Here is a 72,089-nt window from a genome sequence, read left to right on the forward strand (position 1 = left end):
TGGCGGTTCAAAATCGAAAATTGGAACCGAACCGTACTGATTTATCAAAATAAGTGTTTGATCATTTTCACTATATATGACTGTGGTTCAATTCCGGTTCACGGTTCAACAATTATTTAATTTTATTTTTTCGGTTATGAATCGTAACTAGAACCGTCCATACTATTTCGGTATGATTGCTATAGTGTTTGGTTAGGTTCGGACCGAATCGTAACCATCCATACATATAAGTAATAATTTGTTGGAGAAGAAAAATAAATGAAATAATTATTCTTAAGGATAAAAATGTCAATTTAACATTTCAGGGGGAAAAATGCCACTTTAATAACACAGGGGGAAGAAGTGCTATATGCACATAACATAGGGGGGAAAAATGTCATTTTCCCTTTTAAAATTTTCCGTTAGTTTTAGCGGTCAGGGGCCAAATGCGCCACTTCATTCATAACTGAGGGGCTAAACTCAGATACGGTCATAACTCAGGGACTGAGTCGGAACTTGGTTAAAGCTCAGGGACCAAAGATGCCATTTTCCCAAAAATTTAAGCATAATTAGCTAGCTTAACAACTTTCAGTTTTCAGTTTCTAGCTTATAATTTTTTTTTTTTTACTTTTCAGCTTTCAACTACCTTTTCAGCTAAGTATGTGAAACATAACCTGTATGTATGGCGTTTGTGAAGACATTAACCGTGTCATATTAGAATAGCTAGAATACGGTGATATGATGAGTAAGCTTTGAGTAGAGACTAATATATGAGATAACTATGTCGGAATATTTTGAATTTTGGAGAACTTAAAAGAAATTCAAAATGTTGATTGAAAAAGTTACTCAGTACAGTACTGCTTTCAATATGAAATGGAGGATCAAAATGCCAAGAAGAAAAATCTAGTTAACAAATACCAACTAACTCTATTTGTTTGATCAATTCAAACTACTAAACGGTGTCAAACAACTAAAAACTATTAAGAATAATGTGCTTTAGATTTTGATAATGTTAATAATGTACAAGCTAGGAACATTAGAACCCCAAAATTATATTGTAGTTCTTGTTTTACTAAATTAATTTGTAAAAGTCAAAGCAACACATATGCTTCTCAATTCAATGTATATATAACGAGTAGGTCTTGACCATAATAACCTACCCTCTGAAGATCTTGAGAAAACTAAATAACTTTCAAATAATTTTTTAGGCATTTAATTTGTAGCAATAATCCATGGAAGGGAATTGCAACAATATATATAATGAAGTCAAGGTGGATCTTTGAGATGGTAGTAGAGCTTTTGTTCTATAAGTAGGTTAAGACTCAACATTAAGTCGTTACAAAAAAAAATGATTAATTTTTTTTCATTTGCGAGTATTATCATCTTATGTACTCTTTAAATATTAGTGGCTAGTGAATTGAGTATCATTGGGTTGTGGACCTTTGCAGGAGTTTCATTTCAAAACTACATACAGAAATAGTTGTTTCATTATTTACTATTCTGCTTTATATTTTGTTATATTATTGTCATAGTACCGATTATAACAGTAGGTAATAAAATATTCCTAATTAACTTGAAAAACATTATTTCTGACCATTTGAATTGCACAAATTCAAGAAACCTCAAAGTTACAAAAATTAGAAATGTTTCCTTACGCCATAAAATGTATAATATAAGTGAGATCGAAGTGGTTATGTGGAAAGAAGCAGTGAAAGTAGAGAAATAATTTGGGAGGAGGGAATTAGCCCGACAAAGTCTTCTTCCTTCCAGTAGGGTCTGTTGTCTATTGCTTCTTGTGGCATTGCCTCCATTCCTTTTAGCTGCAAAATTGTAGGTTTGATCACAACCACTGCATCGTCATCGTCATCGTCATGGTCGTTGTCGTCATCATCGCCATCATCATTGCCATCATCGCCATCATCGTCATAATCCTCATCTTCCTTTAGATTTATTAGAAACCTTCCACGTAACAACCAACAATTGGAGCCAGGCATCTGTATATATACCTTGGCATCTTCTGCTATAAAAGGAAAGGGAACTGTATAATCCACGACAATGCTGGTTTTTGCCCACTCGTCGTCATTCTGAAGCACCCAAATGTTGATATTATTCTCCCCGTCTTGACTGTAAAGACACAGCTTTGAATCCCATTCTCTTGGCATTACATTGCTCCAATCTGAGAAGAGAGTTTCTGGAATTTCTCCGCTTTTACACCTCTCATTTTTTGAGTCCACTGACAGAATTTTCTTGGATTCATTGTCCATGATGACCACATGGAAATCGTTTCCGATGCTCAGAGCGTATATCTTAGGGCAGCGGTAGTGGATTTCCATACCGTATATCCTCCTAGGCCGCCGGCAGAATGAAGGGATGCCGACCGAGTAGTTCGGAGAAGAAGACTTATTATTATTATTATTCAAAGGTCTCCACGTGGCGTCAACGCCCACTGTTATCGCTCTGAATCGTCCCTCCATAACAGAGTTCCCCGCCTGCGAGAAACTTATCACCTTACAGCAACTTTTTCCGACGAAAAACATTCCGGCGACAGTCCAATTACCGGCGACCACGGGCAGGTACACCGCTTGCCTCGTCGCCGGATTCCTTATCCGAAGCCTTTCTCCGAGCTCCGTGCGGCCGCGGTCTTTCTCTAGGACTAGCCCTTTCTGTGTATCGATACACCAGAACTCCGCTCTCTTCTCCGTCTGGTACCTGTAAACACATAATCCACATTTAAACATACGATATATGGCATTAAACATAAATTGCTTGTGTTTTTTGTGTTGAATAAGAGTTTCTCGGGCCACTATGAAATTATATGTTTCATAGTCTATATATATATATATATAGACGTACAATCCCTTGATAGATAACTAATTACCTAATACTCAGTTTAAATAATTTGCAAACAATAATAATCCTAAAAGGAAAACGTTACAGTACCTACTAACGAAGACGTCTCCAAGCCGCCGCATATGCTTATATTGATAGCTGAAACAGGTGGCGGCGCCGGCGCGGTGGTGATGCTTCTCCATCAACTCATCGTCCTGTTCAATGATGCGGCGCCATGTCTTGCAGATGGACTTGAATCTCAGTATTGATACCACCGGCAACCAGCTCAAAATCTCGGCGATTATATCGTCCGGCAGAGACGACGACGAAGACCACTCTCCTCTATTAGACATTCTACTATTGGGAAATAAAGTAACACTGTCGTAGTATGTATTGAGCAGGTCGATGAACACATCCAACTACGTTAATTTTCAAGGTTTTTATACATGAAGAAAGTAAACCTCTTCAACAAAGAAGATTAATTAGAAGTTGTATAACATAAGGAAAGTGATTTCCAAAATAATAAGGAAACAATATTCTAAAAGGACTAGGGATATTCTTCTGACTTTGACTGCACTTAATCCCCTTATATGAGATAACACATCTCCAAATTTCATACTTCACTATAATTGTTATTCCATGCACCAGGTCCACCTTGTGTTATGAACTTTGGTCCTAAATAAAATTAAAGTGAGTTTGGTTCGCACACAAGAATCAGAATCAGAATGAAAATCAAATACTTGGTAATGGTATGTGTTTTAATGAAAGTATTTTGCATGTTTGGTTGTAGGGTGAAATTGAAATATAATAATTACCAATATTGATATTTGATTATGTATGACTATATAATGAGAATAAATATTTTAAAAATACAAAAACAAAAAATCAAGGCAATTGATCCTAATATAATGACATCTAAAGCATACCAATATGAACAAAAAAAAAATAATCTAAAATCACTAATCTAAACTTAAAAGTCATATTACCAATAAGATGGAATGATACATTTTTTAATTGAGGAATAGGGTTTTTAATTGAAGAGGTAATCAAATCACATAGTTCGTTGTGTTTTAAAAAGTACGTTGTCAATCAAGCACTAACTATGATTTGGACTCCCATTCCTAATGTCATTTGCACTAATTCAAGAAACCACAAGTTACAAAAATTATAAATGTTTCCTTATGTCATAAAATGTATAATATTTGAATATATATTAATATACAAATATTTGAGGGCTCGTGAACTAATTAAGACACATCTCATGATTTGTCTCTACTTCAATCTCCAGGCCACTAGAAACTTTTATTTTTATAACATGAAAACCATCATGCATCGTAGTATGTAACTATTAACATTATTCCATTAGCAACTTTTTTTTTCTTTTTGTTGGCTTAATCTTTTAGTTACTTGATCTTGGAGCAGTCAACATTGGGCCGGGCTAATTAATCAAATTAATCAACTAAACAATGTTCATGATTATGGATTTTTAATTAAAAAAAGAATAAAGATAAAGACTTACTTAATTAATCAAATTAATCAACTAAACAATGTCCATAATCAAGAATGTTTCACCTCTCATGATATAGAGACTAGAAAACTTAGAGAGTCAAAAACATCTCTAGACTTTTTTTGGGTATTTATAGATGTGATGAGGGCTCTTGAGGACTTGGAAACCTCACTTTAGGAATAGAAACCCCTTTAGGAATGTGAAACATCCTTTTAGGAAACTCATAACCTTTTCTCCATTATACATAGTTTAACCCTTATAGACTTAAATTTTAAAAGAGGGAATTTCACTCAATAATTCTGTCTTTATACATCACTAATCATCAACGTGAGTTCCTTATGGAATTACAACCTTTATTATATAAATCAATGTTAGGAAATAATTATTTCTAACAGTTTCCTACTTATTCATATAAGCATGACACATTTATTATATGAATCAACATTAGGAATAAATTATTTCTAACTATAACATTATTCCATAAAGCAACTTTTTTTTGGTTGGCTTAACCTTTTAGTTACTTGATCTTGGAGCAGTCAACGTTGGGGCTAATCTTGAACGGAATATGGACACCACATTTGAGATCACTTCCACCTAAAAGGAAAAAAAGCATGCTAAGCTATTGCTATTCTCAGCTCTCACTTAGCTATCTGTAACTCCCTTATTAGACGAAGGCAAAAACTTGTGTGAGACCGTCTCACCGTGAGACGGTCAGGTCGGGTCGGGTCATGAGGTATATGTAACACTTATACGCACAAATGTCATACTTATATGCTCAAATGTAATACTAATTAGGAATAAAAATTTTGTTATTTATAAGGGTAAATGTAATACTTTTATGGGAAAATATAATACGTTTACATTTCGATTTAAAAGTATTACATTTTTTCTCAAAAGTATTATATTTTCCCTTATAAGTAAGGAAAAATTGTCAACATTACTTATTATGAAAAATGTAACACTTTTTCTCTTATAAGTAACAAAAATTGTATTCCTAATTAGTATTATATTTGAGCATATAAATATAACATTTGCACATATAAGTGTGACATTTGCATGGTGCTTCGACCCGACCCGACCTGTCTCACGAATAAGGATCCGTGAGACGGTCTCACACAAGTGTGACCCTTAGACAAATGTTATTCTTAGCTTTTGGATTATGCTGTGGACCGTACCTAAAGATTTCCTGCCAGCCACTGATCTCTTATTGCATTTTCAAACCCAAAAATTATGCGCTACTAAAATAAAAGCCAAAGGTTTTAAAATAAAAACAACCATAATATAATTTAATGGGTAAAATAGCTCGCGGTACGAAACAGATCGTGCTCAACGGTGGGGAGGGTAAAAACCAAATTAGAAAATCGTCTTACAATCCGGGTTCGCTCGCTCTGAGAGGCACGAGAGCTGGCCCAAAGGGAATCGTCACAAATTCTTCCCGCAAAGAGAGCTCACTTGCCGCTTGCCATATGATGAGTCAGCTTTGAGTTGAGTAGAGACTAATATATGAGATAACTATGTCGGAATATTTTGAATTTTGGATAACTTAAAAAAAAAAATTCAAAATGTTGATTGAAAAGCTACTCAGTGCACTGCTTTCAATATGAAATGGAGGATCAAAATGCTAAGAAAAAGAATCTAGTTAACAAATACCAACTAACTCTATTGATCAATTCAAACTACTAAACGGTGTCAAACAACTAAAAACTATTAAGAATAATGTGCTTTAGATTTTGATAGTGTTAATAATGTACAAGCAAGGAACATTAGAACCCCAAAATTATGTTTTCAAAAAAGAAAAGAACCCCAAAATTATATTGTAGTTCTTGCTTTACTAAATTAATTTGTAAAAGTCAAAACAAGACATAGGCTTCTCAATTCAATGTATATATAACGAGTAGGTCTTCACCATGATAACCTACCCTCTGAAGATCTTGAGAAAATTAAATAGCTTTCAAACAATTTTTTGGGCATTTAATTTGTAGCAATAATCCATGAAAGGGAATTGCAACAATATATATAATGAAGTCATGTCAAGGTGGATCTTTGAAAAGAAGAAGTGGAAGTAGAGAAATAATTTGGGAGGAGGGGATTAGCCCAACAAAGTCTTCTTCCTTCCAGTAGGGTCTGTCGTCTATTGCTTCTTGTGGCATTGCCTCCATTCCTTTTAGGTGTAAAATTGTAGGTTTAATTACAACCACTGCATCTTCGTTTTGATTTAGAAGCCTAATAAACCTAGAACGTAACCACCAAAAATAGGAGTGAGGTATCTCTATATAAAACTTGGCATCTTCTGCTATAAAGGGAACGGGATAATCCACGACAATGGTGGTTTTTGCCCACTCCTCCTCATCGTGATTCTGAAGCACCCAAATGTTGATATTATTCTCCCCATCTTGGGTGTAAAGAGATAGCTTTGAATCCCATTCTCTTGGCTTCACATTGCTCCAATCTGAGAAGAGAGTTTCTGGGATTTCTCGGCTTTTAATCCTCTCATTCTCTGAGTCCACTGAGATAATTTTCTTGGGTTCATTGTCCATGGTGACCACATGGAAAACGTTTTCAATGCTGAGAGCGTATATCTTGGGCCGGCGATTGAAGAGGGACCCGATCTGGTGTAGCAGATCATGATCATGAGAATTATTGAGAGGTCTCCACGCCGCATCATCATCGCCCACTGTTATCGCTCTGAATCGTCCCTCCAAAATCGAGTTCCCATCCTGCCAGAAACTTATCACCTTACAACAACTTTTTCCCACGAAAAACATTCCGGCGAGCATCCAATAAGTGCCGCCGACGACGGGCAGGTATATCACTTGCCTAGTCGCCGGGTTCCTTATGCGAAGCCTTTCTGTAAGCTCGGTACCGCGATCTTGATCCAGCACTAACCCCTTCTGTGTATCGATACAGCAGAACACCTCTATCTTCTTCTTCTTCTTGTTGTACCTACTGGAGAAGGTGGTTTCAGGCATATGCTTATGTTGATACCGGAAACAGGTGGTGGCGCGGTTGCGATGCATCTCCCTCAACTCATCGTCCCCTTCAATCATGTGGCGCCATGTCTTGCAGATGCACTTCAATCTCACTAATGATACCACCGGCAACCAACTCAGAATCTCCACTATTATATCTTCCGGCAGACACGACGGCGCCGCTCCGGATAACCGCTCTGCTTTATTACACATTCTACCAATTTGTTAAGGATGAATGTGTTCATTACAAGTCATTTTTTATACACCAAAATACATACTCAAACTAAATATATGGAAATAATAAATTCTTTTAGTCAAGGCATTGATTAAGAGTTATTTCTAAAATATAAGGAAACTGATCTCCAAAATAATAAGGAAACCATCTTCTAAAACTAGACTAAGGATATTCTTCTAACTTCACTTCCCATATATGATGAGGTATAACATATTATGCACATCAAGTCATAAAGTTAATAAATAAAGTACTTAAAGTTAATTTCAACAATAGTCCTCCGATTATGTTGATTTTTCAAAATTAGTCTCCGACTTTTAAATAAAAAGAAAACTAATAATCTTAAATAAATATCTTCAATATACTTTAGGATAACAGCTGTCCAACACAATTGGTACACGTAGATACTCGGACTGAATATGAAAATAAATTCCCATTAATCACAAGTTTGAACTTCTAAAACACAAGGAAAGTGATATTCAAAATAATAAGGAAACAATCTTCTAAAACTAGACTTAAATATTCTTCTAATTGTTGGAGAAGATATTCTTCTAATTGCACTTCCCATAAATGCGATAACATGTCCCTAATTTTAATTTCAAACTATACTACAATATTTAAACTGCAATAGACTAGAGTTCACCTTACATTGTGTCAAGTACTTTGTGCTCAAATGTTACCTCTGTGACTCTCATCGAGAGAATGTTACAAGATCGAACTCCAGCAGTAGAGTGTTGACTCTTAGGTCTGCTTGATTGCAACAGATTGAGAAAATATTTTAACGTCTTTTATTTGAGATGTAATAAATAAATGATACGATTATAAAAAATCAACATCGTATATTTTTTAGCTGACGTCATAAGTATATATTAAATATAATATAGAGATACCACGTCGGTTATTTAAAATATATAGCCAACCTGCCAACCTGGTATTATATTAAACAAATTAAAATATATATACAATGTCCATGTTGTATATACTTAAAATTATTTCGGTTTAAAAAAAAAAAAAACTATTTCTAATATCACCAGCAATAATATTTCAAAATACTAAATCATACAACAAATAACAATAAAAAGTTTTTCTAATATGAAATATCAAACACAAAATTTGGGTCAGTGGGTTGTAGAGTTCGGAGAACACTATAGTGGCGACGGTGAGGTACGATTGCAGAGGAGAGAAGAAAAGAAGACGTGGGAGGTGGGTGGCAGTGAGGGAAGATGAGAAGGGAAGGAGAAGAGATGGGAAGAAGAAGAAATGAAGACAAGGGAAGAAGATCCTTCAAAAAAAAAAAAAAAGACAAGGGAAGAAGAGAAGAATAAAATACGGGTAGTTTTTGAAATGGATGGATGATACGGCGTCGGTTTTGCTTAAAATCAAAGTCTATCTTGTAAAAAATATTTTGTTTTAAAAAAAAAAATTATAGATCTACAACGTCGGATGTTTAATAATTTTTTTAATTCATGCTAAATAACCGACGTTGTATAGTCTGAAAATAAAAATTAATTTAGATATATACGTCGATTTTATAAATATCCGATGCCGTATATTTATTCAATTTTTTTTTTAAAAACTCAATATCTTACAAAATTAAATCAGTTATATTGTTTTAAACAAAGTATATCCTTAAACTAATAAGACCATATATATATATAAGTGTAGACACCTATTGTCCAAAAAATAAAATTTGAAACATTTTAAGATTAAATAATAGAATACCTTAAAACATTTAATGATGTATAAGAACTATTAAAATATTTTATAAAATTCAATCAGTTATATTGTTTTAAACAAATCATATCCTTTAACTAATAAGGCAAATAGTGTATATAAGTGCAGACACCTATTGTCTCAGAAATAAAATTTAAAACATTTTGAGATTAACTAATAGAATACCTTAAAACATTTAAGAATGTATAAGAACTATTAAAATATTTTTTACAAAATTAAATCAATTATATTATTTTAAGCAAATCATATCTTTTAACTAATAAGACCAATAGTATATATAAATGAAAAGTAATAGCCTTCTTTGTAGTCTTGCATATTTATGCTCCTATGATCTCTTAGCTTCATAATATTCAAAGATGTATTACTTAAAGATAAACTCATACAAATATCCACACTTAGAAAAATTAGAGAGGCAATAAGTCGACCCGTCATACATTCTACCCCTTCAACTATTTAAAACACTACTTACAAAGTCTAATATCGATCCATATAAAATGTGTATAATAACCATTATTCAAATTACATTTGTTTGTCATGTTTGGACGTTCTTTGCACCAACCATGCAATGTCTATATTTACGAAGTAAACTAATAAGACCAATATAGTATATATATAAATGAAAAATTAAGTTGTAAGTATGGTTCCCAAACTGACTTCGATTTGTTGGTAATGACTTCAGGCTCAACTTCTCGTTGTATATTAATTAGCCGGACTATTGGTTTCTTTTTGAGATGTATAATGCTTTGTAATGAAAATGTAACATTTAGTTATTATGAAATATTTAAAGAAAAAATAAAAAGTTGTTAATTAAAAGAGGAAGGAAAAGTGTTTACAAAGAGACAAAGTGACTTTTCTTTTATTGCTTTAATTTTTTTGCTTTAATTTTTTTTTGGGTTAACAAATTAATATATAATGTTTAAGGTTTTTAGAAAAATTAGCACACGAGATTTAAGTAATTTTCTTAACTGGATTAAGATTATAAATTTGATATACATTACATAATCTAAATATATAGATAATGACTAATGCTAAATTGATTGACCTATCCAATTGAGAAAAATAGAGTTTGAGAAAGGTTTTATATAACTTTTGTTCTACATTGCGTTTGAACTACTAATGAGTTTGAATTTTGTGGCATCTCGGATCACACGCCAAGAATTAAGGCATCAATGTTATGTGTACTTTTAGTACCATTGATTTGTTTTAACTGATGCCTTGTACAATGCATGCATTATACATGAAAAATGTCCAACAAATTGCTAAAAATATTTATTTAACTAATATTTAGCTAACATTTTATAAAAACTAAAATAGTTAATAATATAAATTTATGATAATAAGTAAATGATGAAATTAAATATATTAAAAGAAAATATTGAATTTAATAATGTAATTAAATATGTGTATAACTATTATATTTTACTCGTCATTTCCGTGTGGTTAGCCTTCTCAGGTGCGGTTGTACGGTTGTTTTAGGTGCGTGATTTTCCTTTTTAAGGTGTGTTAGTGTTGAAACTTAAAGGTGCATCAATCTAAAGCTTTAGGTGTGTAGTTTTCCTTCTTAAGGTGTGTGATTTGTATACTGTACTTAAGGTGCGTCAGTTGTTGAAGCTTAAGGCACGCCATTTTCAAACCTTGGGTGTGTGGTTTGTATTCTTAAGATGCTTTGTTTGTGTGCTTAAGGTGCGTGGTTTGTGTACTTCAGGTGCGTGTCGTGGGCATAAGGCCTTATGTGCGTGGTTTTCCTTCTTAAGGTGCGTTATTTTCCTTCTTAAACTTGTGATAATTTTATAATGTTATTCTAAAAACAAAAGTAAATTTCAAAAAATGAGTATTAGTAATAAACAAGTTTTCAAAACAGAAAAGGGAGAATATATAGAAAACATAGAATGAAAACTGAAAAACTAGAAAACATAAAACAAATAATAATTTCCTGAAGTAAACAGTAAAGATCCTTATTATCTCCCTATCTCTCTCTAGCTATACTCTTTTTATACGGTGGTGTTGGTCTGCCGTCGACTACCCGTTATTAGTCGTATAACCAACAAACGTGATATATATGTAGTTGCAACTGCATGTAGATAACATATAGGTAACATATTATATACTTTCAGTTAATAAATTATGTACTTATTATAATGAATAGATTAATAGATTATGTACCTTCGGTTAATTTACAAGTACATAATCTATTAACTAAATTTGCATGATATGTTAAATGTAGGTACATAATTTCAATATATGTCGTTTGAATTAATGGCCTGTTTGGTTGGATGTAGTTTGGGGGGAATTGCAATTCACTGAATTGCAATTCAGTGAATTCCCAAACTACAGTGTTTGGTTGGAGGGAATTGCAATTCAGCAGAATTGCAATTCCCTCCAAATGATGAATTGTAATTCGGTGGAGATGAGGGGCAATTTGTTGGTGTAAAGACAATTTTGCCCCTCCTCCCATATCCCTTGTATTTTTTTCTTTTTCTTTTTTAAATTTGAAAGAATTATTATTATTATTATTATTATTATTATTATTATTATTTTGAAAGAATTATTATCATTTTTATTTTGAATGAATTATTATTATTATTATGAAATATTATTATACTTATTATTATTATTATTATTATTATTATTATTTTTTGAAAGAATTATTATTATTATTACTACATACTACTACTATTACTACAACATCTACCACAACATAAGGGCATTTTAGTCATTTTGTCGCTTTTTACCTTTCAATTCCTTGTACTCCTATTTCTGCATACCAAACAATGTAATTTCAATTCCTACTTTATTCATTGAATTGCAATTCCACTGAATTACAATTCTTTTTCTTCCTAATTCCCTCCTCCCAACCAAACGCCCTGTAAGATCCACAATTTAAGGTAGACCTTAATTAATAGTATAATTTACGTACTATTGTAGTAGGCCTGAGCTGATCACTCAAAAGAACGAATTCCACCCCTCGAGCTTATTTCAAATACCATATCAGATATATGACGTTATGGAGACACTAATTAACCGTGTCATGTTAGAGCATAAATCACGAGGTGTTTCAAGTCTATTTCCGTCCATCTTACGGATCGGGTGCACCCGACTAATCCTCGTTCGCTCTGAGAGACATGGAAGCTGGCCCAAGGAAAATTGTCACTTGTGAGAATTGAACCTGAGTTATCCCGAAGATCGTCCCACAAAGAAGTTGAAAAATAAGGTGATATGATGAGTCAGCTTTGAGTAGAGACTAGCTAATATATGTACTTTCACCCATCAATGTTAAATTATGGATGAAGTTTAAGCTATAATATACAATGTAAGTTAGCTAGGGACATTAGAACCCCAAAATTCTATTGTAATTCTTATTCTATTAGATTAATTTGTAATAGTCAAAACAAGACATGCATAGACTTCCTAATTCAATGTATAACTAGTAGATCTTCACCATATATAATATATACTCTCTAAAGATCTTGAGAAAACTAAATGGCTTTCAACAAATTTTTGGAGCGTTTAATTTGTAGCAATATAATCCATGCACTAGGTAGATCCTTGAGATGTTTGTAGAGCTTTTGTTCTCAATTCACAGAGCTAGGTCAAGATTGAGTTGTTATTAAAAAAAATGATTTTTGTTGATTTTTGATAAGTATCACCATCTTATACTCTTAAAATTTTGGTGGCTAATAGATTGAGCATCACTAGGTTGTGGGCCCGGTAGGTGTTATAGGAGGTTCATTTCCAATCTACATAAATGAATACTTGCTTTTTTTGGTAAATTTATTGGGTCTTTCTCTGATCGTTTAACGGTTCGAGTACACCTGCATTCGCTCCGAAAGGCACGGGAGTTGACCCAGGAAAAATTATCACTTGTGGAAATTGAACCCAGATTCTCTGAAAATTCTTTCTCACAAAGAGATAAATACTTGCTTCATTGTTTACTCTTCTGCTTTACATTTTGTAATACCATCATATACTACCTATTATAATAGTATGTGAACAATATTTCTAACTTCAAAACCATTATTATATTCCTGACAATTTGAATTTCACTAAGCTAATTCAAAAAATTTCGAGTTGCAAAAATTACAAATGTTTACTTATGACATAAAATGTATAATATTTCGATAATATTATACAAATATTAGAGACGCTTGTAGACTAATTGAGGCATATCTCATATCTCATTATTTGTCTCTACACCAATCTCCATATACGCCACTAGAAACTTTTATTTTTATAGCATGAAATCTACCATGCATCGTGTCTAGGGAAAATTATTGTGTAAAGTATAATAAAAAGTACATTTTTAATATATTAAATGTACATTATTTGTGTATTGATTGTAATTATGTAATATAATATACATTCAGTACACAAATAATGTATATTTTCTGAATATAATATACACTTTTAATATACTAAAATTACATTATTTTTTTACTGAATATACATTATTTGATAGTATGGTCCACAGAAGACCATGTTCCATGCACCAGTAACTAGTAACATTATTCCATAAGCAACTTTTTTTTTTTCTTTTTGTTGGCTGAACTTTTTAGTTACTTGATCTTGGAGCAGTCAACGTTGGGGCTAATCTTGAACGGAATATGGACACCACACTTGCCGGGGAGGCCCATCGCACGGCCGAGTTGCACTGGGTTAGCACTCCCCGCCGCCGCTTTGGCGCAGGCGCAAGCTGCTCGCCGGTCCGGCGTGGTCTTGAGGCTGGTCACCAGCGATGCCAGCCCGCTACAACAGGCTCCGGGCACCTTCCCGCCGTTCATTATGTAGCCCACACACGGGTACAAGGTAGAGTACACCTCGCCGCACGTGATCACGGCGCTAGCACGAGGCACGATGGCCGCCGCCGCCACCGTGCAAAAGAGCAGCAAGAGAGCGAGGTTTTGTTTTCCGGCGGTGACCATTGCCTTGATTTTTAGTGTTCTAAGATCACTAATGTTTTGATTGTGAGTATATAGTATGAGCTTAGTATACCTTGCAACCCCAATATATACACACATTGAGTACATAGACATAAATAAACCTTAATTATTATACTATATGTTAATTTTGTTCTTTTTTTTTTTACCGTCGGACACAATGACTAATCCCCTCGCTAAATTGTAGGCACATTTTTGAGTGAGACAGCTCGCTCGAGATTTAAGGTTGCTTTATACCCAAAGCAAATGATCGAATCTTTGACTTTTGGTTAAAGATGAATGTCAGCAAAAGATCGAATCTTTGACTTTTGGTTAAAGATGAATGTCAGCAAAGGATCGAATCTTTGACTTTTGGTTAAAGATGAATGTCTCACTCCCCAGGTTTATATGTTTTGTTCTAGTTACGTTAAAAATTGAATGTATTATCGAGAATATAAATTATTATTGTCGTATTGAGACATATGAGATCATGACAAACATTGTGAGGTATTTTTATTATTATTTTTTTGTTATATGGACTTTGTGTCGACCGTTTGTTATTTCCCTATATTCGTTTGTCTTCCGAAAGATTCAATCGGCTGTGTCAAACTAAGTAGTATCTATGTCGTCACGTTTGTTATAAGCTGGATGGCAACCTAGTTGAGTTCAGTTTTTGGTTAGTTATTAACGTAGATCTATGCATGAAAAATGGTATTTTGTTGGTAGTTATTAACTTATTATCTTATTTTGCATTTCAGTTGAATCTTATTTTAGATTCTCACAGCATAATTGAGATTAATGGATACTAAAAAGCTGTATGTGATGCTAAAAATTAATACTAATTTTTACATTTTAAGATTTAACTAATTATGCCAAGGACCTTGTAGTCTAGTGGCATCAAACCCTTCCTTTTATACGGGAGGTGGTGGGTTCGAGCCTCAATGGGGGCAATGCTGACTCTTGTGCTTTCAATAGGTTGAGAAAAGTAGTTATGAACAGATACTGCATTGTAATAGAGTTAGTTTTATTCAAAAAAGATTTAACTAGTTATAGAAATTAAATATTTTCGAGTAGATATGATTTGGTAATTAAAATATATTGTTTTCATTATATTCTCTCGTTTCAATTTATAATATATATTGTGACTAAATGTGAACCATGTAATACATATCATGTCTAACTCGGTTTACACAAGACCTAGGAAAGAAATATAGGAAAAGAGATTATGAATTGAAAAAAAAAAATGTAGAGCATATATTAAATACACAAACTAATTAACCGGGTTAATCAAATTTAAAGATTTGCTTTATATTTATAATAATGAAAATATATTCAAAATTCTAAATAAAATAATATGTTGGATAATCAAATGCTTAAAAGTTATAGCTAGTAGCAAATGTATAACTTTATTTTATTATATGAGTAAACAGTGAGTGCAACGATTCGATGACAAGATGTTGGACTTGTTGATTGATACCCAACAATCGCTTCCAACACCTACTACGTACACGTGACCTGCTCTAATACCAATCTTCAGATCAAGCGCTTACCACTATACCAGGAGCTATAGATGCTAGTAGCAAATGTGCAACTTTAATTTATTTTCGTATACTTGCATAGAAAGCAACACCACATTTCTATGGCAGAATGCTAGGCTCTGCCAATGCCCAACAGTTCCCCCTTCCAACACCTACTACCCATGGTCTGGTACATATCGTCATATCAAGCGTTTACGGCAAAAGTTATAACTAGTAGTGAATGCACTACTTTAATTTATTTTCTTATATTTGCGTAATAGTTAGTGCCAAATTTTAATGGTATGATGCTACACTCGGCACACCAAACCGATGGCCAACCTAATAAGTATAAAAATAACACAATTTTATCACTGGTACACCTAGTACAATACTAATAACTTTTTATACAAGTGTTTAATATAACAGTATAAGACTCTGATGTGTTTTCGTCTAAAAATCGTATAGTATAGAAGTATCAATATACGATGAATTATAATTACTTACAACCTAGCTTATAATTTAATGGTTTAGTCTCAAACTTTATATACGAAGTCATCACAGATTAATCCTCATATTCACTATATATAAACAGAAAAAGTGCTATGTTAATCCATATGGTCCATACAAAATAAAAATTCTTATAATTAATTTTTATCAACCAGAGCAAAGATACAACATAAAAGAAAACTCAAGTCTAAAGAACGCTTGAGAGATCGGATAAAATACTATGTAACTCCATAAGATCGAGGATAATCAAATGCATGCCTTGTATCTCGAACCTACTGAAGTGACATGCTAGCAAGGCATGTCTTATTTTTGTTTTACTTTTATTGTTACATTAGGAGAATTTTTATAGTACTTTTAAAGACACCTACATGTAACGTGTCTTTTTGTGACGAGGAAAGTCCATCAGTCACGACTTGAGAGTGTGCAGTTCAGTGAAATAATCGCGGAACAGCTGAGCAATCCACGTCACGGCTGATGGTGAACGGAATGTTGGCGCCACACTGGTCGGGAATGCTAGCGGCGCGTGCGAGTTGCTCGTCGCTGATGAAGGTGGCAAGGGACTTCAAACAGGAGCAGGCGGTCTGGCGATCTGGCTGGGTCGCGGCGGCGCTGAGCAGAGAATTCAGGCCGTTGCAGCAGTCGGACGACGGCCCATTGCCGATGCCGGCGATCACGTAGGGGACGCATGGGCCCAGGTCGGAGTTCACAGTGTCGCACGTGACCTGCGCCTCCACAGTTGCTCCGGCGACGAAGAGGAGGACCAACACGGTTAGGTACAGTTTTGCAGATACAGCCATGGCGGTGGATTGGGAATTTGGGAGAATTATTGGGTTGTGTGTGTAGGTATTCTATCTTCAGTGAAGATACCAATTTATAATACTTCACCATTCTGTCCGTATGTACACTTATTCATGCTTGTATTGTTTTTTCCATCAGTTTCACACACACACACACAACCCAATATATGTCATTGATTCGAAATTTAACATCAAATTGTACACTTCTACGCTGCATAAAGAGTCTAATCACTCAAATTCAGATCCAAACTCAAACCTTATAATGTTTGTGGTAGGAATAGGGAGTGGAACTTCGCATCCACTAAATCAATACACTGATGCCAAATATACTTTTTCACTATACTATAGGGATGGACAAAATATTATAGGCATAGAATCCATCTTACAATATGGATTCTGTAGTGGTAACCTCAGTCAAGATGTTTAACGATATAGAAAGTGTAATCATAAGGTCACGAGTTTGAATCTAAGGCTTCTTGGTTTGAGTCAATCAGCTATGGGCAACCTAGATTGATTTACCTCTTTATGGTCCTTTGCCGACTAAGATCACAATACAGAATTTACCCAGTATACACCCTGAACAATTTATGTTAGTTTATTTTTTTGTGGTCCTTTGCTAACTAAAATCACAAGACAGAGTTTGTCTAATATATATACACTCTTGAGTAGTGACTAATGACTACAGGCTTCATGGTTTTACAATTGGTACGTAGGGGGTTCTATGCAGGCTTTCTCCATTATTACGGAATCTAATACGTAAAATATATGTCTCAAACCTACAATTAGAATCATGCAGCTATATCTTATCAAATATAAGAAATCTTTGCCAATAATTAACTTTTACTATAAAACTGATAGTATTTTTAATATTTTAAAAATGTAACTTATATTCATGATTCACACAATAATTTGTCAACTTCCCTGTCACTGGCCATCTATACAAGTTTATCTATAAATCTATAATCATGTTTTAGACCATATCCTAATCTTTGCCGTACGGAGAATCATCATCTTCTCCCTCGGCCCCTTCACTTCCAGCAAGAGAACCTTATTATTGTTTGTTCACTGCATGTCCCACGGCAAAACCAATACACCCCTTTTAATCGTTTTGGCTAAACCTACGACAGTAAACGACACACTAGCACCTAATATCTATATAATTATAATTATAAATTATAATAATATACTAAGGCAAATTAAAGTGTACTCTGTATGTAATTAAAGTCCTTATCAAGATAGGGATTGCAAGGTTATTTTATATATATATTTGTATGTAGGGAATCTAATTAATGTGTCCATTAGATAGCTATCTACTATGACATATGAGCACCTATAGTTTGGTTTGCATGCATGTTTTTAGCAAACACGGCTGGAAATCATCATTTTTTAGACCATAAAAAAGTGGTTAGAAATCGTCAAAATTTGGTTGAAAACTTTTGTTCCTACCACTTTGGGGATTTATAAAACCCTTCATTGACTTTTCCGACCACCACATAAAGTGATCAGAAATAGCGTCCACTTTACTAAAATGGTCAAAAAAGTTCTTCATAGGTGAAAAAGTTGTTGTGCGTAGTTTTCTAATAACCACCTATGATCGAAAAATTGGAGGCATAAAAGTTACTATGTGTGTTTTTTCTGACCATCGGTGGTCAGAAAAACGGCACACAAATAATATACTATGGTAAACAATAATTAAATTAATTTTTTAATAAGTTGTTCCCGACCACCGGTGGTCAAAAAATAATTAAGTAAATTTTTTTTTACTGCTTCGTAAATTTAATACAAATTATCCATGTGCAAAGCAATTGAACACAAAATACTAATTTCATAACAATACAACATCACTGAAAGGATTATACATTGCAATAACAAGTTTAACTACATATAATGGTTCAGTTCTAATATCCACCTTCAAAAAATTAATTTCCAATTCAAAATACTTTTTACATTTAAATTCACTAGTAGTATCACCAAAAAAAAAAAAAAAAGTTGGAAACTTTAATTTCTATTAACATACCTAGTCGATCATGTTTGATCTATTAGGATTGCGATGGAGGTTGTGTATCATCATTCAAACCGATGTTACCTAGCCCAACACAACTGCTCTCATGGCTACCGGCTCTATGCAAATTAGAATCAACTAATTGGAACCACTTCGGATTCACACTAAACACATCAAAATTTGGTGCAATAAATTATCAAAATGACACCGTATTTTTCCCCATGAGTGCACCACAGACTAGCACTTTGTGGTACACCACAGAGTACTCATAAGTGCACCACAGGGTACTCATAAGTGCACCACACACCAACACTTAATGCACCACTGAAATATACATAGTGTAAAAATTATCAAAATACCACTGCATTTTTCTCATCTTTATTGATTTCCAAATGTGTATGCACAATCGCATGGGAGCAACCAGCCTCATCTGAACCAAATTCTCTCGATTTCATATATATATATATATATATATATATATATATATATATTGTTTTTAAAATTTTAGGGGCTATGCAGTCGACCTGCCTTAGTGCAAATAGTAGTTGTCATAAGTTAGAAGATGTTATCTACCGGCGGAGTTAGAAGAACAGTAGGGGCGTTAAATTAGGATAAAGGATAAGAAGACAGAGGTTATACTTATTAGAAGAGACAAATGAGTGCCGATTATCTTCTGCATACGTGGAGCAATATAGAATGTCTTCTAAAAAAACTAATAAAATATATATCTTGTATTATCTTGTATCTTCCAAAATGAGCTATTAGATAGCTAAAAAAAATTTTTTTTTTTTTTTTTTTTTGGAAAATGATATCTAAAAAGTTGGTAGCTAGAAAATCAATCACTTTTAATTATAGACGTTATACTTTTCATAAAAGTGTCATCTCATGTTATAAATGTTGGTAACTAGAAAATTGACCACTTTTATAGGTAAAGCAACATGAATATGAGATCAGCTCTAGGCCAGGATAAAACTATTACCCTATGAATCTTCATGAATTAAGTAGATACACTCAATCAAGTATAGATCGATAAAGACGTACTCTTTTAAATTTAGAAAAGTTAAAAAACTAATTGCAAATTAAACCGAGCTACCTACAAGTGCCCTTATTCACTTTGTCTTTAGATTTACCAGAACGTGAGCCAGATGATTTTGATGTTGATTCTCCAGATTTTGACACACCTTTTGAGCTATTCAAGTTGATTCCTTTCTGATTTTGCACCCTATTATTTTGCGTGTAATTCTTTTGCTTGACCTGTTTCAAAATTTTAGAAAAATGTTTAGATAATAAACCAACAGGATCATCAGAAAGCTCATCTGTATCAGGCAAGTCGAAGTCTTGTCCTTCAGCGCTGAAAGCAACGGATTTCTCCTTCTTTGTATGATCGGTCAGAATCTCCATTTCGTAGGTCCCAGCTAATACAAGTGTCCCAGCTTTTCTAAATGGCTATCTGAATGAAGACATATACGTTGCTCAACCAAAGGGATTTGTAGATCCTCATCATCCGGATTATGTCTACAAGCTACAAAGGGCGTTGTACGGACTCAAACAGGCCCCGAGAGCCTGGTATGAGAGGCTGACGCAGTACCTAATTCAGCACGGCTTCAACCGAGGGGGAGTAGACAAAACCCTCTTTATCCAAAAGTCAGGTAAACATCTCACTATTGCACAAGTATATGTTGACGATATTGTCTTTGGATCTATTGAAGCAGGTGCAACTGATGAGCTCGTGAAAGTCATGCAACATGAGTTTGAAATGAGTATGATTGGGGAGCTGACCTACTTTTTAGGACTTCAGATAAAGCAAACTGATGAAGGCATATTTATTTCTCAAGAGAAATATGCCAAGAACATTCTGACAAAGTTTGGACTTGAATCTGCAAAAGACGCTAGAACCCCAATATCTACATCAACTAAACTTTTCAAAGATGAAAATGGTGTTTCAGTTGACTCTACTCTCTATCGGAGTATGATAGGAAGTCTGCTATATCTGACAGCCAGCAGGCCAGATATTATGTTCAGTGTAGGAGCATGTGCGCGATATCAAGCTGATCCGAAAGAATCTCATGTTAAAGCAGTGAAACGTATTTTAAAATACGTGAAAGGTACGCTAAACTACGGTATATGGTTTTCAAATGACACTAATCTGAGTTTGGTAGGTTTTAGCGATGCCGACTGGGCTGGAAATGCGGACGATAGAAAAAGCACATTAGGTGGCTGTTTCTTTATCGGCAAAAACTTGGTCTCCTGGCTAAGTAAAAAGCAAAATTCGATCTCTCTTAGTACCGCTGAAGCAGAGTATATAGCTGCAGGGGGTGCTTGTACACAGTTACTTTGGATGCGACAAATGTTATCTGACTACGGGCTAAATCAGAATCTATGATCTTGTACTGTGACAACACCAGCGCTATCAACATATCAAAAAACCCGGTGCAGCACTCAAGAACGAAACACATCGATATAAGGCATCACTTCATTCATGAACTGGTGGAAGACAAGGAAATTGAATTGGATTATGTTACAACGGAGAAAAATTTGGCGGATCTTTTCACTAAACCTTTGGACAAATCTCGTTTTGAAATGTTACGATCAGCCCTGGGAATCTGCAATTTTTCGAATTAAAGTTTGGGTGATCGATATATAACAGGTATTTTTTTTAAAATAAATTATTTTATCACTAATATTTTTTTTAGTGTTTTATTTTTCAGGGATAAATAATGGTTGATACATTTTTTTTTCCCTTGGCCGAAAAATATCCAAGAATCCTAAACCTTATAATATTCCTTTTTATCCTAAATCTTCTACCTACTTATCCTAAAAGATCTCAAAATCTTGTTGGATTTAATCTCATCTACCCTCATGCATCCCAATGCTTTAAAAGTCTATCATTTACACAAAACATCACTTTTCCCCTTTCTTCTTCGTGACCTACCCGATCGGCTTCCTCAAAGCTCCACACTTCTTCGTGACCTACCCGATCGGCTTCCTCAAAGCTCCACACCGAAAAATCAAGCTCTTCTCCCATGGCTTCAAGCTCCCACACCGAAAAATCAAGCTCTTCTCCCATGGCTTCAAGCTCCAATACCGAAAAATCAAGCTCTTCTCCCATGGCTTCAAGCTCCAATCCACAAATTGACACTAACCCGTTCCTAATCTTCATAACTACGGATGAAAGGAACGCTCTTTTTCGATCTATCCTCACAAATTCCTCAAATCTCTCACCCTCTTGCAAAGAACGGGTCTTGGCAACTCTTCTACAAAATCAAGAGCTTTTGGATGAGCTATCTACGAAGGAGTCCCGGAATCTCCTCACATTGGCTCAGGGAATCGGTGCTACGCCATGGCCGCTTGAAGAAAGTGATGACGATGTTGATGAGGCAGAGCTTCAGGCAGCGTTGGAGGCTTCGAAAAAGATGGATAATGTGGTATCTTTCTCTGTTTCCTCTAGTTCTGGCACTGTCTCGTTGCCTGTTTCAGTTTCGCCCTCTTTAGTTTCTTCATTACCTTGTGCTGTAGTTAGTTCTGTTATGCCTAGCTCTTCGTGTGTTACATCTGTGGCTGCTTCTATATGCCCTTTAAATGTGCCTTCTGCTGTTAACTCTGATATAGTGCATATACCTGCTGCTTTACCATCTGTTTTACATGAATCTGTGTTATCTGCTGATTCGGTAGCGGCTACTGGCTCTGTTTCTGTCTCTGTTCCAGCATGCTCTGTTTCTGTCTCTGTTCCAGCATGCTCTATTTCTGGCTCTGCTTCTGACTCTGTTTTAGGAAGGTCTAGGCCCGAGCAAGTCACAATTCCTGATGCTTCTACGTTTAATATACGTGATATTGCATTATATGTTGACTTGCCTGCTGCATTTCCTGTTTCAAAATCTGATGATGTTTCGGTCACTGTTGCTACATGTCCCTTGCCCGTGTCTGAGTCTGTCACTGTTCCAGCTTCATCTGGTTCAGTTCCTTTGTCCGCCAGCACTACCGAATTATTATCTGATTTAATATCAAAATTGCCTATACCTTGCTCTGCTTTGCCTGTGTCTATGCCTCTTATACAGGTTCCTATTGAAAAATCCACTCAAAAAGCCAAAAAGAAAGTTTCTGGGAAAAAGGAAACTAGATGATACAAGTGATGTGATCATTGTTGGAGAAAAGCGCAAAGGAAAAAAGCCTATGACCACTCCTACTTCAAGAATGACTCGGTCTAAATCTGCCTTTGGATCTGCTGATGCTGCTGCCTCTGTTAGCCCTATCATCGACCCTGCCTCACCACCCGCAAGCATCAAGATTGAGAAGTTCAAGCCGATCTTGCGTGATTCATCCTTGATTAGAGAGTGGACTACTCATAGCTCTCGTGGTGTGTTGCTTCAGAAGGAGATTGATGTCGATGATCTTATGCGCCACTGCAATATCATTCCGTTGTTGAAAGATCAAGATTTGCTTCAAACGGTTCAGAATGTGGGTCCTTGTTCTGAGTGGTTGACTGCTGAGTTCTACTCCAATCTGTCTGCTGATTCCACATCTCCAGAGTCTACTTTGTTTCACAAGGCATATGTTCGTGGCAAATGGTATGATTTCAGTCCAGAAATCATCAACAAGTTCTACAATCGGGCTGCTCTAGCTGACAGGTGTAATCCAGGCTTAGACACTCTAGCTTCTGCCTTGACACACAACAAGCTCACCACCTGGCCTAAAGGGAATTTATCTTCTCAACAGCTGACTGCCGTATACTCTGTTCTGTTTCGTCTAGCCATGAGCAATTGGCTGCCTACGCTGTCCAAGAGTTCAGTTTCGACAAAGATGGCTCTCTTGCTCTACAAAGTTCGACACATGGTCAAGTTTGATCTTGGTGAAATTATCTTACGGCCACATCATGGAGTTTGTTCTTAAGAAGAAGGAGTCCAAAATTCATCTTCCCTTTCCAAATTTGATCTTTGGGATACTCAAGGCTCAAGGGTTTACTCCATACAAGAATGAGCCATTGTTGGAAATTCCAAGCCAGTACACTGTTGATTCCCGGCTTTGCTTGAAAAATCATCATGATGATCGTCCACAGCTTGGCACAGTTCCTGTTCCAGTACTCAGTTCAGTCCGTGTTGCTGCACATTTTGGCTCATCCTCTGTGCCTCTATCTCGGGCTACTTCAGCGCTTGACACAGCTACTATACCTATGCTTCAAGCTCGTGTTCAGGCTTCCCAATCCACGCTTATGTACATTAAGAATGCTATTGTTTCTCTCCAAACTGCTGCTGCTGATCTTGAGAAGTCTCATCTTGTTGACATGCGTGAACTCACCCGGTTGGAGCTACTTCGAGCCTCACGTCAACCTGCTCAAGACCAAGGTCCTGCTCAAGAAGTGTCGGGCTCGGGTGATGATGAAGATGGGTTTGATTCTGACTAGGTGGTCACCCTTTGTCAATTCTTTGACAAAAAGGGGGAGTAATTGAGGGGGAGAAAATAATCCACTGTTTTTGATGCATGCCAATCCACTTTTTGCTACGGGTCTATGGATAATGACTTTTTTTGTGCGTTTGTTGAAATGGTTGAATGGTTGAACAATGGCATCTTATGGTGATGAATGAATGATGATGAATGAGTTTTATATCTCTTTGATGGTTGGTTAAGAACGTTGTTTGCGTGGAGTGTCTTGGTTCGTCTCGTGATCTATCGTGCGTGGGTATTTTCTCTAATCTTTCTTTGTAGTTATCCTCTTGGTCTTACTTGTTACCAAACTAACTTATGGCATGCTAAATAAAATATTTTATGCTTATCTTTCTTAAAAATGCCTAAGTGTGTTTGAAGGTGATTTTTGTCAAATAATTGCCAAAGGGGGAGATTGTAAGTGTACAAATGATACACGGTCCTTATGTTATTGGCTACATTATTTGTCAAAAATACACTTAGCCTATATCTAGATTTTATTAGCTTTTTGGACCGTAAGTCAGTGTGTCCACGAGTGCTGAAAGTGAAGCTGTGTCAGCGGACGCTGTCTCAGACAGCAAGGAATTAGTCCACCCATTTAAATTGTGTGGCTAACAGAATTTTAAGGGGTGTGGCTCTCTTTTATTCAAGGAGTTTTTCAGATCTAAAATTGTGAAGGTTGTTAAAGGATGCTACACTATATAAAGGAAGGCATATGAAGCTCTAAAACTCACCTTCCTACATAATACAAGTTGAGAGCTTTCACACGTGAATATTAAGAAGATCATTTGAAGATTTAATGAAGTTTTATCACTGTCTTTGATGCTGTCGTTGATGCTGAGCTGAGATGAAGAATTGAAGAATTCTTGGCTTGCAGTTTTGTCAATTCAAAAGTAGATGTTGAAGGTTGTGTGTTGGTAGTGAACCTTTGTACGTTTGGGTTGTATTCCAACTTGTGTAAACCTTGGTGCATCTAGTGGATTGGGCAAAAGCTGAGTAGCCCCGCAGATGTAGGAGTGATAGCTCCGAACTGCGTGATCAATTCTTGTGTCCGGGTTCTCTTTCTTTACTTGCGTTTTTATTTCTCGTTTGGCTTTTAGTTTATCTAATCTGGACTAAAATCTATAAAAACGTTAAATAATCCCTAAAGTATTGCATTCAAGATCCACGAAGTTATTTCAGGTTCGAATCTGCAGTCCAACACACTTTTTAGAAATCTTAAGCTATATTTTTTTCACAAACAAGACAATCAAAATACTTCTGTTACACATTCTTGTGCTAATTTATTAAAAATTAGAGGCAGAAAAAAGAGTTTATAAATCTATTATTTACCCCTTTATTCGTTTTCTAAACTTTTAACTTGTCTAGAACTAACCTAGATGCTGGTGGCGTATTAGAAAAACTTGGAGATGCCATGATTTTCTTGTGCATATTGAACAACTAATGACTAAAATAACTATTATATATGTTATAATTACTTATGGATAGCTGATCTCATAAATAAAAAAAAAAAAAACCTTTTTTACTGATCAAAATATATGCAAGAATTTTATGTAAATGATTTTAATGTCATAAAAAGAAACGAGAAAATAGAAAAGTGTTAATAATTAATTAGAGTCCCACAACAAGAGGATAATGAAAAATAATAATAAATTCATAATATATCTCTAGAAGTAGCTATTTTACCCATTCGTTAGGAAATTGTTGCAATAACATGCATGAAAAATTAATAAATTAAAGAAAGAATATATACATGCATGACTGGTATTAATTTCATGAGTTCGATTCATACTAATAGTCACTTTTAATTGAACTTATCACATATGATTTTTCTAATATAATGAGGTTTATATCTCTTGTGTTACTTGTAAATTATTACATAAGAGTAGATTCTATATCAGTAGTTGGCACATTCTGTACCTCTAACTATCATATATATGTCAGCAATTATCAAGGTACATCATTTTTATATTGGGGTTCACAATGCAATATGAACTGATACACAATTGACAATTAATAACACACATATATATAAGAGCGAGCTTCTTCAATACATTTTCATATATAGAAACTTTAATATATAAACAAGGGATTAACATTTAACATAGAGCTCCCATTCTCCCAAACGATAGGGATTAGGGACTAGGGAGGAGCTCATATTATTTAGGGATTATTTTTTGATTGATCCCATACACACACGCCCACGCAAGTACTCCATGCACCATCAATGGCGGCTTATTCATCATTCCACCTTGGAGCAGTCCATGTCGGCGCTGATCTTATACGACACGCTGACGCCGCACTTGCTGAGCACGCCGGCCGCCCTGTTGACGTCCAGACTGACGCCCTTAGCGGCGGATTTTATGCAGGAGCAGACGGCCTGGCGGTCGGCGGTGGTGGCGGCGGCGTTGTAGAGGGAATTGATGCCGCTGCAGCAGGCCGCCGGCACCTGCTTGCCGCTCCCCATGATGTAGCCCAGGCAGGGCATCAGGTCGCCGTACACGGTGCTGCAAGAGACGCCGGCCTCCGCGTACGGCGCAAACGCCACCATGCCCAGAAGAACAACTGCGCATGCTAGCTTACATTGTGTAGCCATTATATGTTTATGTATGTATTGATGTGATATGAATTTGGTTTGTTGTGATAAGAGGTGTGTTGAGATGGAGAGATCAAGCAGGTATTTATATACCAGACTTTGTGGAGTAGGTAAGCATAGTTGAGGATGATACATATACTGTATATACAGAAGGGAGACATATTGTATTGTGAATCCTAATACAAAAGTTTTATACTTTCTGTTAACACATTCTTTATATACAGTTAATACTTTTTAAAATATACACAAATAACTTGATAATTGTTGACACATAATATGATAGTTACAATATAAAATGTGTCAGCTATTAATACAAAATTTGAAAGTTATTTTTGGACCAGAATCTACATACCCATGGTATAATTTGCCAATCTTTTAGAGACGGCCTCAACCGGGAGCTTGGGTTCAGATGATTTCATGTGATAAACGTACTGAATTATTTGTACTGTGAATAGTCAAGTGATTCACAAGCGTTGAATGGTTAGCTTAAGTTATTCATAGTTAACTGACTCATATCAAAAAGACCAATACAAAGCTCCCAAATTAAAGAGTTGAACTTGAAACATTATTATAGATACCAAGCTAACGTATTTGCTCGCCAACTTGATTAGGGTTCCCCACTTACAATTTAATTGAGTTAATTCTAATTTTAGTGCTAGATTTATAGTTGGTATTCCACTTTTAGTCCTTTTTTTTCAAACCATCCTTCTTTGGTCCTAGTCTTATTGTTGAATGACCACTTTTAGTCCTCCATCAACAAAATCATTTAAATTTCGTAAAATACAAGGGCATTTAGGTATTCAATTATGATTTTTTTTTTCAAAAAATTAAAAATAAAAATATAGCATGTTAAGCCACTTTATATAAAAATGATCAAAATGATCTTATATTTAACAATATTTCAACAATTTTGTTGACGGGGGACCAATAATGGTCATGCCATAATAATACTATGACAAAAACTGGATGTTCTAGAAAAGAAAGACTAAAAATAAATTACCACCTATAAATCTAGGACAAAAAGTGGAATTAAGTCCAATTTAATTTTATACTCCACCATCTATAACCTTTTAAAAGTCTTACAAATTTATCATTATATACTATATGTTACTATGGTGTGTGTTGTGTATACATATAAAATACAGACAGCCAGTGGTCCTATGGTGTAGTGGTTAGCACTCTGGACTTTGAATCCAGCGACCTGGGTTCGACTCCCGGTAGGACCTAAAAGAATAAGTTGTTGGGAAGAATGAATATAAAAAATACAGGCAAGGAGAAAATCCTCCTCCAATAAATTCGACTAAAATGGTAATGTTATAATGGCTTATACCTTACGACTTGAATGTGGTAAAGATATTATTAACATAGCACTAAAAGTACGGCAAAAATTGTGAAATTGGACAATCGTCATCTTCTCATATGCACACCATAGATCGTGGCCTTAATGCACCATAATATAATGTTGCACTACCAACATATATTATTTTGGTTCATTTCTCCTTTTTTTTTTTTTAATGACGAGAGAATTAAAACCGGTAGTCACTACCAAAGGTATACACTAAGTAAACATTGTCTTATGATCTTAGCTGACAAAGGATCACAAGAAAGTAAACTAATTAAGGTTGGTCATAATTGACCGGTTCAAATCAATAAGGTCGAATAGGTCACTGTAACTGGAGTCAAACACTCAAACCTAACCTTGAAGTTACTAAACCAATAACATGACCAACTTAGTTGGAGTTGCCCCATTTATCCGCGTTTTGCACTATTGAAACCTTGGTTTAAGTGATATTTTCACAAAACATGGTGAAATTTAAATGCATTGGTGATATATGTTTGGGGAATTAAGTTTATTATTTAATTAAAATACTTTATATTTCACTAATATCTGCATTTTCAAATGTAAATTTTTGATTAGACCTTATTTGGGGATAGTTCTCTCAAGGGCATACAACTACTTTAGATTTTACATTTTTTCACATTGCAATTGTATTACATTTCTAGAAATGAGATTAATCAAGCTGAGTTACGATCAAATTCTATCTACTTTCTTATGGATTTGGGAGCGAATTCATTAGTTCTAGATATAACCTGACAAAGTCAAAAAAGTTGTGTTATCAAATATAGTATTGTTTAAGTGCACTTTATAAGTTGGGCAATCACTTTGCTACTTCTCCCCACCAATCTAGTGGAGATGTCGAACGTGTCATTAACATTAACTAGTTGGCATTTTTGCATATATGATCAACACTTGGAGAGCAATACCATTTTAAAGAGCTAGTATTGGACAATATATAATAGGTGGCACATCTTGTATTATATTGTGGCATGTATATAATTTCATGACCATTATCGAATGACTATTATTTTTAGTACAATTAACTAATTGATTATTACGTAACACAATAATAATCACTTTCTAAACTTTTAATACGATAAATTAACTAATTGATCAATATGTAACACAATAATTATCACTTTCAAAACTTTTAATATGATGAATTAACTAATTGATCAAATGATCAATATGTAACACAATAATAATCACTTTCTAAACTTTTAATACAGTGAATTAAACATACTTATAACATATCAAAACTGAAAAATTGAAACCTAACCGAAGACCGAAATGCCCACCCCTAATTATAACATATCAAAGTTGTCCGACCAATCTTAGTTGATCAAAGTCCCAATCACCTTGTACTCATTGAGCAATACAAATTTCTTATTCTCTAGCTCATCAGGCAGCATTACTCTAAACCCCAATCCTTGATCTAATATACATTATCAAGACCTTAAGCTATTATGAACATTTTCTCATGATGCTATCATGACACTCCATACTTTTTGCTACAACTTAACAAAAACAATGCTTGAGGCTACCTCATATTGACAATAGTGAAGGTACATCACTAAAATAAGGAATTTTCTTCAGCTGAAGCTCTTCACATTCATCTGCAGTTGCATTTATTGGATCAAAAGCATGGCAATCAGGCAAGGGCAAACCTTGTTTGATGCGACCTAGTCGCCTCGAATGTAGAACTTGCTCCAATGCAACTGGCAGCCGAACACACTGATACTCTTCGAGCGCAGAAGTTAGATTCTCCAATCCCCACTTCTCGAGGCATTTACCTAAAACTGCAGCATCCAAAACCGACATGTTTGTACTTCTCAGCCCGTGGGGAGTCGTGGGATGAGCTGCATCCCCAACCAACACCACATTATCCCAAAAAATTTTCTCCAAGGGATCAGCGTCATATATTATGTTTATAAACGGATCCTTTGTTTCTCTTATCAACCTCGCAAACTCACGAGGCCAAACCTTCTCTGCTTCTCTGTGCATATTCTTGACCATGTCATTGCTTACTTTCATAGTAACCGAAGTTCCCTGCATACAATCATCAGAGAGCGGCAAGATTCAAGAAGATAGAGCATTAATGTTAGCCAACAGTTACCAAAAGATTCATAACAATCCCGACTAATGAGAACCAAATCAAAACTACTGATTCTGTTACAATACGGTATCTGTTTATAATTACTTTCTAAACCTACTGAAGCACAAAGAGTCAATACCGCCTCCGCTGAGAAAATATACAGATTCATGATCACTGTGAGTACATAGACTGTGTTTAGACATTTGGAGACGACACTGGTTTTCATCAATGAAATTCAGTTAGATCCAAACCAAGCTATCCTAACTTCACCATAGATAATGGTTGTTTCCTTTACCAGTGTAACATTAATAGTACTAAAGTTTATGAAGTGAAAATTACCTTAAGTTCTGGTTCAGGATGATTAATGTACCAAATCCAGTTTATCCTTTTGTTCAATAGCTCATAAAGGGCACTATGAGTTCTTGATCCCAGGTGAAAGTAAAGGCACCTACCAAGATCTGGATATGCTGCCTTTAAGCCAATTATGGCTTCAGAATTCTCATTATTTGAAAAATCAAGAACCCCTCTCCATGCACAATAACCCGAATACCTAATAGGAAACTACATGCATTTCAAACACAAGGCTTCATATTGCTTGAATTCAGACTTCACGAAAGAAAGTTCATCACCTGATTCATTCACGAACCTTAGTTTGAAGTCGGGAAGGAAACTTTGCCTGATTGAAGATAAACAGCCGTCAGCAGCAACAAGCAAATCACCAACAATGGAGATCATGTCCCCAGTACTAAGGACCTTCGTTTTGACACTGACACGAGATTTGTCATCAGATAAAGAAAAGGAGAGAAATGAATGACCCCAGAATACAATATTTTGGGGCAGAGCATTATACAGAAGGCTATAGAGATCAGCCCAATAAGCTGTTCTAAAGTTGAAATCTTCATCCCTTGTTAATTTCCAGCTGATTTTCTTTTCTGCATCTGTTGCCTTGTGCTGTCAATTGTCAAAACAATCAATTTCAAGAGGATTCAATTCGGAGCATTATAATTTGTTATCAACTTACTTAGAATATGTGGTTGACTCACATCTAAAGAAGGTTAACTTTTTTTTGTTAGACCACGAGGTGTTTTGAGCAGTCCCTAACTATAGGAGTCACCTTTGAGCCCGTATTGTACTCAGACCAATCATTATTGTGTGGGCTATGATCCACACAGTTTTGTGAACCATACTATCAAATAATGTGCATTCAGTGCACAAATAATGTATTTTTAATATATTAAAAATGTACATTGTATTCAGGAAAAGCACATTAATTGAATACTGAAAATACATTATTTTGTATAATGTACGTTCAATACACAAATAATGTACTTTTAGTATATTAAAAATGTATTTTTTATTATGGTCCGCACTTACTATGTGGACCATGGTCCATATAATAATTTGTCATACTCATACTAATCGACGTTCCCACGGGGCTAGCCCAATTAAGGGTTAAAATGCTGACCAAATTGATTTTTACATACTAGAGGGAGTTTGAAATCCCGACCTCCCTTAATAATGAATACCATACAGGATAAATGGCTTTGGCCAACTCAATACTGATTGGTTCAAGATTATAGATAATCCACCATATTTTCACCATTTTCCCAAAAACAAAATCTTGGCTTAACCAGCCTTACCATCAATTACAGAGGTAAAACCTAAAATCAGTAAATAATTTTATTTGAAAGAATATACATAAGTTCACACAATCTACCAAAAGTTACTTTAAAAAATTTTACAAGAGCAACAAAAGCAAAAAGATGATAGTTTTAAGCTTACTTCGTCGATTGTGAGTGGCAAGGTGGAGTGATGAAGAAGGTCGGGCTGAGGGAGCCAAGACTCGATGAGTTTCCGGGCCAAAGGGTCGAGTCCGAGTCCGGCGCCGGTGAGACTGCCGGTCGGCGGCGCAGAGGTTTTCTCCACCACCACCACTTCCCAGCCAGCTCTGATGAGCGCGTGCGCGCACGATATCCCTGCTATGCTTCCCCCTACCACCACAGCCTTGCCTTCTCTCTTTCCTTCTTTCATTTCTCAGCCTCAGTGCCTCACACAAACTAATTTTTACTTTTTACAAATTAACAAAATTTTATATAAAGTGAAATTCATTTTTGTTTCTATTGTTATAGATGTGTTTCTAATTTTAATTTACCTTAATTAATTTTGTCACATTACCATTACTGTTATTTAAAGTATTTCACTTTTAGTTCACAGTTAATATTTTCGTCAGTTAGCTGTGTATCAGAGGCATTTTCGTCTTTTTATGTTTATCTCTTCTTCTTTAATTAGCCACTTGAAATCTAAAAGTGATTACGAATTAGATCAAAATTAAAATGAAAACTTTATACATGAGACCAATATAGCTGATGTCAATGAGTAATTTCTACTTTTGGTCCCACGAGTATGAGACAATTTCCACATTTGATTCTTGACTATTAGAATTTATAAATTTAGTCCCACGACTTTTAAATTCATGTCACATTTGGTCCTTCCGATCAAATTCCAACCACCGGTGAAATTTTCTCGCGAGCAAATTATTTTAAAGGCAAAATTATCCTTTTATTAAAAATATATATATATTCCCCCAAACCCTTTCTTTCTTCCCACCCTCATTCCCCTTCCCCTCTTTACCATTTCCCATTCTGTTTCTTCTTCTTCTTCTAGATTCTTTCATCTCCCATCTCCCACCACTAACTGGTAAACATGCATCCCAAGCAGCATTTATATATAATTGATGCAACTCTAGTTATAAGCTATATATATATATATATATTAACAAATATGAAAATATATTATAATATGTAAATTACAAAAATAAAAACAAAAACAAAGCCGAAGTCGATTTCTTCAATGAATAGAAGAAGCAAATATAATATATGGTTCAAATCCAAGTTCTATTCCCTGACACCCTGGAAATTTGAAACATGGTTACTATCAATAAATTCAATATATGATAAAATGTCAAGTAAGAAATTAAAGTCATACTAGCGGCAACGTTTGATAGGTTCTGCATCCATGCATTAACCATGCATGACTTCATGCTTAGCTTATCCATTATGTAAGCTCAGGTTAATAGAATTTCAATATTACTTTGACATTTTAATTTTGTTTATACAACAAGTAAATATATCTAAAAATTTGAAGCGAATAGCATAATGACACTTGTGATAGTAGATAGTAATACCTTATTAGGAGCAATCCTAGCTGAGTTGATTAGACAATTGGTTTGTTAACTACAAGATTCCAAGTTTAACTCTATGTGGCTTTGGAGCACCTGAGCGGTATATTGGCTTGTTTGGTTTAATTCAATCAAATTTTCGTCAACTATGAGCAATCTAGACTAGTTTACCTCATTGTAATTCTTGCACCTTAGTTTACCTCATTGTGATTCTAGCACCTTCAGGTAATTATTGCAGATTTTTTTAAATCAATGTAATAACTGATCGTACGGACAACTCGGTTTGTTTCTGAGTGGTAAATTGTGGATAAGAACACGTGATCGAGCCTGGGCAACCATAACGTATTAATCTTAATGAGTAAGATTAAGATGCAAAGTGTAACATTAAGTCATTTAAAATGAATATTTAGTTCATTTAATGTAAATATTGTTGAAGGTAAACATTTCATGGAACTCCATAAGTCCTGCTTGAGGCTACCTCACATTGACAATAGTGAAGGTACATAACTAAAATAAGGCATTTTCTTCTGCTGAAGCTCTTCACATTCATCTGGAGTTGCATTTTTTGGATCAAAAGTATGGCGATCAGGTAAGCGCAAACCTTGTTTGATGCGGCCTAGTCGCCTTGAATGTAGAACTTGCTCTGATGCAACTGGCAGTCGAATAGACTGATACTCCTCGAGCGCGGAACTCAGATTCTCCAATCCCCACTTCTCGAGGCATTTACCTAAAACTGCAGCATCCAAAACTGACATGTTTGTACTTCTTAGCCCGTGGGGAGTCGTGGGATGAGCTGCATCCCCAATCAACACCACATTATCCCAAACAATTTGCTGTAAAGGATCAGCATCGTATATTACATTCAAGAAAGGATCCTTTGTTTCTCTTATCAACCTCGCCAACTCAGGAGCCCAAACCTTCTCTGCTTCTTCGTGCAAGTTCCTGACCATGTCATTGCTCACTTTCATGGTAACTGAAGTTCCCTGGATATGATCATCAAAGAGTGGTAAGAATCAAGAAGATGGAGCATTGAAGTTAGCCAACATTTACCAAAAGATTCAGGTCCCAATCCCTTGGGAGGAGCAGGGAGTGGGTGCAGAAGAACATAATGAAAAGAACCAAAACAAGTGTACTAATTTTTTATTTTTTTTCTTGTGACGAGGAAAACCCGCAGCTACTACCCGACAGTGTGTACTAGGTAAAACCCAATTTGTGACCCTAGCCGGCAAAAGACCACAAAGAGGTAAACTAGCCTAGATTGCCCATAGCTGATCTGCTCAAACTAAGAAGGCCAATAGGCCGCTCCCATAGGAGTCGAACTTGGAACCTTATGGTTACCAAACCAATAGCCTGACCAACTTGGACGGGATTGCCCCAAGTGTACTAATTTTTAAATCACAAGGAATGCATGATTTTTGAGAATTTAGGTTGCTATATAACCTTGAGAAAAGAAACAGATTCATGATCACCGAGCATTTGACTGCATTTAGATATTTGGGGATGATCCCGGTTTATGATCAATGAATTTCAGTTAGATTAAAACCAGTAATCTATCCTAACTTCACCATGTAATATTAATAGTAAAGTTTGTGAGGTGAAAACTACCTTAAGTTCTGGTTCAGGCTGATTAATGTACCAAATCCAGTTCATCCTTTTGTTCAATAGCTCATAAAGCACGCTATGAGTTCCTGACCCCATGTCAAAGTAAAGGCACCTACCAAGATCTGGATATGCAGCCTTTATGCCGATTATGGCTTCTGAACTCTCATTATTTGAAAAATCAAGAACCCCTCTCCATGCACAATAACCTGAATACCTAACAGGAAACTACATTATCAAACACAAGGTTTCATATTTCTTGAATTCAGAGACATCAGGAAGGAAAGTTCATCTCTGATTCATACACGAACCTTAGTTTGAAGTCAGGAAGGAAACTTCGCCTGATTGATGATAAACAGCCATCAGCAGCAACAAGCAAATCACCAACTATGGAGATTGTGTCCCCAGTATTAAGGACTTTCGTTTCGACACTGACATAAGATTTGTCATCCGACACTGAAAAGGAGAGAAATGAATGACCCCAGAAGACAATATTTTGGGGCAGAGCATTATACAGAAGGCTATAGAGATCAGCCCAATAAGCTGCTCTAAAGTTGAAATCTTCATCCCTTGTTAATGTCCAGCTGATTTTCTTTTCTGCATCTGTTGCCTTGTTCTGTCAAAAAACATCAATTTCAAGAGGAATTTATTCAGTCAAGTCCTTATGATGCCCCTGGTCCAGAGACCATTATTTCAAGAGAAACTGAGAAAGTCCTTAGTCTTCCTGATTGGCACCATTGTAGATTTTGATGTAATGTTAAAATGAATATTTCCCCCTAAGTTAATCAAAAATCACAGCTTTGTATACAATACTTTGTAATCAACTTACTTAGAATATGTGTTTGGATAACAGTTTACCAGAAAGTTACATTTATCTTTATAATGATGAATGCAGGATAAATAACTCTGGCCAATTCTACCCTGATAGCTGTTAGTAGGTTTGACTAGTTGATAACATTGTAGAAAAGTATTTGGTAAATTAGTTGTTATCCGATAACGGATTACATACAGAATGACTTTCTCAAAAAACTTATATAGAAAAAGCTACTTTGAACACCTTTTTAAAATTTAACATTTTGGAGCAATAAATTGTATCAAAAGATATGATTGTTTAACCAAGTAAAAACAGTTAATAGTGACCAAATAAGTCAAAATTAGCTCCTAGGCTAACTATTTTACCAAACTGGGTTTAATCTTATTCAATCGACCAGTACATCATTTACAGTGGTAAGAATTAAAATCAGCAAATGAAATTATTATAAAAAATATGCATAAATTCACACAATTTACCAAAAGGAATTACAGAAGAGTTAAACTAGAGCAACGAAAGCAAACGGATGATAGTTTTAAGCTTTGTTTTTGCAGGACTTACTTGGTCGATTGTGAGTGGCAGAGTGGAGCGATGAAGAAGATCGGGCTGAGGGAGCCAAGATTGGACGAGTTTCCGGGCCAGAGGGTCGAGACCGAGTCCGGCGCCGGTGGGACTGCCAGTCGGCGGCGCGGAGGTTTTCTCTAGCACCACCACGTCCCAGCCTGCTCCGATGAGCGCGTGCGCGCAGGATATCCCTGCTATGCTTCCCCCTACCACCACTGCCTTGCCTTTTCTCTTCCCCCCTTTCATTTCTCCGTCTCAGAAATCCACAAAAACTTTTTATTTTTATTTTTTTATTAAAGGATGATAATAATGTATATCTAATTTACCAAAAATTTTGCAATCAAATTCAAGGTGAAAAGTGTATTGTGACTTCTGAGGTCAACCAAGTAGCTTGGGAGGGTCAAACTTAAAATCTTAACATATCAAGTTAATAATTCGATTAATTAGATTGGAGTTGTCTCAACATTTGTATGTTCAATTTTATTTCTTCACTAAAAAGTTTTTAACATTTTTGGAAATAATATAAATAAACTTCTTTGTAATTATGAATTATTAATTGTGTTTACAAAGATGTGATTGTTATTTTCTATTCTTTTTAACTTTCAATTTGTATTTGTTATTACATTTTCTTATTCTCTTTTTATTTAAACTATATGCATATATTATGGGCAAATTATTGTGTGGATCACGGTTTAAAATTATATCGTTTAGACATTAAAAAAATTTATGCTTCGTGCGCTTATATGTTGGAATAATGAACCTTCTGAGGTAAAATAATGTATTTTATCAATTAGAATAATGTATTTTATGCGTTAGAATAATGTACTTTATGTGTTATAATGAAATTTCTAGAGTAAGATAATCTACTTTATGTGTTAGAATAATGTACTTTTTTATGTGTTGGAATGAAATTTCTAGAGTAAGATAATCTACTTTATGAGTTAGAATAATGTACTTTATGTGTTTTTGGATCGTGGTGCATATAGTTGTGTGGATCTTGGTCTATGCAATAATACTTGTATATATGACCTTACTTAGGGATATCAAAGTGGGCCGAAACTCACGAATTGACCCACACCTGTGATGATGTTGGTTAGGGCCATAGAAAGAATGGCCTGCAAAAATGTGGGCGTAACGAGCCTGACCCATTGTGACCCACAACCCAATCGGGTCAGGCCTTATCAATTATTATTTTTTTTTTTTGAAATAGTCAGGCCTTATTTATTTATTTATTAAAAAAAACACGTTGGCCCCCCAACCCTCGCCTCGTGAGACAGACTAGGATCATCTTAATACTAGTCCGCAAAAGCTTGCAAGAAATTAGGCTCGCAATGGGGCGGGCTAGCCCGCTTTGACAATACTAACCTTACTAATTAATATTAATGTGCATTAACAATTTTTTTTAACTATCGTACTTATTACTCCGTATTAAATTAAATTAGCATATGCATTGAGTAATTGTTAAGGTGTAATAGATATGATGGGTGATAAGTGTTTATTTGTCCATATTTTTCTCCCTTGTTATTAGATCATTTTGTTTGCTAACCATTCCAATTTTGAGATTTAGTGCTTATTTGTGTACTGTTATTTTGCAAGGAGTAGAGTTGGAAAGCATTGGAAGCAAAGATGAGCATTTTCATGTATTTTGGTGGGCATTGGAATCAAATAGAGGTCAAATATGAAGCTATGGAGATTGATGCAACACTTATAAGGGAGCCCAAATGTGGTGTTTTCAATGGTCTTGGTCATTTAGGCAAACCAAAATAAAAGAAGAGCAAAGGATCTAAGGCATTGCAATTTTTGCTCATTTTGACCACTATTCAGTTATTTGACCATATCTTAGTCTAGAAATGTCTAAATGATATGATTCTTGCGTCATTGAAAAACCAACTTGAAGGGGTACAACTTTGTTGAAGACTACAAAGGACAATGAAATAGTTTTGAGGATGAAAAATAGCCTAAAAGTCAAAGTAGTTGCACAAAATTCTACTTACAATGAAAAATACAATTTCTAGAGAGTTGGGAGTTGGTACACGGCCACTTACACGACCGTGTAGGTGGCCATGTCACCTATCCCCTGTTTACTATTTACGCGTGATTCCAACATTTCTACTCGGTTTTGACCCATGGTTGAACCCTAGACACTCCCCTTTAGTTCTTTTTATATTTTTAGGTTAGACTAGGCTTAGATTTATGTTCTTTAACACTTTTGAAGATTGTAATCTTGGATTTGAAGCTTGGATTCCAACATTTCAAGATTCCACCATCCAATTTCAATAGAGAAGTTTTCTTTCCTTTTATCTATTTCTTTTGCAAGATGTATGTTTATTACTTGTGCGTTTGTGTTCTTTATGCTATTTAATCATGAGTAGTTAGTTTAAGGGCTTGAGTTAGAATTGTATTATCTATCTTGATGCTTAATTTGTGAATATTGCAAAAATGTGAGAAAAACTCTAACCTTGGGTTCATTGTGTTTGTGAAGGTTTTCTGTTTTTATCTTGTTTATGATTGATGTACACATTCATTGGCATATATTTGGAGGATTCCTTGCCTCAATGATAGTTGGGTGATGAATTCCAACCACCTTTTGCATAAACCAAATTTGCTTATATGAAAAGACAATGATTAAAAATCGTTGTTTTTGCGCGAGACTTACAACAACACCGATTTCAACAACATAAATTTTACCTTAAAGCTAGACAACTGTTTTTAACTGTTGTCTATGAGCATTTTTCTTGTAGTGGTGACTTATAAACTAGGATTCCTACGTGCATTCCCGCTTGATTCTTGGTTATTTGTTCTCCCTAACCTCGTAGGTTGTTGAAGCATCTAGATGATAATGCCCCTTTAACTTGAGTCCTATTTCTTTATTTTGTGTTTATCTTTGTGTATATGTGTTAGTCTTACTATTTACTTAAAATTGTTGTTTGCTTAGCTTCTTGTTGATTTCCTTATGATAGTGCCTAGTTGTGATTGCATATTGCGTGCCATAAACCCCAATTCTCTGAGGACGATATTTCACATCAGTACACTCACCATCACTCATTTTTACTACAATCAATGAGGAATATACCCTGGGGTATAAATCCCCTCGAACCGTACACCTGGTTGGTATTTGCCACAGTATACAAAAGGGGTCATTTCCAACCTTAACTGACCAATGACCCCAAGTAGCCTGGCCTAAAACTACGTCCAAGTACGATGAGAACTGCAAATAGCATGCGTGGCCCGAAGGCCGAACCCGATTAGTTAAGGTCGCCAACTAACTACTACCGTCTTTTAATTTGTTTTTGTTTTTTATTTTTGTTTTACAAAACACCCCAGAGTTGAATTGTAAGATTGTGAGAAAGATGTGTCTACATCAGACTAATCAATGAATCCATGCAACATATATCAGAGATTTAATTTCCTTTGCCACTTGTCTACGACTATAATTTTATGTATTGGTTAAGAAGTTATTACATTGTAATAAGTCAATGGCTACTTATGGCTTCATATACTTTTTCAAAATTTCCTTTCTAGAAAAATATATAATGGACGAATTCTAATTGTTAAAGTTGGTATATTTATGTTTTATTAAATTTGAGGACCCAATAAGTTTTGGTACATCCAATCATTAAGATTGAAAATGTCATTTAGTGTCTAGTAGTTATTTGTTCACTTCCAACATTTGAGTCATTTGGTTGTACTGTTATTCAATAGTGTTGAGTTTATCCGGATTTAAATTTTCAATTGAGATTATTACTCTTGCCAATACCTTCTTAATCAAGCTCGTTTCATAAAATATTTTTAGTACAATTTATTTTTTTATATGATTTGCAAACTATTACACATGAGTAGATTTACTCAATACACATTTTTGAATAATGACTATTGGTACTATAAGAGACTCACATTCTCTAATACTGAATATATTTAAACTCTCAAATCACTAGTAGTAGGGATGTTAATGAGGCCCAGCTTGCCCCATTAGGCCAGCCCCACCGTGGGCTTTTATGGTAGGTCGGCTCGCTAAGGCCGCGACTAAGACTATGCAACTCTAGCGCACCTCATATAGGCACGATCGTGAGTCCCGCTGGCCAACTTAAAAAATTTTATTTAAGAAATTTATTATAGTATCATTTTATATTTTAATAATTTAACATAAATAATATATATTACATTCTTTTGTATTTAAAATTAAAAACAATAATTTTTTATGTTGTGTGTGTATGTGTGTATATATATAATAGTAGCCCGCAGGTTGGCCCGTAACCCACTAACTCGTGTAGCCCACCAACCCCCGCAGAGGGTTGTTATGGCCGTGGACCCACCTTGCAAGGTGGACCTAGGTCCAATACGACGCTGTTTCATAATTAAAAAAAAAATTAACGGCATTAACGACTCCTCATCGCAACAGAACACAAACTCTACATTCACAGATCCTATACTCTATATTCACAATTTGAAAACTCCACATTCACACATAACATGCTATATGTTTAGTAATTATAATACCACTCTTATGCATTCACACATTCAAAACTCTATATTCACAGGTCCTATTCTCCATGTTCAAAACTTGAGAACTCGACATTCACACATTACAGGACTACAAGTTGCTAGAACTCTGTTAACTCTACTACAGATTCACACATTCATAACTCTACATTCACAAATTCTATACTTCATATTCACAATTTGAAACCTCCACATTCACACATTTCAGGGCTGCTAAAACTCTGTTAACTCTACTACAGATTAACATATTCATAACTCTATATTCACAAATTCTATACTCCATATTCACAATTTGAAACCTCCACATTCACACATTTCAGGGCTATATGTTTAATAATTAAAAAAACAAAAAGGTGAAACGGCGCCGTATTGGACCCAGGTCCACCTTGCAAGGTGGACCTGGGTCCACGGCATAATTTGCCCCCCCGCAGGTTAAACTTGCAAGGTTAACATTTTCATGGGTTAAAAGTTCTAGGTCCTAATCCGTTAAATTGAGAGATAATTTAAAATTGAATGGTTCACAAACTTCGGCCCACTTTGATACCCATAAGTAGGAGCGAATCAACTTACTTCATTCTTCACCCAATCTATTTCTTGCCATTTTTCAACGGTTTTAATATTACGTATTGATTAAGAAGTTATCACATGCATCTATAATAAGTCAATGACGACTAATCTATTAAGAAATTATCACATGCATCTAGAAAAATACATAGCTGATTCAACTCTACCTATATTACGCAATATGTATAACAACAAAGTATAAAAAAAAATTATAATAATATGTAAAGTACAAAAATAAAAACAAGTTAAAAATAAAGCCAAACAAGGTCGATTTCTTCAATGAATAGCAAATATGGCGAGCGCCGGGCGGCAGATCAGACCGAGTCTAGCATGGCACATGGTCCATATGGAAGGTCCATAATTCTCTTACACCCTGGAAATTATCAACTTTGTTATTATCAAAATGATAAAATGTCAACTAAGAAATTAAAGTCATATTAGAAAATGGCAAAGTTTGATAGATAGGTTCCGCATCCATGCATTAATCATGCATGATTTCATGCTTTGCTTATCCATTATGTAAGCTAATGTTACTAGAATCTCAATATTACGTTGACATATTAATTTTGGATCACGATGAAAACTCTCATACACGAAGTTACACACTGAATAATTAATTAAATGATGTAACATTAGTGCGTGTAAGTTTGTGTATAATAATAATTTGTAAATATATATAATGTACATTATTCAAAATAGGAATGATGTTTTTAAGAAATAAATAAATCAATGTTAATTAACATATATGGTATTATTTTTGGAGGGGGGAAATAGCATTTTGAATCATAGGAATTAACCAACAATATTATTTCCCCTCCTTGAAATATATAGGCCTGTTGGGTAACTATTAGTCAATTTTGACTTTATTTGACCACTATTACTCTTCTATTAGTTGTTTGACTTGGTTAAACAATATAATCAATATGAATGTTTGATTAATTAGTGTTTTTATAACAGTTTATTACTCTAAAAATGTTAAAATGTTAAAAACTACTCAAAGCAGTTTTTTCGATCAATTTTTTGAGAAAGTCATTTTGTATATAATCAACTATTAGCTAACAACTAATTTATTAAAACACTTTTCTAGAATCAACTAATGTTATCAACTTGTCAAAACCCACTAACCCAATCACTATCAAGTAACACAGCTATTTACCAAACACCCACGTAATATTTTGGATAATAATAATAATAATAATAATATTATTATTATTATTATTATTATTATTATTATGATTGCCCATCCACCAGTTGACTAAACGTAAAATTTGAACACTTTAAATAAATAATAATAAAAAATTCGACGGCAGATAAACTAATTAAACTAACTGAAATGAGCCGTTGACCAAACAATGAGATGGAGGATGGGGGGAGCACTTACTGTTGAAATTCAATATTTAACGAGGGGGCCGAGGGATCGGCAATGGCGGCGAAAGCGGCGTTAGAAAGAACCATGGTGGTTCCGGGGCGAGTTGACTTGGAAACCGAGGATTGCGCCCGATCCACGATCCGAATCTGAATGGTCTGACCCGCTTTACAAGCTTTGGGCAAAACCGAGCTTATGCAGCTCACCAAATACTGCCTCCCACAAGATGCGCCGTTGTCCCAAATGCCCTCGCCGGCCGCCGCGAAATAATTGCTCGACGGAAACTGCGACGCCCCGCTCCCAAAGCAAGCCGTCGCTGCACATTAATCAAAAATAAAAAATCAAAACCCCAATACCTATCAACAAAAGGCAAAATCCTTAACTTCAGGACCCACACTTCGACTGGACTGAATTTCTGGAGGTGATAAACTACAATGAGTTAACAGCTCGTTAAGGTGCCCAGAAGAAGCCTACTACATTAGTATAACTCCTACACTGGGCTTGATTAGAACTCCAATACTATTCCATTCTAATGTATGCTTTGAATTCCCTAAGAACACTTTGATATTTGGAGATGGATGTCAAAAGAAGAAGAATCCGATTAACTTACGAGTGTAAGGTGGGCTATACTGGCTTGTAGTCCCTATATCAGCACATGAAGGAGGAGATAAGAGCACAAGAATGATGAAGAGAAGGAAGATGAGGGAATGGAGGTCTGACATTCTGAGTATCATTAATGGAGAAACGATTATATTATTACAGGGTTTGTAAACTTGGGATCAAGGAAGACAAAGAAGTTCCCTATATATCTTTATATATACTGTACTCTTCAGTCTTGCCTTTAAAAAAAAAATAATAATAAATATTTTTTTTTTGAAATATATTTATTTTTAAATATAGAAAGTATAATAATTGTATCTTAGAGTTCAAACCTGTCAGAGTATATATGATAGATATATTAACCGTGGATCCAGGCCAGGCCAAAGCAAACCAACTTGAAGTCTTGAATGAAGATGGAGAGCCGACTCGGGCGAGATCGGGCCAAGGTGGACAAGGCCGACCACGAGGTCGGCCATGACTCGGTCTCACACTCTCACCCATCATGGTCAGCTACGTCATGATGAGGCTCGACTGGAAAGGTCGGCCTTTGTGGTCGACCTCCCAAGGCGGTTGAGCGAAGGCCTATTCTCGTGGATCACAATATTTTCAAGGAGTTGGTTAGACTTACTACTTTAAATGAGCATCCTTTGTCCTCATTTAGGACATATTCATCTTCATCTTATCTTATATATCACAGTTGTTCTTGTAATCATCTCACACAAATCTTTAATACAAGGCACTATATTTCCTACTCTATATCTTGCCTTTTTTATTTATTCTTTAATTATTGGTTTAGTTAATTCGGGTCGCCCCCGTTAATTTATTCCATCATTAGTACTTTCATTGAGAGCTCGACATACGAGCTTGAGCGTGCTACCTTTTTTTTCCAACCGTCCATAGCAATGGTGATGTCCAATTCATGCAACTCTCATTGCTCCTGTAACACCCACCTCAGCCAGAACGGGAACAACCTTAATGGGATTGCGAGATGTCAAACCCTTTCCTTGTGGTTGGTGGGAGACATAAGGGATCAACTCAATACAACTGCAATGGTGGGTTGGCTCCACTCGTCTATCCACAGCTCCGGGCCTCTAACAGTCACGATCTAACAAGCTACAACCTTGCTAACCCGACCCGGCCCTTTCGTTGAGGGGCTCCAAGAAGTAGTGTAGCCCCCTCCACTCGGCACCTGGGCATCACATGGGGATGTGCAAGGGTACCGACCCTCACCCTTCGAGGCGAAGCATGACGCCGAGCACCCGACTGGCCGACCCGCGAATACAAGGACCTCAAGTTGATGGGGAGGTCAATTTGCCCCAACCATCAACACGACATGGAGGAGGAGGAACTAACAAACCTGAGCTCTAGCTCGAGCTAATGTGGAGGTTAATTCGCCTAGTGCGACCCCAAATGTATATCTACCGCAATTCAATGAGGGGAAAGTGTCTAAGCTCGTCTTACTTTGGTTCATGGCTGACCTCAACTTGACCGAATCATACTTTTTGTCAAGCACACATTGAGGGACATGTCCTATCTTGGATGGACATGCACACTCAGCTAATGCCTGCAGGGTTACTTGCACACACATCAAATGCCTGCAGGCACGTCTGACTTATATTAATTAATTAATTAAATTTTTTTTTGAAGGTTGATAATTTCACATGGCATGACTACTTTAATTAACAAACTTATCAAAAACTCAAAATCATTGAGTTTGCTCTAACACGATTACTTGTATCTTAATAGATAGTATTTTGAGTGACAAGAAAAACACACATTGAGTAAACTCTACTTTAATTTGTGACCCTAGTAGGCAAAGGCTAATAGGTCATTCTCACTGTGAGTTAAACTTGTAACATTTTAATAGCCAAACAAACAATATGACCAATTTGATGATTGTTTACAAGGTAGTACGTATTTGTTCTATACTTTCTCAATCTTGGTAATAGAGGTGTTATCACACTACATAATAGAATTTTGATTTTTTTTTTTTTTGGCATTTTCATTGTGTACGTACTTGCATATGTTTGCAGTCGTAGACTCGTAGATTAGTTTATAGGTTTAAGTGGTTAAACTAATAACAACAAACCATATAAGGGTTACAGAGAAATTAAATTAGTCATTTTCATTATCTTTAATTTCAATGTGTTCTAGAACAAAATTACTGCTCTACTACGTAAAATAATCAGAGATAATATAACCGGCCTAGGTAAAAATTGTCTTTTGGGAAAATGACTTATACATAATAATATTGTGTAACATAATTATATCATGTTAAATTTCAAAGATTATATAGTCGGCCTATGCAAATACTACCTTTGGGAAATTCAGTAAAAAATGAAGAAAAGATTAAAAGGTAATTATTATTGGTGAAATAATTGATCTGTTTACAATAATCAATAAAGTTAACACGTTGTGGTGTGTCAAGTTTGTATACTTGCATGTTAGGGGAGATTTGTAGAGCAAATAATAATGAATGGATTAACTAATAAATTAACTATGTTATTAAACATCATAGAAGTAGATCATTGGCTTTATAGTGAGAATTGGCCCTATTCACAAGGTACTTTGGGGGCTTAATGCGGGAAGATTTTAGACTTGTAAAGATAAAATGGCTCTTCTTGAACTTGGAGGCGTAGTTAGATTTTGAAGTAGGGTACGTGGCTACCGAATACCATAAAAGGAGACGTTGACTCAAAATGTCAATTAAGATTTTTCACCTGTCACTTTTTTTTTAATGACGAGAGAAATTCACAGGAACCACAATCACTATTCGAAGGTGTTTATTGGATAAATATTACCTTTTGACCTTAATCGACAAAGAGCTACAAAGAAGTAAACCAACTTAGATTGCTTATAGTTGATTGCCGGTTTAACCCAAAAAAAAACTAATAGGTCGTCACTCCAACTAAAAATCGAACTTGAAGCAATCAACTAATAGTCCGCACTTTGCCACATTTTAACAAAATAAAACAAATATATGTTGACTTTTATAACTAATAGTTGATTAAAAAATGATTGATGAAGAGTTGTACTAAATCAACTATTCTATTCATAATTATTTTCTCAACTTAATAAACCTTCCTGTCCCATTGAAAATCCATGGCATTCCATATGAGAGTCAATACCCCACACTGAGGTTCGAACTTGAGACATTTCATTTGAAAAGTCACAACTATGCTGGTCGAGCTATAACTTGAAAAATTATAATGTAATACCACTACTCTAATAAACTAGACACCAATTGGCATGCATTTTACACCTGCGACAATAGCTCCAAGTCAAATTCATCACTTTCATTCTATCCTTCTCCATCTTCATCCTAAGCTAGGCATGCAGCTAAAAACTCACTCAGTCCCCGCCCCCACGTACCTTGCTGAAACCATTGACTAGACCCTCAACTTCTTAATTATATCGTTCATATTGTTTCATCTATTGTATACATTATCTCAACATGTACACTAAATCAATATTCCCATTTCCCAATGAAAAGTCCACAAATTATTAATTAAAATTAGGTATAGGAGATGGAGGTTTGACCAAATAATTAATACACATTTTGCTTAGCTAAGAAACAGAAAGAAATTAAAGATTCATGTTCGGCTGGCTCGGCTCAAACACAATGTGAAACAGATGATCGAAGAACACGGCGTACTCGGTAGAAGATGCATGTCGGAGGGGAATCCACGACGCCTGCCGACACTACACCTGCTCTAATTAAGACCAAGTCTCCCTATCCCAAAGTTGGTCAGCCGATTTACCTCCTTTAATTTACGTAAAAGCTCAAAAGCGTACCATTTCTCAAAGGTTAACATATTTTGTGACTCTAATCAGTAAGGAGCTACAAAAAGATAAAATCAATCTAGATTATCCATAATTGAATTGTTTTCAAATTAAACCAAAATTAAAAAATCAATAAACATCACTTACAAAGAGTCAAACTTGGAGTTTTCAATTCAGTACTAAACATTCCTTTAACTTCATACTTAATGTAGTAGGACATACTAACAATTTGCTAAGAATAATAATAATGTATGGATTCTTATAAAGTAAAATTAAACTTCACTTCGATATCATAATTTTATTATTAGAAGAAAAGGAAAAGGAAAATTTGCAGCAACTTCTTTTTCGAGATGAACAGAACATGTTAGAGCATCTTTATCAGTTACTGACTTTTGAGGGTTTTTTTGTGTCCACGTGGGAAAGAAGTCAGAGGAGGGAAGAAGCAAAACAAAAAAGAAGGAAAAAGAAGCATAGAAAGCTGGCAGTCTCAGAAAAAGTAAATAAAATAAAATAAAATAAAATAAAAAATAACAAAACAGATTTACACGCCTAGTGGCGCATGCGCGAAACGCGCACCTGCATTGATTTTCCATGTTTAATGCGTCAGTTTGGGCCCTACAAAGATCCATTACTTGTAGAAATTAAAAACTCCTTCCCACACTAGTTATGAACTCACTTTTGGTTTATTGATTTGAAAAAACTTCCTATGATCCACAAATGTTGATGCTCTTAGGTAAGCAATGAATAAAAAATTTGAGTAGAAATTACAAGTACATGTACTACTCCGTATTATTCTTTTGCTCCAAAAGAGTAAGAGCATGGCCATCAGTAGTTATTGTGAAGATAATGTCAGATCATTTGCCACCTAACATGAGAGAAGGGAGGTGAGAGAGAGGAAAGGGTTCCTCTGCAAAAATGGGGAGCATAGCATAGTAACCTTTGATCTTCTGTCTTTCACTTTTCTCTGCTGTGCGCGTGAAAGCGCATAGCAGCGCCCAAGCGGGCGCGTGCACACGCGCCTGTGCTCGCTTGGTGCGTAAGCCTGACATTATCATTTATTATTATTTTTTTTAAATTCAGTTTTGTTTTGTTTTTTTTTTATTCATCCCTTCTCATTTTCTCTTTCCTAATCACACCTACAAAAACTCCTTAATAATCGCGAAATATCCCCACTGATAAGGATGCTCCAATACGGAGTATTACTCTTTGCTAAATGCATAAAAGTGTAAAACTGGTATTTTCTATTATTGGGTTGCACTCTTTTAATTGTACGAGGTTTATTCCCAATATATTATGGACTAGGATTCATGATATGGTGATTGGGCTTTACTAGTTGGGTCTTATGGTTGTGGGAGGCCTTTAATTTTGACATTTTCTTTAGCATTAGTGCTTAATTGAGATTATTTAAAAAAAGAAAAAAAATCTATCAGTGGCATAAATGACATTAAATTAAATAATCTTTTTTAATACAACTGACCCTATTACATTGTAATATCACCCACGTTCGCTCCGGGAGGTACGGGAGCTGGCTCAGGGCGAATCATCACTTACGGAAATTGACCCCGGGTTCTCCCGAAATTCATCCCCACAAAAAGAGCTCACTTGCCACTTGAGCTACCCACTGGGATATATATATATATATATATAAAGGAGCAAATAAAGTTAGGCTTATAATGGGAACTAAAAAATGTTCGTCCTTCATAAAATGAATTGTTCAATATTATTTTTATTTTAGTATTTTTTTTTATTTTTCTACTTACCATCTATTATATTATTTACTTTTTCTAAATACCATGCACTTCGTTAGTATAAACTTTAGTAACGGAATATTTCGTTAAGTATTCATTATTCTTAACTTACTCATTAATTTTAATAAAGAAGGTATTATGTTTGAACCACATCTCAATCAAAGTTGACATAATTGTTGAATATATACTATGAAAATGTTAGAGTGTATTAAAAAATACAACAAAACATTTGACATTAGCTTTGATCAATTAATTAGTCAGACTATATAGCATTTAAAGTTGAGCATCAAAGATTGCAAATAAGAAACCTTGAAAATCATTTTCTTGATTTTTAAAAAAAAATCTATGTTAAGTTTTTTTTTCGTTTAATTAATCTTCTTTTGATTATTTAGAACAAGACTCAATATTTTAATTATGCTATCATATTTTTAAAATAGAGGCTAGTCTAACATATTTTATATTCTATTATATTTTTTTCTTCTAAAATTAGTCTCAAATATCTCTCTCGATTTTTTTTAGATATTTGATTATTATTTGAACTCTTTATTAATTTTAGAAAACGAACATAAGGAGATTTTTTTTTTATTTTTTTTTGAAGAATATAGTATTTTTCATAATTTTTTTTCCAAATAGAAATGACGAGTAAAATATATATAATAGTTATACACATATTTAATTACATTATAAAATTCAATACTTTTCTATTAATATATTTAATTTCATTATTTATTTATTATCAAAATTTTATATTGTTAATTGTTTTATAAAATGTTAGCTAAAGTTTTAGTCAAATATTTTTAACAATTTGTTTTTGTTTTTTTTATCCCAAAATAAAAACAAAATATACATCCAACAAATTCAAGCAACCAGCTTTAAAGTCATTTAACTCGCTCTCTATCCTTTGTGTTCTCTTTTATTTTTAATAAATTGTTTCTCTTTTCAATCCGCTTTAGGTTTGCCTGTCTATTTCCAATAAACTGTACGCCTCCAGGCCAAGCTGATTGTTCTCGTCAAGATTAGGCCTCCCTCCCCTCCCTCTTCAGTCCACAAAGTCTTAGTTGCTTGAGTTTCCAGCAGCCGCTGACTGCCCTACCTGAGCTGTGATTGTCCCATCGTTCATTGCCAGAATGCTGCTGAGAGGTGCTAGTCAGCACCCAGGTCTGATTCGGAGTAGCGGGGTTAGAAAAAGCTGTAGCCATCAAAACTAGGGTTTGCTTTTCGTTGAAGCTTCGAAAAGTTTTTAAAGAAAAAAATAATAATAATTTGAGATAGGCCTCCAAATTAGAGTTTCAAAACCAGCTCTATTAACGGATGATCGGCTGTCCCCTAAATTTCAAAAAGCCAAAGCCAAAACCTTAAATAATTATGTAGAAAAATCCAAAATCGAATCAATCAAGAATAGTGATAGTCAAGAGTAAAAATAGAGTGAAACTAGGGTTTTTCTAAAGATTGGATTTCGTCGGATCACACGGAGAATCCGATTGGCACTTTGCTTGGATAATGCTCAGAGAGGCTGGACCTAGTAATTTGTTAGACATCTTTTATCCATAATGCATGCATAATTTGTTAGACATCTTTTATCCATAATGCATGCATAATTCCATGGTGTGCGATCTGAGAGAGAGATTTTATGCTAAAATATTTTAAAATATTATATGTAATTTAGCACGTGGGGTGTACACATTTTGCATAGCTCGACTCTAGACCTTTTTTATTATCGTCTTCAATAATTCAATAGCTCAGGTATAAGAGTCGGGCAATTCTTTAGCTTTTTTTTTTTTTCAAATGTGACATTTGTTTTGGTTTATTATATTTGTAAGTAAGAGATGTTTAAAACATTAAAAAGTGTGAAGCTAAGAGATCATAGTAGTGCCAACATGCAAGAATGTACAGAAGGTAATTTTTTTCATCTATATATACTATTGGTCTTATTAGTTATTAAAGGATATGATTTTGCTTCATACAAATAACTGATTTAATTTTGTAAAATATTTTAATAGTTCTCATACATTCTAGCATGTTTTAAGTTTTTTTATTAGTTCTCGTAATGGCTTAGAAGTTAGAATATTCCTTTTTCTAAAAGTCCTAAAATATTTTAAGTTTTTTTTGGACAGTAAGTGTTTTAATTTGAATGAACGGAGGTGTATAATTCAGTTTAGTTTTTAAAAAAATAAATACTTTATACGTCAATTTATACAATAACCGATGTATAAAGTATTTATTTAAAAATAAATAAATTATACACATATAACTTCGGTTCGAACAAACACTGAAAAGTACACTGAAGATAATCAAGAGCATTGTAAAGTAGCCCGGAAGGAGAATCGCATTAAGGAGTCGGAGCAAGAAAGTTTCAGAAAATCTGGCAGCTTACGTGCAACACCATGCTTGTGCTGGGGCCGTCACCATACACAAACCATCTTACGGGCATGAGTAAGCCCGTCTCCATTCTTGGGCGGTCACACGCCCCTACTGTTGCCCGTGTGGTTGCCCTTATTACGAAATTAAGTGTTGATTTTGGATCTTTTTGAAGGGTAGACCGAGACAACAAAGAACACATTTTCCTTCCTTTTTCAAAAACATTTTTCGCTTAGATTAGATAGTTTACGTCCATGGAAAATCAATAGAGAAGATTTTAGCTTTTCATTTGAGCATGCAATTGTCTATTAGGTGAAAGTAGTCTGCTTAGGGGTTGGATTAGGGGCTATTTTTTTTGGGGGGCTATTTACTTCTTTTTTTTTAGTACTAATGCCTCCACTGAGACACACTCCCATCATCTATATGAGAGTGTTAAACGGGACACCAGGTGCCACTAGACCACAAGGTCTTTGGCAGGCGCTATTTACTTTTCTAAATGCTTATTATGCGATTATTGCATAAAAGGAAGAATTCCGCGAAGGAATCTTGTGTTTGTGTCTTGTAGATATTTTTGTGCGCAATAAGGGTTGACTTGTTTTTGGAGAGTTTTTCAACTGCAATAAGAGTTGGGAAATAAACTCAAGTCCCCTCCTTCACAACTCAATTTTATCTTCGGAATTTGGGGAAATTGAGAATTTTATAAATGCCTATGTGCTTTAAGAGTAGTTTAGAGTTGATACTATGGATGTATGAACTCACACTGTACCATTAAACAAGCATGAATATAAATACAGAAGGATACCCCAAAGTAAGGGATATCAGTACAACCGTAAATGCAGAAAATAAAGGCTAACCAAACAGACTAAGCGTATGTATAGATTTAATCTGTAACACGCCCCCGCAAGATGGCGGCACCATCAACGACGCCAATCTTGGAACGAAAAGCCAGAAACGGACGACGAGAGAGAGGCTTCGTAAGTAAGTCCGCCACTTGATCAGACGAGCGAATATGTTGAACCCGCAAGGAACCACCCTCAACACGCTCACGAACAAAGAAGTAGTCAAGGGCAACATGTTTCATTCGAGAATGAAACACCGGATGTTTACAAACATAAACAGCACTCATATTGTCAGCAAACAAAGTAGGTGGCTGAAGCAAGCGAACACCGAGCTCACGAAGAAGACTTTCAATCCAAATACCCTCAGCCGCGGCATTAGCAACAGCACGAAATTCAGCCTCAGTAGAGGAACGAGAAACAGACCGCTGACGAGCGGATTTCCAGGACACCACATTTGCCCCCAAGAAAACAACATACGCAGTAGTGGAACGCCCACTACTGTCAAGGCCACCCCAGTCAGAGTCGGAGTAAATAGACAGACTCAACGGCACACCACGCCTAAGGAACAACCCAAAATGCAAGGTTCCCTTCAAATACCGAAAAATCCTCTTTACCGCCTGCCAATGGTGAATAGCAGGAGAATGCATGAATTGAGATAGGCGATTAACGGCAAACGCAATGTCCGGTCGAGTGAAACCCAAATACTGTAGGACACCAACCGCTCTACGATACAGACCACCATCAACCGTGGAGTCATTAGCAACCAGACCACTAGCAGCAGGTTCCATAGGGGTAGCTACGTCCTTCGCCCCCGTCATCTGAAACTGCTCAAGAACATCAACAATATATTGAGACTGACTTAGAAAAAAACCACTGGGCGTAGAAATGACCTGCACTCCTAAGAAATGATGTAAGGCACCCATATCTTTCAAAGCAAACCTATCAGAAAGCTTGCGAATAAATCCACCAAGAAAAGCATTGTCATTACCCGTGATGACAATGTCATCAACATAGACTAGAAAGAACATAACAACATGACCCTCACGGTAAACAAATAATGACGTGTCAGCCACAGACCGAACACAACCACACTCCAATAGAAAAGCTGACAACGCCAAGTACCAAGCCCGAGGCGCTTGTTTGAGACCATATATAGCCTTCTTAAGACGACACACGTGACCAGGAAAGCGAGAATCAATAAAGCCCGCAGGCTGCTCCATATAAACCTGTTCAGACAACAAACCATTCAGAAAGGCATTATTTATGTCTAATTGACGAACAGACCAACCACTGGATAACGCAATAGTCAATACAATACGAACAGTAACCGGCTTAACAACCGGACTAAAGGTCTCAAAATAATCACGCCCTTCTTTTTGCAAAAAAACCTTTGGCTACCAAACGTGCCTTGAATCGCTCTACCGAGCCATCAACTCGCCTTTTAACCCGGAATATCCATTTGCAGTGAATCGGACGATGACTAGCACGCGGTACCAACTCCCACGTCCCCAATCGAACTAAAGCATCAAATTCATCACACATAGCCTGCCTCCACCTGTCATCACGCATAGCCTGGGTAACCGTACGAGGCTCAAGAGCGAGTGGCATGGGATGGACAGTAGTTATATTCACAAATTGGTCACCATAGTACCGGGAATTCGGTTTTCGTATCCGTGCTGGTCGGCCAGAAGCAGCCGGTAAATCAGGGGCAGTGGTTGGGGATACTGAAGAAATGAGAACAGATGCAGCTGGCTGTTCAGCTAAACTGGACTCCGACACAGTGGGGCTAGAGGTGGTTCGGGAGAGATTAGGAGCGGGAGAGGAAGAGGGAGTATGATCAGATTCAGGAACTACAGGAACAGACCTAGAAGAATTAGAGATATCATCCGAACCAGATGGTGAAACAACCGGTACAGACGGAGTAAGGACAGGCAAAACTGGAGGCAATGAGGGGGGAACGGAAGTTGAGGCTGAAGTAGTAGACACCGACCCCTTAGACAGCCCCGACTCAAGAAAAGGAAAAACCCCATCCACAAATCGAACGTGTCGGGACAAATAGATACGACCGGATTGTGGGTCCAAACACTTGTAAGCCGACTGACTCAAAGAATACCCCAAAAATACACAAGGAATTGATTTTGGGTGGAGTTTAGTAGACACATAAGGTTTTAGCCACGGAAAACACAAGCACCCAAAAGGACGGATTTTAGACAAATTAGGATCGCGACCAAACAATTTTTGAAATGGCGACAAATTATCAAGTATAGGCGTAGGCATGCGGTTAATAAGATAAACGGCCGTTTGAAAGGCAAATACCCAGTAGGATAGGTGCAACCCAGCAAAGTGAAGAAGGGACAAACCTGTCTCTACAATATGTCGATGACGCCTCTCAACTGGACCATTGTGTTCAGGGGTGTGAGGAGGTGACGTAAAATGAGAAACACCACAAGAGTTAAACACCGTGATTAACTTTTTATATTCGCCCCCATTATCGGAAAAAACTGATATTATAGAGTGCCCAAAATATTTTTCGACCAGACGTTTGAACTGAGGAAATATAACAGAAACATCAGACTTATATTTTAACGGATACAGCCAAATGTATTTTGTGTAGTGATCAACAAAGGAGACATAGTATTTATACCCATCAACCGAAATATTCGAGGAACCCCAAACATCAGTGTAAATAAGCTCAAGTGGTTTACTACTAGACATGGTATTAAAGGAAAAACTCAATTTATGACTTTTATTTATATGACAGGAGTTACAAGAGAGATTCATTACAGAACGGGAGTCATATGGAATTTTATTACGACGAAGAATAGACACTAAGGTCTTACTAGAAGGATGACCCAGCTTGTGATGCCATCCGGACGCAGAGTTTACGGTGGTAACATGAACTTGAGGTTGGCCAGGACCTGGGATGTAGTAGATATCATGCAAAGTTCCCCCTCGCATTAGATGTGCCCCCGTTCGACGATCCTTAACAATAAAGAAGTTGTCAAAAAACTCAACAGAGACAGGATTTGTTTGACACAACTTAGACACAGAAATTAAGTTTTTGCGAAGATGAGGAACGCAAAGCACATCAGATAAAGAGAGTTGACAAGAATTGGTTGGAATGGATGTATCCCCAGTATGAGAGATTTTTAGAGACTTACCATCACCAAGTAAAATTTCGTCCGGGCCGGAGTACTCTGAAAATGTCTGCAACGCATTTGTATTTGAAACAGTATGGTGAGAGGCCCCAGTATCCATCACCCATGGAGCCTGGGTAGGTGTTGTCACACAGGTGGAATTTACTGTAGGTGAAGAACCAGGAACAGAAAATAATGGAGCTGAAGCGGTGACATTATTATCTGCCAAGAAACGACCAAGTTTGCGGCAAAACCGTGTGTCATGCCCGGGGATGTCACAATATCTGCAATATCGAGAGTTTCGGGTAATGCCATTTGAACCACCTCCAGATTGTCGACTGTCATTACGCCCACGACGATTGCCAGAGAAGGAATACTGGCCGCGACCTGCTCCACTTGCCGAGCCAGATTGCCTTTTCTGCGTGTAGTTGGCAGTTGCAATGACAGCTTGTTGAGTAGCCTCATGATCCTTCAGAATTCTCTCGTAGTCGGTAAGAACATCCGACAATTGTTCGAAGGTGACTGGAGTCTCGCGAACTCGGAGAGCTGCCACGATGGAATTGAACTCATCACCTAGTTGTGTAATGATGTGCACAACTAGATCTTCATCAGTTATGGGGTTCTGAGCAATTGCTAAATCATTAGCAATTGTATGCATATCCTGGAGATATTCAGCTATGGGTCGAGAACCTTTTGGGTTCTTAGCAAGCTTAGTTTTGAGTGATATAATGCGACTACGGGAAGATGCAGCGCAAGTTGCTGCCAGTTTCGTCCATGCGTCACGAGCCGACGGTGACGAGGAGATCAAAGGTTGAAGAGCATCGGAACAACTTCCAAGAAGAGCACTCAAAATAATCTGGTCCTGTCTATACCATGTGAGATACGCAGCGCTAACAATGGTTTGAGCGGCATCAGAAAATCTTTCTGGAGACTGTGATGATCCATCAATGTATTTGGATAAGTCTAAGCCAATGAGGGTGGTCTCAATTTGTCTTTTCCATACTGGGAAGTTCGTAGGAGTTAATTTAATGGGAAAATGGGTTGTTGAATGTAGCTGAACAATCTGGGGGAGGGTTTGTGCATTGGCTGCCATCTCAAGAGAAAACGAAAAGAAGAAGAAAAAAAAACTCAGAAGGATTTTTAACGGACAGAGGAAAAAAATATTCCTAACTGGCTCTGATTACCATATGGATGTATGAACTCACACTGTACCATTAAACAAGCATGAATATAAATACAGAAGGATACCCCAAAGTAAGGGATATCAGTACAACCGTAAATGCAGAAAATAAAGGCTAACCAAACAGACTAAGCGTATGTATAGATTTAATCTGTAACAGATACATCATGAAAATGAAGCACTCCAATTCTTACTATAATCCTTTATTAAAAGATCATGGATTCTTGTGTGCATTCTAGTAAACCTTTGATTGGGAATCTTCCCCAATTCCTTCAAATTGTTATAGTGTTTAGAAGGTAGTAGCCTCTAGTTTCCCCCCCCCCTCCCCCACCCCCCCCCTCTTTCTTAGTTAATCTCTCCCTGTTTTTTATCAATGGGATAATTGTCCCTTTTCTTAATATGTTTTGCTTAGATTCTTATGGGTTCAATATCTGTGTGTTTAGCGACTAAACGATTTCACAATTACGCGTCATATTCTCAATCACCAATGGAATGACAATCTTCACCCCAATTTCTTATCGTTCATTTACTAAATCAACTTTTTGGTATTGTTGTCGGGGATTAATTTATTTGGTTGTATTGTGTGATTATCTTTCTTTCTAGCATTATAGATAGTGGACCTTAAAGGAGATCAAGTTGTTATTTTCTTTTTGTTCTATTGTGTTGATATTAAAGAGCTTACAAGTCATCTTTATTGCGTTGATTTGATAGGAGTCTAGATCCTTAGAGGTAACATAGAGATGGGAGATACTAACAATGAGAAAAATGGTGAAGGTCAAGCAAATATCTCTCAAACTCCCAATGCCAGTCATTACGTTAGAAGAAGAATGGGTTCCCTCACACGCTCAATTTCCACTCTTTCCCAACATGAACTAAGGGGACATTTCTCAAGGATTTGGAAAACCCCAACACCAAGGGCAAGGGGCTAGTATGCAAGACTAGTACATATTTGACAAAAAAGATAGACTATTGACATCTGCTGTTTGAAAAATAAATGCTAAAATACGCGCGGTAACATTCTTGTATTTTTTTTTAAAATCACATATAACATCTCTTGTATCAAGTGAACATATGCAAAAAGTGAGTTTTGAAAAAGATGGGCACTTTTGTTCTAAATTCTAATGAAGACATGGAAAATAATATAGTATATAACAAAGTATAAAAATATATTATAATAATATGTAAAGTACAAAAATAAAAACAAATTAAAAATAAAGCCAAAGTCGATCGATTTCTTCAATGAATAGCAAATATGGCGAGCGGCAGATCAGACTGAGTCTAGCATGGCATCTGGTCCATATGGAAGGTCCATTCTCTTACACCCTGGAAATTAGAAACTTTGTTGTTGTCAATATAATAAAATGTCAACTAAGAAATTAAAGTCATATTAGAAATTGGCAAAGTTTGATAGTTTCGTTCTGCACCATGCATTAATCATGCATGATTTCATGCTTTGCTTATTCATTATGTAAGCTAATGTTAATTACTAGAATTTCAATATTACGTTGACATTTTAATTTTGGATCATACGGAAACCCCGCAGCTACGTACACAAGGGTATGTATTGGATAATTAATTAAAAGGTATAACGTTAATGCATGTAAATTTGTGAGTATATATAATGTACATTATTCAAAATAGCAATAATATTTTTAAGAGTCGTTGATAGATAAACTAATTAACTAACTGAAATGAGGCGTTGACCAAACAATGAGATCGAGTAATTGGGGAGCACTTACTGTTGAAATTCAATATTTAACGAGGGGGCCGAGGGGTCGGCAATGGCGGCGAAAGCGGCGTTAGAAAGAACCATGGTGGTTCCGGGGCGAGTTGACTTGGAAACCGAAGATTGCGCCCGATCCACGATCCGAATCTGAATGGTCTGACCCGCTTTACAAGCTTTGGGCAAAACGGAGCTTATGCAGCTCACCAAGTACTGCCTCCCACAAGATGCGCCGTTGTCCCAAATGCCCTCGCCGGCCGCCGCGAAATAATTGCTCGACGGAAACTGCGACGCCCCGCTCCCAAAACAAGCCGTCGCTGCACATTAATTAAAAAAAAATCAGAACCACAATACTTGTCCACAAAAAGTAAAATCATTTACTTCAGGTTGGGCTCACACTTCGACTCGACAGAATTTGTGAAGATGATAAGTTAAAATGACTTAGCATAGCTCATTAAATAGAAAATCAGTGTCTGATGCCCAGAACGAGCCTACTACATTAGTATAATTCTCACACTATTCCATGCATGCTAATGTATGCTTTGAATTCCCTAAGAACACTTTGATATTTGGAGATGGATGTCATAAAAAGAAGAATGTGATGATTAACTTACGAGTGTAAGGTGGGCTATACTGGCTTGTAGTCCCTATATCAGCACATGAAGGAGGAGATAAGAGCACAAGAATGATGAAGAGAGGGAAGATGATGAGGGAATGGAGGTCTGACATTCTGAGTATCATTAATGGATCGGAGAAACGATTATATTATTACAGGGTTTGTAAACTTGGGATCAAGGAAAACAAAGAAGTTTCCTATCTTTATATACTACTCTTCTTCTTTTAAAAAATAGAAGAATAATAATTTGCATCTTTGAGTTCAAACCTGCCGGAGTACTATATATATATATATATAGTGCAACTGTGCAAGGAATAATTTTTTTTAATTCGCTCTTAAATTTATCATATTTATTGATTGAATATTTGAATGTCAACTCATAAATGTGAAAATAAGAATAAAAGGTCATAATAATATTAATAATATTCATAAAATTTATAATTTATCGCTCAAATAATTTCAATTATTTCATTTGGATTGATGAATATTATTTGAATATTTTGGGGAAAAAAAACTCCCTAGCTAATTCTGTTTGGTCCATTTTTACTTTGCTTCAAAGTTCAAACCTTGCATCCCAACGGGATTTTATTGATTAATTTTATTTATTTAGTTTTGAAGGTCGAAAATTTCACATGGTATGACCAGTCCAAATAACATATTAAATTAAAATTCAAAATCATTGAGTTTGCTCTAACACGAGAATTGTATATCTTAGTAATATTTCAATTGTGTGCGTGCTTGAATTGCATACAGAGGCAGATTTACAATGGGAGCAGTAGGGGCCACTTCTTCGACTATAAATTTTTATTTATTTATTACTTAGTATTATTGTTTTTGTTTTTAACTTAAAATTAAAATCAAGTTATGTGTCAATGTGTCATTGCTTTTGTCCCTTAAATTGTGCCCACACGTTTCAAAAAATCACAACTTCACCCTAATAATATTCTATTGATCCTTCATTCTTTCCACTTACTTTTCTTGACAAATAATGCATGCCTTCTAATTCCCTTTTTATGTCTCTCATGTTATTAATTCTTTTTTCTTTTAATCAAAATAATTATTTGTGAACGGCGAGCTACAAAGATTTGAGATAATGAGAATAAGAGCACACATGTCTAATAACTGATAAATGAGGTGCACTTTTCAACGTCAAAATCATAAAACACAATCACAAACTTCATACCCTCAGTTAAATTTGTAAAATTAATATGTTAGATTTATTCATAATAGATTAATTGTTTAATTGTAATTATGAATTGTGTGTTGGAAAAAATGGCAATAAATGGCATTTTAAGTGGCCATTTTGTGGTATAAATATATGTAGGGTCCACATCCGATTTGGGTCGGGTCAAAGTGGATTCGGATTCTTCGTAGTGAGACGAAGAGATCGATATATTATACGCTCAAAATCGATAATGGGTGAATGAGAAATTGGTTCTCAAAGTAGACCCATTGAGATGGAAAATTGTGGGAAAAGCTTTAAGGAAAAGCATTTGTCCCACATTGGTTTGGGAAGAAGATTTCACCCACTATATATACAAGAGGCTTTCTTAAGCTAATCGACTTGTATGGCATAGAGGCTCTCTCTCGCGCGCAGGGGGGGTGCAAATCAAATCCCAAAAATGAGTTCGAAAGGCTTGAACTTGTGTGCGCCGGCACCTACGGGCACGAATTTCGTCCGAAAAATTGGCTGGCCTTGCGGGCTAAGTTTTGCCGAATTCCCGAACATTTTTCCATCTCAAGTACCACGCAAACCTTCGAGAGGCTCGACCTCTCGAAGCAGCGCCGCGGCAAGGATGAGTTCGAGACATCGCAAGATGTCTCGTTGCACGCCTTGGTCGTGCGAGACATCCTCTCGAAGCAGCGCCGCGGCAAGGATGAGTTCGAGACATCGCAAGATGTCTCGTTGCACGCCTTGGTCGTGCGAGACATCAGCGATGTCTCGTACCTCGGCAACGCGCGAGACATTAGCGATGTCTCGCGGCACGCCTCAGTAGCGTTCGAGACATCAAGCGATGTCTCGATGCAGGCGAGTTACGCCCGAGGGACGCGATCTCTCGAAGGAAGCCGGTCACGCGGTATGGTGTCGTGCGGACCTCTCGAAGGCTGATGCTTCGAACCTCTCTCACGAGCAATGTCTCTCGAAGGCTGATGCTTCGAACCTCTCTCACGAGCAATGTCTCGTGGCTTCCAGGGCAACTCACCTCTCTCACGAGCAATGTCTCGTGGCTTCCAGGGCAACTCGTAGTGATCTCCAGTAGCGACGTACCGTTGATAAGAATGGGACGCGATCTCTCGAAGGAAGCCGGTCACGCGGTATGGTGTCGTGCGGACCTCTCGAAGGCTGATGCTTCGAACCTCTCTCACGAGCAATGTCTCGTGGCTTCCAGGGCAACTCGTAGTGATCTCCAGTAGCGACGTACCGTTGATAAGAATGGGACGCGATCTCTCGAAGGAAGCCGGTCACGCGGTATGGTGTCGTGCGGACCTCTCGAAGGCTGATGCTTCGAACCTCTCTCACGAGCAATGTCTCGTGGCTTCCAGGGCAACTCATAGTGATCTCCAGTAGCGACGTACCGTTGATAAGAATGACCTTTGGCATTAAGGAATTAATGTGATTAATCCTGCCATTATTTCTTATTAATGGACTGTTAGTGGGAAGTAAATTCGTGCTTAGTGGAAGGAGGTTACATGTGAGGAATGAATGCCATTATCAATGCTATTTATCACATCCTCTACTATATATTTCCAGGTTGAGCAGGAGATTTACAACAACGAAAGAAATCTGTTTTGAACCTCGAAACTCTGCTCCTCCTTCGTTCTAGCCACCTGTGTTCATCCCACGTTCTCGTTCGCTGGATCCAAGTTTGTGTGCTCAAACGGCGGATCGTAGTACGTTTTATCCTGGGAAACCTAGGCCGCAACGTTCCAGCACCTCGGGAAGCGGTAAATAAGGTTTTAAGGACAGAGGCAACTCGACTCGTACTTACAACTACCGCAAAAGTCCGTTCTCCCCGTCCCTTGTATTCCAGGTTTATTGAACCTTTGTTGTAGGTTTAAATTCCTGGAATTTTGTAATATTCCTTGTAATATTTGTTTTAGTGGATTTTCCTATTTCGTCCATTTTCTTGGGTATTTGAGAATTGTTTCCCAACATTGTGAATCACTTTGTGAGGTTTATTATAGTTGATTGACAGTCAAATTGTGAATTAAGAATTGTGCATTTGCTAAAATTATAATATGTATTAATTTATGATTGATATAAAATTTTGAGATTTATAATGAAGGTTAATTTGTAATTGATATCAAAGTGTCGATTATATTTCTACTTAGTTGAGAACGTAAAGAAATATTATCTCATAATTTGTTGTGGGCATTATATTTTGTTACTTTGTATTAAAACTATTTTATTTAATTAATAGTGTTTCATATTTTACCATAAATATTTTTATCATGTTTTAAATTATTTTAATTCCGCCCCATTCAAAGGAATTTCTAGATCCGCCCCATTCAAAGGAATTTCTAGATCCGCCCCTACTTGCATTTGTTTCCAGTTGTAGTTTAGTTTATAGATTTAATTAAGTGGTTAAACTAATACCAACAAACCATATAAGGATATCGGAGAAATTAAATTATTCATTTTCATTATCTTTAATTTCAATGTGTTCTAGAACAAAATTACTATTCTACTACTCAAGTAAAATAATCACACATTATATAACCGGCCTAGGTAAAAATTGTCTTTTGGGAAAATGACTTTTACATAATACAGCGTAACATAATTATATCATACTAAATTTCAAAGATTATATAGCCGGAAGCCGGCCTATGCAAATACTACCTTTGGAAATTTTAGTGAATGAACAAAAGATGAAAAGGTAATTATTAGTGGTGATCGAAATAATTGATTTGTTTAACAAATAATTAATCAATAAGAGGGCGTTTAGTACTAAGGTAAGTCTAAACTTCTCTGAGAATTTAAAAGGTGGAGAAATTATTATCTTAGAAAAATTTAGATCAATGAAAATCAGATTTCATAATATCAAGAAAAGTAAATCTCAACTAAGGGGTGTGATTTTTTTTTTCATGGCCTATTAGAATATGTCAATTTTATTCAATTACATATTTATCTTTTTTTGTGTCGTTACAAATATTTTATATAGCAAGGATATATTAGAGATTTTAAAAAAATTTATGAGAAAGTTTAAACGAACCAAACATGTTATTTAATATTTCAAGTAATTTAATTGTTATGTTCTCTGAAAATACCAAACATGCTAATTAATTTTCCTAAAGTTATTCTTATCAAATATATTCCTTAGAAACATTTTACTGAAAATTTAATTGATAGGAAAGTATCAAATGCACTATAAAGATTACACGTTGTGGGGCGTCAAGTTTGTATGCATGCATGTTATGGCCTTACGGGAGATTTGTATTGCACATAATAATGAATGGATTAGTCATTGTGTCTATGGATGTGGTCATCAAAAGAGCTACCATTTACCTGAAAGATCCAGATAAGCAATATTTTGATTACAAAAATATGGTCACATGCATGCATGCATCAATGTTACAAGTTTGAAGGGAATCCACCTTGCTGAAACACTTGACTAGACCCTCAACTTCCCTTGCTTAATTATAACATGTACACATTATCTCGTAGAATACTCTCAACATGTACACCATATCAATCCCAATGAAAAGTCCACAAATTATTAATTAAAATTAGGTATGGGAGATGGAGGTTTGACCAAATAATTAATACACATTTTGCTAGCTAAGAAACAGAAAGAAATTAAAGATTCATATTCGGCTGCCTCAAACATAATGTGAAACAAATGGAGAACACGGCAGAAGATGTCGGAGGGGAATCAACTTTTATGAATGTGAAGTTAGCCAGTTCAATTCAACTCCAACCTATACAATACTGAATATTCAATTCCTTTAACTTCATATTTAATGGAGTAGGACATACTAACAATTTGCTAAAGAAAAATGATGTATGAACACTTATAGATCAGAGAAAAACTTCAGTTAGGTATCATGATATTATTGATTGAAGAAAAAGTAAAGAAAAAAACTGTAGTTCATTTCTTCTTAGAGATGAACAAACATGTCAGGTAAGTAATGAATAAACAATTGAATATAAATTACAATTAAGTACGGATAGTATTAATCTTTATTACTAAACTAAATGCATAAACTAGTCTTTTTCTATTATTGTGCTTCATTCCTGTAATTGTACATACTTTATTGGCAAATTATATTGTGGACCCTAATTCAGGATATAATCATTAGGCTTTACTAGTTTGGGCTTATGGTTGTGACAATTGGTATTCAGTGGACCATAGTCTCTAGAGTTGTGCAGATAATGGTGCAATGCTGCACCGTTTCTTTTAATTAAAAAAAAAAAAAGAAGTTGTTCTTACAACTTACAATGAATCAATGCCGTATTGTCGTGTGTATATATATATAGAGAGTCAAATGAACATGTAGTAGAATTAAAATGTTATTTTAATATTTTTATAGTGAATTTATATAAAATGAAACTGGATAGAGTCAATACACATATTATATTGTCAAATGAACATGAAATGTAATTAAAATGATATTTCAGTGTTATATAATAAACTAGTCTGCGTGAAAAATAAAACGTAAAAACAAAGATAACGGATTAGGAAACCATTAACATTTTTTTTTTCTAAAATTAATATCAAACGATGTTGTTTTACTTCATGGTTCACGCTTCTACATGGACCATGGTTTAGAGTAAAATTTGCCTGGTTGTGGGAGACTAGGAGCCGCAAATTATTGTGTGGACCATAAACCACACACAGTATTGTGTGAAACATATCAAAAAATACATTTTTAATAGAGTTCTACTGTATGAACTTTCAAATCTTATTCCTGATGTGGCAAACACTGATAAGTTACTTTTTTCATGTGGATCCCAATAAAGTGTCTATATTAAAATTGTGTAGATGGAAGTAAAAAATGAGAGTACATATAGTATTTTCCTTTTTAATATACTAAAAATACATTATTCGTGTATTAAATGTACATTATAAAACAATAATGTACTTTCAATATTCAAATAATATACTTTTTCTAAATATAATTTACATTTTTAATATATTAAAAGTACATTATTTTTATACTAAATATATATTATTTGATAGTATGGTCCATACAATAATAACTCAGCAGGGAGGTGGGTTTGAGAATTGATGTTGGGCTGGGTATAATTGCAGGATTGGGGTTGCTAGAAAGTGGAGTTTATTCTTTGGATATTTGAACTTCGGTAAGCTTACTGGGATTATTGGGCTTGGGTTAAGGATTTATGGGCTGATCATTGGGTTTTTATGGGGAATAATAGATATATCATGGATCACGGTGCATGTTATTACAGATAAATCATAGCGTGGACCATGATCTATATTGTAATATGAATAACTATAACTATTAATTTTTAACATTTTAAAGATTTATTATTAATTTTTTGAAAATTCATTTAAACACTATATCAAATAATGAACATTCAATATACTAAAAATGAACATTTATATTGAAAAAGAACTTTTATTATACTAAAAATTAACATTATGCAATTGGTCTTTCTTGTAAGGTGGACCATATTCCTAGTATAATGATTGATTGCTATATGCATCCCTCACGTCCTATTTTTTGTCGTTATTGATAATTTTCTTTAGGTAACACTTGCGTGATAGGTCACACACAAAATTTTGCCATTTTATTTTAATAAATTTCTTTTTTATATCAAATCCATCCGATTCATGTACCAAAAAAAACAAAATAAAAAAATAAAAAAATTCCATCTGATTCATCATTATAGTAGTTTTTGAGCCATATTATATTGGAAAATGATTATTTCCTTAGCTTGCAAATTTTCACCCCAACATATCTCCTTAATGTTTTTTTTTTTTAATCGATGGTGTGCATGGATAAGTCTTGTCTTATGATCCTAGCTGGTAAAAGACTACAATAAGGTAAACCAGCCTAGGTTGCTCATTTCTGACCGGCTCAAATCAAGAATGACAATAGATTCTCTCACTGAAAGTCAAACTTATAATATTGTGGTTACGAAGTCAACAGTTTGGCCAACTTGACTGAAATTTGCCCTCATCTCTCCTTAATGTTACTAAATTAAGAGGTTGAATAATCAAAGCATTTTTATTGGTAGAATTTCGGAAAGCATTCTCAAATCAGTCCATAAAAAAATAAGGTGAAAAATTGAGGGGAGTCTAGCATGATTCTATTATATTTTCCATCTAAAATTACTCTCTAATTTAATATCACACTCAACTTGTCACTATTGTATTAAATTCTTTTATATATTTGATTTTTGTTTGAAATACTCATGATTCTTTACATGGTAGTGTTTTTTTTTTTTTTTTTTGAAAACTTACATGGTAGTATTTTTTGAAAACTTACATGAGAGTTCGGGATACTATCATACTACATGGTAGTTCATTTATATATTTGATTATTATTCGAACTCTATTAATTTTATGAAACGAATATGAGAAAGATAAATTTTTTTTTTGTGAAGTTCAAAATATAGTATTTTTATAGTTTTTCTTTTTCAAATAGAAATGGTGAGTAAAATATATATAATAGTTATATATAGGGAAAAATGACACTTTTTCCCCCTATGTTATGTGCTTATAGCACTTTTTCCCCCTGTGTTATTAAAGTGGCAGTTTTTGACTTTGACTTCTGTAGAAAATTTAGTTATATTGTCCGCTAATCAAATTTCTATACAATAAACTAAAGTCATTGCAATGGAGTTGAGAAATCTCAGTTTTTTGAAAGAAAAAAAAAACATTTTTATACATGGAAATAGTACGTGGTTCTATCTAGAGTTAGCAACGGTAAAAGTCCCAGACTAATGTTGTCTACAAAGAAGTTTTTAGCAGTTTATGACTACAATTTGTAAATTTTAGTTTTAATGTTTAGGCTTTTTGTAATATTTATATGAGTATATTTTAATGTATTTGTAAACATGAATTGAATTTATGCTTATATTAAGTTGTACAATTTTGAATTAATAGTAATATTATTAAATTGTCTAATATTCACGCGGGTAGCATATTATGGTCAATTGTACGTTGATGCTTCTAACGTTAGCAATCCAATTGGATTGAAAATATTAATATGCAGTGACTCAAATACCGTTAGTACTTCAGGTACTAACATTGGTTACCATGAAATTTTTAATAATGTATAATGTTCAATTTACATTTTATTAATTAATAATAATAAGTTTTGTTTTTTAATTTAATTTTAAAAATTCATGTATATATTTATTATATTTAAATTAGGTCTATCATAAAGAACTTAAAATAATTATAATAATATACTTATCTCACTATAACACAACAACAATATTTTTAATATTTACTATTTAGTCCGTGCAACGCACGGGTATAATACTAGTATGTCTAATAACAACATAAAAACAAAGGAATACTTTTTAGAATTTTTGAAAATAGATGATACATCTAGTTTGGAACTTTTTAATGAATTGATTGGTGAACTCTCTTGATCTTAATATTAATAGTGTGAGTGATCAAGGTTATGATAATGGTTTTAAAATTAAAGAAAAAAAATTCCGCCTCAACTTATAAAATGTTTGGACCGATCTGACAATAGTGATGAGTCTCACCCCAGCAGACGCCTCTAACAATTCGGAGTTATCACGGAATCAATCGGGATGAGATAGCTTCCTTCTTTTGTAGCTACTAACCTCACCACAGTCGACAGCCCAGAGATAGCTTCCTTCTTTTGTAGCTACTAACCTCACCACAACCGACAACCCCAAAGTTATCACTGAATAATCGGGATGAGATAGCTTCCTTCTTTTATAACTACTAAAACTGTGTTTCTTCTTTTGAACTTTCACTACTATGACTGTTTTGGGTTTCTTCCTTTGAACTTTCACTACTAGGATTGAAAATTTCACTACCTTCGTCAAGAAATATGCTGTTAGTAAAAATCAAGAACCTAAGGCATAATAAGCACAATATCAAGAAACATTCTATAAGTAGAAATAAATACAATATACCTTACAAGGGGGGACCGCATCAGCTAAAGCTGTGTCAAAGTTTTTCGAATAAACGATCTCCATGCACTGTGATCCATGGCAATGCAAAGCCTTCCTTCTCATATCCATTATTACAAAGTGATCATGGGCTATTGCATGTTCGAGGCAAAGACCGTTCAGATATGACAAACAAATGTATTCAGACCGTAGTACACATTTTGCATTGCGCAGCATGAGAAAAAATTAATTGTACTTACCGACTAATGAGAAAAAAATTTTGAAAAAATTTAAATGCTTTTATTTTTTTCTTATACACAAATTTTAATATTTGTTTTATATAATTTTACCTAAAAAGCATTTATCTTGATGTGAAAAGAAAAGAAAAAAAAAAGGAGAACAATATAATTTTACCTAAAAAGCATTTATCTCGATGTGAAAAGAAAAGAAAAAGAAAAAAAAAAGGAGAACAAGTGGAGTAATTAATAGAATCACAACTAACTGCTCTGATCTTAGCTCTGATCTATTGTCAAATGTGAGTCATCAAGAACAAATGACTTTAGTAGAACAATGTGTTAATATGTCTAATAACAATATAAAAATAAAAGGAATATACTTATAAACACATGCATAAATATATGCCTGCTATATGCTTGTATTATTTTAATATTTTTAGGTTAAAATATCAAAAATGTTTTTTACTAGCTAGCTCAGGTTCCTCTGTATATTGGGAAGATTAAAACGATAATGATGAAAAAAAAAAAAAAAGACAGTAAAATTTAGGCAAAAGAAAATGTTTGTGAAGTTTAAACGGAAGAAAAAGGTGTGGAAAGTTTAGAAGCTTGGGTTTGAGATATAGATTTCAATTATTGTTAAAAATTTTAAAAATAAAATAATTCACAAATGTCCTAGTATGAAACAGTTTAAGACATTTAAAAAAAATTAATCAAATACCATTCAACTTTTAAAGATAACTCAATTACTCAAATATCAATATAACTTTTAAATACTTTTCAAAAATTGAATTGAATATTTTCGAACTTTTACAATTAATTTGGTTCATTGAATTTATTCGTACTACTTGATAAGTGTCAAATTACTCTTATTTTCACCTTGCATTTAAACTGATGTTGCTTGTCATTTGTTAAAATTTTGGCCAAAATGGGTCGGGCCGTTTTTCATCTAAAAAACAGTCTCGGCCGTTTGTGTAACATTGCAATGCATTGTTTTGGTATGAGGAACGTGTGAATAAAGCCATGGTGAATGGACTAACGAGATATCATGCGTGTTGTAGACATATAAAAATTAAGTTGTCTCAATTAAAAATTTCCTTCCAAAAAAATTATTTGACTTATTTTTTTGTCATGGGGAGAAAAGATCAAAATTTATCCAGAACATCAAGGCATATAACTAACATGTTTTGTTTTACTTCAATGGGTGGAAGGTTGACAAAACGATAAATGTTGGAAACGTTCCACCAATATATAGGATTAATGGTCAAAAATTTTATTTGATTGGAAGTTTATTATCTCAAGATTGTAATAAACCAAAGTTTGCATAACTTTACATAAATGAAACACAAAATCTATACTTCTATACTATATATAAAAGTAAAATCCTCATATTTCATTTTCCTGCCCAAACTTTTGTACTCAATTAATTAAATATTTTATTGGTCAAATAAATAATAAAGTTGTTTTTCAAAAAAAAAATTAATAAAGCTTATTTGGTAAGAAAATGTAAAATGGAAATTAACTAATATCTAGGTGATATTGTTTCTATATTCACTAATAACATAATACCGTGTAGAAAAGACATACTAATTAGGTAATAAAATTATAGCATAATTTGTAATATTATTTATGGTATTCTAGATATAATATTATAGGTAATATTATTGTTTGCATGCAGAAACAATCACATTTGCTCATTCAGGTTCGTATATTTTAAAATATATAATATTTAAAAATAGATAATACGATTTTGGTTCTTAAATTAGCTTTGATTTTGTTTTGTGTAGGAAAAACGAGGATATAACTAATATATATATATATATAGTTGGAGATATTAAACATGTTCGAGATTAATATAACACACTATATAGAGTCCTAATAGAGATGAGCATAATATATTAGTTAAATCATTTTGTTAGGCAAAGTTTGAAATTGACGATAATACACGAGTAGGGGTGGAAATAGGTCAGGTCCCTGTAGGGCCTATGTCCGGGCCTAATTAAAGCCTAGTTAGGCCTAACTCGTTTAGTAGAAAGGCCAGGCTTGAGAAAATTTCAAAAGCCTATTTAACTAAACAGGTCAGGCCTATATATACCAGGCTCGGCCTTCAGGCCTACAGGCTTGGCCTATATATATATATTCTATTTTATACCTAATATATATTTTTATATTTACAATACAATCCAAGTATATATCATTATCAAACTCTAACCTTCCACCTCCAAAATCTCATTCTAAATTATGATTATTGCTGCTAATCATGATGTATGTATTCTTATTATTTAATTATTTTATTAACTGTTCTTACTGTCATAATATTTAATGAAATATCACAACTTAATTATATGTGTTGATTGTTTATTATTTATGATGTTATATAGGATAAGTGGATAACAAATTAACAATACAATACTTAGGCCAGGTCCCCTAAGTAGTGGGAAAAAAATAAAATAAAAAACAGCTCCATTAAATCTCCTAAAACAGTAAGATTGTTCACTTAAGTCCAAATTGACTTGTTTAGCAAGTTAATTCAACTATTTATTTAATTATTAGAAATTTTTAAAAAAAAAATGCAAACAAACAATACAGCCACCGGCTGTCTGTGCCGAACAACCGTTGACTGTCTCCGTCTTCCAAATCTAGTGAGACAGCTATGGTCGTCTAAAAAAAAAATTATGGTCATGGCCGTTTGGAACCACCCTCGTCCCAGATTTGGAAGACGGCCATAGCCGTCGCCGTCTTTCTTTATGTGGTTGTATAAAAAAAAATTGATACTTGCCAAACTTACGAAGAATTAACCTGTTAAATAAGTCATTTTCAACTTAATTACACCATTTTTCCTGTTTAGCAGATTTGTATGGAGCTTTTTCAGTTAGGGATCTAATTGCACAGCATACTTTCTTTTTTTTTATATTAAATAGCAATGAGTTGCCAATAACCTTGTGGTGGAGTGGCTCTCATAGAAAAAAGAAAAATAAAAAATAAAAACCACGTTAAACTATTATTTTAAACCGAGTTCTTTATCAGATGTAATTGAAATGATTCCCTCTTCCTTCTTATACCCAAATTGGAGGAGCACTTTGTTTAACAGCGGCCTCCGCATTAAGACCCATCCTTCGACTCTTTCAAGACTGAATTGGCTTGTTTAAACTTCAAAATATCACCTAAATGATTCACTTTCTCTTTCAAGATAGGATTAGCTAGCTTAAACTTCAAAATATCACCAAGTGATTCACTTTGATAGGGAACCTAAATCCTAAACCCTCAAATATATAAAGTATAACCTTCTCTCAATCTTTTAAAGTGATTTTCTAAATCCTCAAATATATAAAGTATAGACCTTCTCTCAAACTCTTGATAACCGATAAAATAATTCAAACTTTTCAATCTTTTAAAGTGATTTTCTAAATCCTCAAATATATAAAGTATAGACCTTCTCTCAAACTCTTGATAACCGATAAAATAATTCAAACTTTTTTATCTTATAACCGATAATAGAAATATTCGGTCAGCCTAAGTATGCCAACCTTACTTGCGATACAAATCAATCACATATATATATTTCAAAACTAAATCATCATCAAATAATACCATCCAAATCATTCTTCTCTGTTTTGATTTGTCAAATAATTTTTTTTTTTAACAAATAATACAAAATTTTAACCTTTTTTCTCTCAAAATAATCATTTCAAATAAATTCACTTTGTATTACAAATTGAAGTATACAAACACTTTGAAAACCACAAAATTTAGTCATTCAGATTTTGCACATACTAATATCTAAATTACATG

General features: G+C 35.0%; 9 protein-coding genes and 1 non-coding gene across 11 annotated transcripts in view; 2 read left to right on the top strand and 8 right to left on the bottom strand.

Annotated features, from left to right (window-relative positions):
• Nucleotides 1–13,693: 13,693 nt before the first annotated feature.
• LOC116005570 (non-specific lipid-transfer protein 1-like) lies at nt 13,694–14,184 on the bottom strand. Its single transcript, XM_031245800.1, has one exon. It carries the CDS (start codon nt 14,167–14,169, stop codon nt 13,804–13,806), a length of 366 nt encoding a protein of 121 aa, XP_031101660.1. The 5' UTR covers nt 14,170–14,184; the 3' UTR covers nt 13,694–13,803.
• Nucleotides 14,185–16,295: 2,111 nt separating this feature from the next.
• LOC116005532 (non-specific lipid-transfer protein 2-like) lies at nt 16,296–17,009 on the bottom strand. The gene has a single exon (XM_031245743.1). The coding sequence runs from the start codon at nt 16,982–16,984 to the stop codon at nt 16,616–16,618; it is 369 nt and encodes a 122-aa protein (XP_031101603.1). The 5' UTR covers nt 16,985–17,009; the 3' UTR covers nt 16,296–16,615.
• Nucleotides 17,010–20,497: 3,488 nt separating this feature from the next.
• On the top strand, nt 20,498–21,369 carry LOC116005958 (secreted RxLR effector protein 161-like). Its single transcript, XM_031246191.1, has 2 exons — nt 20,498–20,552; nt 20,699–21,369. Exons 1-2 carry the CDS (start codon nt 20,498–20,500, stop codon nt 21,367–21,369), a joined length of 726 nt encoding a protein of 241 aa, XP_031102051.1.
• Nucleotides 21,370–26,400: 5,031 nt separating this feature from the next.
• Nucleotides 26,401–27,050, bottom strand: LOC116007360 (non-specific lipid-transfer protein 1-like). The gene has a single exon (XM_031248022.1). It carries the CDS (start codon nt 26,998–27,000, stop codon nt 26,647–26,649), a length of 354 nt encoding a protein of 117 aa, XP_031103882.1. The 5' UTR covers nt 27,001–27,050; the 3' UTR covers nt 26,401–26,646.
• Nucleotides 27,051–28,154: 1,104 nt separating this feature from the next.
• On the top strand, nt 28,155–28,226 carry TRNAQ-UUG. The gene has a single exon. It is a non-coding gene; the product is annotated as a tRNA-Gln (tRNA).
• Nucleotides 28,227–29,530: 1,304 nt separating this feature from the next.
• LOC116005960 (6-hydroxynicotinate 3-monooxygenase-like) lies at nt 29,531–32,465 on the bottom strand. Its single transcript, XM_031246192.1, has 4 exons — nt 32,217–32,465; nt 31,081–31,385; nt 30,774–30,984; nt 29,531–30,388 (listed from the first exon to the last, which is right to left on the bottom strand). Exons 1-4 carry the CDS (start codon nt 32,463–32,465, stop codon nt 29,885–29,887), a joined length of 1,269 nt encoding a protein of 422 aa, XP_031102052.1. The 3' UTR covers nt 29,531–29,884.
• A 1,506-nt stretch (nt 32,466–33,971) lies between these two features.
• LOC116006131 (6-hydroxynicotinate 3-monooxygenase-like) lies at nt 33,972–36,844 on the bottom strand. Its single transcript, XM_031246406.1, has 4 exons — nt 36,584–36,844; nt 35,523–35,827; nt 35,218–35,428; nt 33,972–34,595 (listed from the first exon to the last, which is right to left on the bottom strand). Exons 1-4 carry the CDS (start codon nt 36,830–36,832, stop codon nt 34,092–34,094), a joined length of 1,269 nt encoding a protein of 422 aa, XP_031102266.1. The 5' UTR covers nt 36,833–36,844; the 3' UTR covers nt 33,972–34,091.
• Nucleotides 36,845–41,806: 4,962 nt separating this feature from the next.
• LOC116005485 (EG45-like domain containing protein) lies at nt 41,807–43,786 on the bottom strand. The gene is made up of 3 exons (XM_031245689.1): nt 43,627–43,786; nt 43,032–43,332; nt 41,807–42,023 (listed from the first exon to the last, which is right to left on the bottom strand). Exons 1-3 carry the CDS (start codon nt 43,748–43,750, stop codon nt 42,017–42,019), a joined length of 432 nt encoding a protein of 143 aa, XP_031101549.1. The 5' UTR covers nt 43,751–43,786; the 3' UTR covers nt 41,807–42,016.
• Nucleotides 43,787–57,810: 14,024 nt separating this feature from the next.
• LOC116007704 (EG45-like domain containing protein) lies at nt 57,811–59,180 on the bottom strand. Of its 2 annotated transcripts, none has more exons than XM_031248455.1 (3): nt 58,999–59,180; nt 58,401–58,701; nt 57,811–57,984 (listed from the first exon to the last, which is right to left on the bottom strand). In XM_031248455.1, the coding sequence occupies exons 1-3, from the start codon at nt 59,123–59,125 to the stop codon at nt 57,978–57,980; spliced, it is 435 nt and encodes a 144-aa protein (XP_031104315.1). In that variant the 5' UTR covers nt 59,126–59,180; the 3' UTR covers nt 57,811–57,977. The 2 variants fall into 2 exon arrangements, with proteins under 2 accessions (XP_031104315.1, XP_031104316.1); XM_031248456.1 differs by having other exon boundaries at nt 57,917–57,998.
• Nucleotides 59,181–71,962: 12,782 nt separating this feature from the next.
• Nucleotides 71,963–72,089, bottom strand: part of LOC116005486 (probable 1-deoxy-D-xylulose-5-phosphate synthase, chloroplastic) — a 4,856-nt gene continuing 4,729 nt past the window's right edge. The window contains exon 10 of the mRNA XM_031245690.1: nt 71,963–72,089. This exon is cut by the window's right edge and continues 294 nt beyond it. The gene's annotated coding sequence lies outside the window, so the exon portion shown is untranslated.

The sequence above is a fragment of the Ipomoea triloba genome, chromosome 15, assembly GCF_003576645.1.
Source record: "Ipomoea triloba cultivar NCNSP0323 chromosome 15, ASM357664v1".
Taxonomy (NCBI): Eukaryota; Viridiplantae; Streptophyta; class Magnoliopsida; order Solanales; family Convolvulaceae; genus Ipomoea; species Ipomoea triloba.

Coding starts and splice junctions, on each gene's coding strand:
- LOC116005958 (XM_031246191.1), top strand. CDS start 20,498: ATGTCTACAAGCTACAAAGGGCGTTGTACGGACTCAAACAGGCCCCGA. Junction 20,553..20,698: donor AAACAGGCCCCGAGAGCCTG/GTATGAGAGGCT, acceptor CTATTGAAGCAG/GTGCAACTGATGAGCTCGTG.
- LOC116005532 (XM_031245743.1), bottom strand. CDS start 16,984: ATGGCTGTATCTGCAAAACTGTACCTAACCGTGTTGGTCCTCCTCTTC.
- LOC116005485 (XM_031245689.1), bottom strand. CDS start 43,750: ATGATACTCAGAATGTCAGACCTCCATTCCCTCATCTTCCTTCTCTTC. Junction 43,333..43,626: donor GTATAGCCCACCTTACACTC/GTAAGTTAATCG, acceptor ATTAATGTGCAG/CGACGGCTTGCTTTGGGAGC.
- LOC116007704 (XM_031248455.1), bottom strand. CDS start 59,125: ATGATACTCAGAATGTCAGACCTCCATTCCCTCATCATCTTCCCTCTC. Junction 58,702..58,998: donor GTATAGCCCACCTTACACTC/GTAAGTTAATCA, acceptor ATTAATGTGCAG/CGACGGCTTGTTTTGGGAGC.
- LOC116006131 (XM_031246406.1), bottom strand. CDS start 36,832: ATGAAAGGGGGGAAGAGAAAAGGCAAGGCAGTGGTGGTAGGGGGAAGC. Junction 35,828..36,583: donor TGCCACTCACAATCGACCAA/GTAAGTCCTGCA, acceptor GTTTTTTGACAG/AACAAGGCAACAGATGCAGA. Junction 34,596..35,217: donor AGCCTGAACCAGAACTTAAG/GTAGTTTTCACC, acceptor GATCATATCCAG/GGAACTTCAGTTACCATGAA.
- LOC116005570 (XM_031245800.1), bottom strand. CDS start 14,169: ATGGTCACCGCCGGAAAACAAAACCTCGCTCTCTTGCTGCTCTTTTGC.
- LOC116005960 (XM_031246192.1), bottom strand. CDS start 32,465: ATGAAAGAAGGAAAGAGAGAAGGCAAGGCTGTGGTGGTAGGGGGAAGC. Junction 30,985..31,080: donor CTTCCCGACTTCAAACTAAG/GTTCGTGAATGA, acceptor GTTTCCTATTAG/GTATTCGGGTTATTGTGCAT. Junction 30,389..30,773: donor ATCCTGAACCAGAACTTAAG/GTAATTTTCACT, acceptor GATTGTATGCAG/GGAACTTCGGTTACTATGAA.
- LOC116007360 (XM_031248022.1), bottom strand. CDS start 27,000: ATGGCTACACAATGTAAGCTAGCATGCGCAGTTGTTCTTCTGGGCATG.